This window comes from Somniosus microcephalus, unplaced genomic scaffold (genome assembly GCF_052327205.1).
Source record: "Somniosus microcephalus isolate GS21.2 unplaced genomic scaffold, FLI_Smic_1.0 scaffold195, whole genome shotgun sequence".
In the NCBI taxonomy this organism is placed as follows: domain Eukaryota; kingdom Metazoa; phylum Chordata; class Chondrichthyes; order Squaliformes; family Somniosidae; genus Somniosus; species Somniosus microcephalus.
In genome coordinates this window covers 23,082-94,978 of record NW_028225382.1, presented here as the reverse complement: position 1 = coordinate 94,978, position 71,897 = coordinate 23,082, and the positions used below count along the sequence as shown (strand labels likewise).

At 48.6% G+C, this 71,897-nt stretch overlaps 1 protein-coding gene across 1 annotated transcript; it reads right to left on the bottom strand.

The window, feature by feature from the left end:
* Positions 1 to 31,500: 31,500 nt before the first annotated feature.
* On the bottom strand, positions 31,501 to 66,338 carry LOC147082069 (uncharacterized). Its single transcript, XM_085980479.1, has 3 exons — positions 65,107 to 66,338; positions 37,355 to 37,441; positions 31,501 to 32,867 (listed from the first exon to the last, which is right to left on the bottom strand). The coding sequence occupies exons 1-3, from the start codon at positions 66,267 to 66,269 to the stop codon at positions 32,588 to 32,590; spliced, it is 1,530 nt and encodes a 509-aa protein (XP_085836605.1). The 5' UTR covers positions 66,270 to 66,338; the 3' UTR covers positions 31,501 to 32,587.
* Positions 66,339 to 71,897: the final 5,559 nt, after the last annotated feature.

Genomic DNA, 71,897 nt, shown 5'->3' with positions numbered 1-71,897 from the left:
CTACGAAGGCCAACATACCATTTGCCTTCTTAACCGGTGCACAAGAACACCCAGGTCTCTTTGCACTTCCCCTTCTCCCAATCTATTGCCATTCAAATAATAATGTGCCTTCCTGTTTTTGCCACCAAAGTGGATAACCTCACATTTATCCACATTATAGTGCATTTGCCATGTTTCTGCCCAATCACCCAACCTGTCCATATCGTACTGGAGTTTCACGACATCCTCCTCACAGCTTACCCTCCCACCCAGCTTTGTGTCGTCTGCAAATTTGGAGATATTACATCCAATTCCCTTGTCCAGATCATTAATATATATTGTGAAGGAGGAAAGAGAGGTAGAGAGGCGGAGAGGTTTAGGCAGGGAATTCCAGAGTTTAGGGCCCAGGCAACAGAAGGCACGGCCGCCAATGGTTGAGTGATTATAATCAGGGATGCGCAAGAGGGCAGAATTAGAGGAGCGCAGATATCTCAGGGGGGTTGTGGGGCTGCAGGAGATTACAGAGATGGGGAGGGGTGAGGCCATGGAGGGATTTGAAAACAAGGATGAGAATTATACTTATATGTTTATGCTACCGAGAACATTATGTAGAAGAAAGGTTTAAAAGTAATGCATAACATTTTTCTTTTAAAAGGGGATGTAACATTTGCATATTGAATTATCATTGGCCCGCAGGCATCTGTAAGGAATACGTATTATATTCACATGTGATCACATGCTGAGTTGTCATTGGCCTGCAGGCATCTGTAAGGACCACTATTGTTTTGAAGACCCAGGCTAGGGGTCTTAATGCCAGGCTTTTCCCCACTGGTGCTGCTATGAGTAAGATCACAGACCTAATGCTTAATAAGAGCTAAACTGAAATACTCCGTTGTCCTGCAATTTATTATTTTTATACAAAGTGTGTAAAACAAAACAAGGCACTGCCCCTTTAAATACCCAGGGGGCACCCATTCCCCTTTAAATGGCCAAGTTATAATTTTTTTTGTTGAAAAGGGGCCGCAGTCCCCTTTGACTCACCACCCCCCCCCCCACCCCTCCCCTCTCACCCACCACAAATACTCACAAGAGAGAGAGGAGGAAGAATGCTGGTCTTTGTCCCTTTAAAAGTGGCTGCCCACCAAAATGTTCACAGCACCAGGGCTCATGGTTTTGGATAAAAGTCGAAAAGAGAAAAGGTTCACTTATTTTTAAATGAATGCAGTTGATGAATAGTCTTGCAATAAAGGTAATGCAAAGGAATAAACACTCACAAGCTGGGTTTTTTCCACCCCCTCCTCCCCTTCCCTTTAACAGCTCCTGCAGACAATGAAAGCAGGAAAGCGGCCTGCAGCCCACCGAGGTCCAGCCCACCGAGGTCCCGCCCCCCTCCCTCCAGCGCCGCCATTGGTTGGAGGACCGTCAGCCCGCCCGGTCCTCCGAGTTTTTCTCGCTCCTGATTGGCGGGCGCCTCGCGTCAATCAATCCCCTTCCGATTACGCGCTGACGCATGCACGCAACGACAAGGGGTCGGTTGGATCGGCGCACGCCACCGCAAGGTAAAAAGAAAGACACCCCACACAAATGAGGAAAAACTAAAATAATAATAATCGCACTGTAGAGGGGAGGATGTTGGGGGAATTAATGAGTGTTTTCAATTTGTTTCGCAAAAAAAATATTTGAAAAGCTTCCCAACGGTTGGAGGCGGGCTGCGCATGCGCTCTAGCCAGCCTTTGACTCCCCCACGTGGGCCCGGGGGCCGGACACGCCCACTTACCTTCCCCTGCACCAATCACAGCGCGGGCAGGCGCTTCTATCAATCGTCACCTGTCAATCATCCTCCCTTGGGTGTCGATTGACAGCGGTGTCAGCCAATGAGGTGCAGGAAGGGGCGGGACCAGGGCCAGGACTGACAGCAAGCCTGAACTAACTCAATTAAATACCTGCATGCAGCCAAAAAAAAACTTTTATTTAGTCAGCCAAAAAACAGCAAAGCAAATGAGGTTTCCTGAGTCAGCAAAGCCTATTTTAAAGAATTATAGAGCGATTTCGCAGGGATCGGTGCTAGGACCCCAGCTATTTACAATATATATATATATATATAGATGATCTAGACAAGGGAACGAGATGTAATATCTCCAAGTTTGCAGACGTCACAAAGCTGGGTGGGCGTGTGTGCTGTGAGGAGGATGCCGAGAAACTCCAGTATGATTTGGACAGGTTGGGTGATTGGGCAGAAGCATGGCAGATGCCGTATAGTGTGGATAAATGCGAGGTTATCCACTTTGGTGTCAAAAACAGGAAGGCGGATTATTATCTGAATGGCCATAGATTGGGAGAAGGGGAAGTGTAACGAGACCTGGGTGTCCTTGTGCACCAGTCACTGCAGGTATGCATGCAAGTGCAGCAGGTGGTTAAGAAGGCAAATGGTATGTTGGCCTTCGTAGCGAGAGGGTTTGAGTACAGGAACAAGGATGTCTTGCTGCGGTTGTACAGGGCCTTGGTGAGACCCCATCTTGAGTATTGTCTGCAGTTTTGGTCGCCTTATCTGAGGAAGGATGTTCTTGCCATGGAGGGAGTACAGCGAAGATTCGCCAGACTGATACCTGGGATGGCAGGAATGACGTATGAGGAGAGATTGGGTCGATTGGGCTTATACTCACTGGAGTTTAGAAGAATGCGAGGGAATCTCATTGAAACATATAAAATTCTAACAGGACTAGACAGACTTGATGCAGGAAGGCTGTTCCCGATGGTCGGGGAGTCCAGGACCAGGGGTCACAGTCTAAGGATAAGGGGTAAGCCATTTAGGACTGAAATGAGGAGGAATTTCTTCCCCCAGAGAGTGGTGAACCTGTGGAATTCTCTACCACAGAAGGCAGTGGAGGCCAATTCATTAAATATATTCAAGAAGGAGTTGGATATATTTCTTAAGACTAAAGGGATCAAGGGATATGGGGAGAAGGCAGGGACAGGGTACTGAATTTGGATGATCAGCCATGATCTCATTGAATGGCGGAGCAGGCTCGAGGGGCCGAATGGCCTACTCCTGCTCCTATCTTCTATGTTTCTATACAGTGCAAGAGGAGGCCATTCAGTCCCTCGAGCCTGTTCTGCCATTCAATGAGATCATGGCTGGTCTGCAGCCTCACTCCATACACCCGCCTTTGGCCCATATCCCTTAATACCTTTGGTTAACAAAAATCTATCAGTCTCCGATTTAAAATGAACGATTGATCTAGCATCAATTGCCGTTTGCGGAAGAGAGTTCGAAACCTCTCCCACCCTTTGTGTGTAGAAGTGTTTCCTAATTTCACTCCTGAAAGGTCTGGCTCTAATTTTTAGACTCTGCCCCCTAGTCCTAGAATCCCCAACCAGCGGAAATAGTTTCTCTCTATCGCCCCCTCTCTATTTCCCCTCAATATCTTGAAAACTTCCATCAGATCGCCCCTTAACTTCTAAATTCTAGGGAATACAACCCTAGTTTGTGTAATCTCTCCTCATAACTTAACCCTTGGAGTCTTTGAAAGAGCTCTCCAATTAATCCCACTCCCCTCATATCCCTGCAAATTTTTCCCCTTAAAGTATCGATCCAATTCTCTTTTGAAAGTTACTATTGAATCTGCTTCCACCGCCCTTTCAGGCAGCGCATTCCAGATCACAACAACTCGCTGTGTAAAAAAATGTTTCCTCATGTCACCTCTGGTTCTTTTACCGATTATCTTCAATCTGTGTCCTCTGGTTACCGACCCTCCTGCCGCTGGAAACAGTTTCTCTTTATTTACTCTATCCAAACCCTTCATGATTTTGAACGCCTCTATTAAATCTCTCCTTAACCTTCTGCTCTAAGGATAACAATCCCAGCTTCTCCAGTCTTTCCACATAACTGAAGTCCCTCATCCCTGGAACCATCCTGGTAAATCTCCTCTGCACCCTCTCCAAGGCCTTGACATCCTTCCTAAAGTGTGGTTCCCAGAATTGGACACAATACTCCAGCTGGTGCCTAACCAGTGATTTATAAGGGTTTAATAACATAAGAAACAGGAGCAGGAGTCGGCCATTCGGCCCTTCGAGCCTGCTCCGCCATTCAATGAGATCATGGCTGATCTTCTGTCTCAACTCCATTCACCGGCCCTATCGCCATGTCCCTTGATGCCCTTACTGGTCAGAAATCTATCGACTTCTGTTTTGAATATACCCAATGACTGAGCCTCCACAGCCCTCTGGGGTAGAGAATTCCAAAGATTCACCACCCTCTGTGTGAAGAAATTTCTTCTCATCTCAGTCCTGAATGGCCTACCCTTTATCCTGAGGCTGTGGCCCCTGGTTCTAGACTCCCCAGCCAAGGGAAACATTCTCCCAGCATCCACCCTATCAAGCCCTGTAATCATTTTGTATGCTTCAATGAGATCCCCTCTCATTCTTCTGAATTCAAGAGAATACAGGCCTAGTTTACTCAATCTCTTCTCATACGACAGTCCCGCCATCCCAGGAATCAATCTCATGAACCTTCATTGCACTCCCTCTATGGCAAGTATATCCTTCCTTAGGTAAGGAGACCAAAATTGTACACAGTACTCCAGGTGTGGTCTCACCAAGGCCCTATATAATTGGAGTAAGACTTCTTTACTCCTGTACTCAAATCCTCTTGTAATGAAGGCCAGCATACCATTTGCCTACCTAATGGCTTGCTGCACCTGCACATTCACTTTCAGTGACTCATGTACAAGGACACCCAGGTCCCTTTGAGCATCTGCATTCCCCAATCTTTCACCATTTAGGAAATATTCTACCTTTCTGTTTTTTCTACCAAAGTGGATAACTTCACATTTATCCACATTATATTCCATCTGCCATGTTCTCACCCACTCACTGAGCCTGTCGAGATCCCCTTGAAGCCTCATCACATTGTAAGAACCGGGTTTTTCTGGTCCTCTTCTTGAGTTCTGTAGTACGAAGAATTCCAGGCTCGAGGGTTCGGAGAGTTAAAACAACATCATTTTATTCATTACTGTTCGGAGTGGTCATACAGCATATCGACAGTACATTCGTGTCCCGAGGGTCACACCGGGTTAGACACGTGGTGCCAGCATTGACGTCCCCGGGAGATGTCTGACCCTCTTGATGTTCCACACGCCTTCTGGCTAAGAGAGAGAGAGTACCGGTGGGGAAGCCCCTATTATACCGTGGGACAAGGGTCACTACATCACTTCCCTGGCAACAAGTGTTTCATTACATCACTTCCCTGGCAACAAGCATTCTCTGATAAGGGTCATTACATCACTTCCCTGGCAACAAGTTGATGCACTATCAATTGCTACAAAAGACTGGAAGTTGAGAGAGCAACAAACAGGCTTTTATTACCAAAGAGCAGAGCATGCCTCTTGTGGTTACCTGGTATCCAAAAGGGCCGGGGGCTGCCGAGCAGGCACCTTTATACCCAGCCATGAGGGTGGAGCCAGGGGCGGAGTCAGCTGAGGCATGCACAGACAAGTACAACAATATGCAAGAGTGAACAACAGTACTAACAACAGTGGTGAACAACAATACTAACAACAGTGGTTTACCACATTCACCCCTTGTTTAGAATTGAGTCCGGCGGGGTGAAGTGCACTAAACATTCGTGTACTGAAGTCTATCAGGAGGCCTTGTAAGCCGTCCTGAGTGTCGCAGCAGCGGCGGTGATGGTGCAGCATCCAACGTTGAACCCGGTGTCTCGTTCAGAGGAGGCGTAGCAGGTGGCGGACCCTGGGGCTGCTGCATGCCATCTACAGGTGCGAGGTCTCGTGCGGGGACTGTGTCCTGGGGGTAGGCAGGAGTAGCGGTGGGTGGCGAAGAGGGTGTTTCAGGAGCACCCGCAGGTGCGAGGTCTTGAATGGAGACTGTGTCCTCCCGCCCGTCCGGGTACACCACGTAAGCATACTGCGGGTTGGCGTGGAGGAGGCTCACCCTCTCGACCAGGGGGTCCACCTTATGGGTCCTCACGTGCTTCCGCAGCAGGACGGGTCCTGGAGAAGTCAGCCATGTTGGTAGCGAAATCCCCGACGTGGACTTCCTGGGGAAGGAGAACATTCTCTCGTGAGGAGTGGCATTGGTGGGTGTACAGAGCAGCGACCGAATGGAATGGAGCGCCGCAGGGAGGACCTCCTGCCAGCGGGAGGTCGGAAGGCCCTTAGATTTTAAGTTTAAAAGGACTGCCTTCCAGACTGTCGCATTCTCCCTTTCCACCTGGCCGTTACCCCGGGGGTTGTAGCTGGTGGTCCTGCTTGTAGCAATGCCTCTCGCGAGCAGGTACTGCTGAAGTTCGTCGCTCATAAAAGATGAGCCCCTGTCGCTATGGATATAGCTAGGGAAACCGAACAATGCGAAGAGGTCATTCAGACATTTAATGACCGTGGTACTGGTCATGTCCGAGCAAGGGATGGCAAACGGGAAACGGGAGTACTCATCAATTATATTGAGGAAGTACACATTGCGGTCAGAGGAGGGGAGGGGCCCTTTAAAATTGATGCTCAGCCGCTCGAAGGGGCGCGTGGCTTTGATCAGGCTCGCTCTGTCTGGCCTATAAAAATGCGGCTTGCACTCGGCACAGATCTGGCAGTTCCTGGTCATGGTCCTGACCTCCTCGATGGAGTAGGGCAGGTTACGGGATTTGATAAAATGGAAGAACCTGGTGACCCCCGGGTGGCAGAGGTCATTGTGGAGGGTCTGTAGTCTATCAACCTGCGCGTTGGCGCACATACCACGTGATAGGGCATCTGGGGGCTCATTGAGTTTCCCGGGCCGGTACAAGATATCGTAATTGTAGGTGGAGAGTTCGATTCTCCACCTTAATATCTTGTCATTCTTGATTTTGCCCCGCTGCTTATTATGAAGCATAAAAGCTACTGAATGCTGGTCAGTGAGCAGGGTAAATCGTTTTCCGGCCAGGTAATGCCGCCAATGTCGCACGGCTTCCACAATGGCCTGGGCCTCCTTTTCGACAGAGGAGTGTCGAATCTCGGGGCCCTGGAGGGTCCTTGAGAAAAAGGCCACGGGTCTCCCCGCCTGGTTAAGGGTTGCAGCTAGGGCAAAGTCGGATGCGTCGCTCTCCACTTGAAAAGGGAGGGACTCATCCACAGCGTGCATTGTGGCCTTCGCAATATCGCTTTTTATGAGAGTGAAGGCTGCACAGGCCTCTGCTGTCAGGGGGAAAGAGGTGGACTTGATGAGGGGTCGGGCTTTATCCGCATAGTTGGGCACCCACTGAGCATAGTAAGAGAAAAACCCCAGGCATCTCTTCAGTGCTTTCTGGCAGTGGGGGAGGGGGAGCTCCATAAGAGGGCGCATTCTGTCGGGGTCTGGGCCGATGACTCCATTCTCCACTACGCAGCCAAGAATAGCAAGGCGCTTAGTACGAAACATACATTTGTCTTTGTTGTATGTGAGATTCAGCCGCTGGGCCGTCCGGAGGAATTTCCCTAGATTAATGTTGTGGTCCTGCTGGTCGTGGCCGCAGATGGTGACGTTGTCTAGATATGGGAAAGTGGCCTGGAGCGCGTTCTGGTCAACCATCCGGTCCATCTCCCGTTGGAAGACAGAAACTCCGTTGGTGACGCCGAAGGGAACTCTGAGAAAGTGATAGAGCCGACTGTCAGCTTCAAAAGCTGTGTACTGGCGGTCCTCAGCCCTGATGGGGAGCTGGTGGTATGCCGACTTCAGATCAATCGTCGAGAACACCCGGTATTATGCTATCTGATTGACCATGTCAGATATGCGGGGGAGTGGGTATGCATCCAACTGGGTGTAGCGATTGATCGTCTGGCTGTAGTCAATAACTAGGCGCTGTTTTCCGCCAGTCTTCACCACCACCACTTGTGCTCGCCATGGGCTATTGCTGCTCTCGATAATCCCTTCCTTCAGGAGTCTCGCTACCTCGGATTTAATGAAACCCCTATCCCCGGCACTGTAACGCCTACTTTTGGTAGCGATGGGCTTACAGTCGCGGGTGAGGTTAGCGAACAAGGAGGGGGGGGAGACTTTAAGGGTGGAGAGGCTGCAAATGGCGCGCGGCGGGCGATTTAAAAACTGCTGGCTGCAGACCGTGAGAGGGGGGAGGGGTCCACTGTACGCTAAAGTGACACTCTTAAGGTGGCACTGAAAATCGAACCCCAGTAGGACGGCAGCGCAGAGATCGGGCAGGACCAGAAGTTTACAATTTTTGTATTCAGTACCCCGCACTGAAAGAGTCACCATACAGTAGCCACCGACTTCCGCTGACTGGGCTTTGGAAGCCATAGAGATGCGATGACGCGTCGGCAGGACTGGGAGAGAGTAACTGCGCACCGTGTCGGGGTGTATAAAACTCTCCGTGCTCCCGCTGTCAAAAAGGCAGGTAGTGGCGTGGCCGTTTACCATAATGTCCATCATGGACCTGGACAGTTGATGCGGGAGAGATTGATCCAGCGTCACGGAAGCCAGTGTATGTTCAAGCGCGTCGATGCGGTCGTCCGATGAGGCGGTGGTGGAGTCCGGGTCCCCCGTAACCGAAGTCGGAGGCGTCCAAGATGGCGGACAAAATGGCGGCACCCACGGTCCCGATCCCCACGCGGCTGGGGGAGCCCAAGATGGCGGGCAAGATGGCTGCGCCCACGGTTTGCACACGGCGCTGCTGGCGTTAGCGGTCTTCCCTTTGCAGGCGCAAACGTAGTGACCTTTCTTCCCGCAGCTGGAGCAGGTAGCATTCTTCGCAGGGCAGCGTGCTCTAGGGTGTTTAGCTTGGCCACAAAAATAGCATTTTTGTGCCTTGGACATCGCTGCAGCAGTCGGAGGTGGCGGTCCCATGGCCCAAGATTGCGGCGTCCACGGCGTGGGACGATTAGGGGAGAAAGCGTCCATATATCTGTGGGCCGCGTCGAGCGAGAGCGCGAGGGACACTGCCTTTGTCAGGTCTATTTCACCCTTCTCCAGCAGCCTCTGCCGGGAGTAGTCGGACCTTAGACCCGCAACGAAAGCGTCTCGTATCAGTCCCTCCGCATGTGCCGTGGCCGATACTTCCTTGCAGTCGCAGCCGCGTCCGAGTACCCGCAGTGCCCGTAGGAAGGCCTCCACCGATTCCCCGGGCTGCTGTCTGCGAGATCTTAAAAGGTGCCTGGCATAGACCGTGTTAACCGGGCGTGCATACTGCCCTTTCAGTAGGTCGATAGCCGCCGCGTAGGTCGTCGCATCTTGGATTAAAGTATAGACTTGGTGGCTCACCTTCGAGGCCAGGATTTTCAGTTTATTTTCATCGAGAGTCACGGTCGAGGCTTCCAGATACGCCTCAAAGCAACGCAGCCATTGTGCGAATTTAGTCGACGAACCCGCTCCTTGGGGGTCTAGGTCCAGGCATGTTGGTCTGAGGGCTTGCAGCAGTGCCTGCTGCTCAGCGTTTTGCGCCATCGGTTGATCAGCATTCGCAGCCAACATTTAACTTTGGTAATAAAATTGATGCACTATCAATTGCTACAAAAGACTGGAAGTTGAGAGAGCAACAAACAGGCTTTTATTACCAAAGAACAGAGCATGCCTCTTGTGGTTGCCTGGTATCCAAAAGGGCTGGGGGCTGCCGAGCAGCCACCTTTATACCCAGCCATGAGGGTGGAGCCAGGGGCGGAGTCAGCTGAGGCATGCACAGACAAGTACAACAATATGCAAGAGTGAACAACAGTACCAACAACAGTGGTGAACAACAATACTAACAACAGTGGTTTACCACACAAGTGTTCTCCAATGGGGATCACTCAAGCCCTTTCGGTTTGACCATGATCTGGTCTTCAGTCTGGCACGCAGGTCCTGACTTGTCTCACTGCTGTGGGCACTGAACAATGGCTAGTCAATCATTCTCTAGTCAGCAGTTAGGCCCTTTCAGTGGCCCTGATCTGGTCGTTAGCACTTCGTTAACGCTTGGCCTCAGGCTGAGGCAGATTCTCTCTGTTCTGCTAGCTTTTGCACTTTGCAAAGCTGGGGCTGCTTTTTAATCTAATCTAGACTTTCCTTGTGTGAAGCCATTTTTGTAAGCCAATTCATTGTCCATTTTATTCCCATTTCCACATCCAAACCATTTTTGTAAGCCAATTCATTGTCCATTTTATTCACGTTTCCACAACATCCTCTTCACAATTGACACCTAGCTTTGTATCATCAGCAAATTTGGAAATGTTACATTTAGTCCCCTCATCCAAATCATTGATCTAGATTGTGAATAGCTGGGGCCCAAGCACCGATCCTTGCAGTACCCCACTAGTCACAGCCTGCAATCCTGAAAAAGATCCGTTTATCCCTACTCTTTGTTTTCTGTCTGTTAACCAGTTCTCAATCCATGCTAGTATATTACCCCCAATTCCATGTGCCCTTATCGAAGGCCTCCTGAAAATCCAGATACACCACATCTACCGGTTCCCCTTTGTCTACTCCACTAGTTACATCCTCAAAGATGGTTTGTCAAACAGGATTTCCCTTTCATAAATCCATGTTGACTCTGCCCAATCTTACTATTAGTTTCTAAGTGCCCAGTTATTGCATCCTTTATAATAGATTCCAGCATTTTCCCAACTACTGATGTGAGGCTAACAGGTCTGTAGTTCCCCGCTTTCTCTCTCCCTCCTTTCTTAAATAGCGGGGTTACATTTGCGATCTTCCAATCTGCAGGAACCGTTCCAGAATCTATAGAATTTTGGAAGATGACAACCAATGCATCCACTATCCCAATGGCCACCTCTTTCAAAACCCTAGGATGTAGGTCATCCTGTCCTTGGGATTTATCGACTTTTAGTCCCATTAATTTTGCTAGTACTGTTTTTCCACCAATAATAATTTCTTTAAGTTCCTCATTCTCGCCACACCCTTGGTTTTCTCGTATTTCTGGGAGTTTTTTTTTGTCTTCCTCCGTGAAGACAGAAACAAAGTATTTATTTAATTTCTCTGCCATTTCCTCATTCTCCATTATAAATTCTCCCGTCTCTGACTGTAAAGGACCTACATTTACCTTCGCCAGTCTTTTCCTTTTCACATACCTATAGAAGCTTTTACAATCCGTTTTTATATTTTCGCTAGTTTGTGCTCATATTCCATTTTCCCTTTTATCAATTTCTTGGTCCCCTTTTGCTGATTTCTAAAAAGATTCCAATCCTCAGGCTGACCGCTTTTTCTGGCAACTCTATAAGCTTCCTCCTTTGACTTAATACTCACTTTAATTTCTTTTAGCCATGCTTGGATCACTTTTCCTTTTGAGTTTTTATGCCCTAGAGGAATATATGCTTGTTGCAAATTATGCATTATTTCCTTGAATAAGAACATAAGAAATAGGAGCAGGAGTAGGCCAATCGGCCCCTCGAGCCTGCTCCGCCATTCAATAAGATCATGGCTGATCTGATCCTAACCGCCAATCCACTATCCCAGAACCATCTCCTGAATCTAACAGAATTAGACACACGAAATAGGAGCAGGATCAGGCTACACGGCCCCTGGGCCCGCTCCGCTACCCACAGGGCCATGACCGATCTGAACCTAGACTCATGTCCAAATTCCTGCCCACTCCCCGTAACCCTTAATTCCCTTTACTTCTAGGAAACTGTCTATTTCTGTTTTAAATTTATGTAATGATGTAGCTTCTACAGCTTTTGGGGGCAGCATATTCCATGGACCTACCACCCTCTGAGTGAAGTAGTTCCTCCTCATCTCAGTTTTGAAAGAGCAGCCCCTTATTCTAAGACTATGCCCCTAGTTCTAGTTTCACCCATCATCGGGAACATCCTCCCCGCATCCACCCGATCCAACCCCTTCACGATCTTATATGTTTCAATAAGATCGCCTCTCATTCTTCTGAACTCCAATGAGTAGAGTCCCAATCTACTCAACCTCTCCTCATATGTCCATCCCCTCATCCCCGGGATTAACCGAGTGAAACTTCTTTGTACTGACTCGAGAGCAAGTATGTCCTTTCTTAAGTATGGACACCAAAACTGTACGCAGTATTCCAGGTGCGGTCTCACCAATACCTTGTACAACTGAAGCAATACCTCCCTATTTTTATATTCTATCCCCCTAGCAATGAAAGCCAACATTCCATTGGCCTTCTTAATCACTTGCTGCACCTGCATACTAACCTTTTGAGTTTCGTGCACCAGGACCCCCAGATCCCTTTGTACTTCAGTACTTTCCAGTTTCTTGCCATTAAGATAATAACTTGCTCTACGATTTTTCCTGCCAAAGTGCATAACCTCACACTTTCCAGTATTGTATTCCATCTGCCAAATCTCTGCCCACTTACTTAGCCTGTCTATGTCCCCTTGCAGGTTTTTTATGTCCTCCTCACTCACTACTTTCCCTCCCATCTTAGTATCATCTGCAAACTTTGATATGTTACACTCGGTCCCCTCCTCCAAATCGTTAATATAGATTGTAAAGAGTTGGGGACCCAGCACTGACCCCTGCGGAACACCGCTAGTTACTGATTGCCAGTCTGAGAATGAACCATTTATCCCAACTCTCTGCCTTCTGTTAGATAGCCAATCCTCTATCCATGCCAGAATATTACCCCCAATCCCGTGATTTTTTATCTTAAGCAATAATCTTTTGTGTGGCACCTTGTCAAATGCCTTTTGGAAGTCCAAATACACTACGTCCACTGGTTCCCCTTTATCCACCCTATACGTTACTTCCTCAAAGAACTCCAGCAAATTTGTCAAACATGACTTCCCCTTCATAAAACCATGCTGACTTTGTCCTATTAAATTATGATTATCCAAATGTCCTGTTACTGTCTCCTTAATAATGGACTCCAAAATTTTACCTACCACAGATGTTAGGCTAACCGGTCTATAGTTTCCAGCCTTCTGTCTACTGCCCTTTTTAAATAAGGGTGTTACATTAGCAGTTTTCCAGTCTGCCGGGACGTTTGCCGAGTCCAGGGAGTTTGGGAAAATTATTACCAATGCATCCACAATCCCTACCGCCACTTCCCTCAAGACCCGAGGATGTAAGCCATCAGGTCCAGGTGATTTATCCGCCTTGAGTCCCATCATTTTACCGAGTACCACTTCCTTAGTGATTTTGATCGTGTTTAGCTTCTCCCCTCCTTTAGCCCCCTGTTTGTCCAGTGTTGGGATATTCTTAGTGTCTTCTACTGTAAAGACTGATACAAAATATTCATTCAGTGTTTTTGCCATCTCCATATTTCCCACCATTAATTTCCCGGTCTCATCCTCTAAGGGACCAACATTTACTTTAGCCACCCTTTTTCTTTTTATATAACTATAAAAACTCTTACTATCTGTTTTTATATTTTTTGCTAATTTACTTTCATAATCTATCTTCCCTTTCTTAATCAATCTTTTTGTTATTTTTTGCTGTCTTTTAAAGTTTTCCCAATCCTCTATCCTCCCACTAGATTTGGCTACCTTATATGCCCTTGTTTTTAGTCGAATACTATCCTTAATTTCTTTACTTAGCCACGGATGGCTGTCTTTTCTTTTACACCCTTTTCTTCTCAGTGGAATATATATTTTTTGGAAGTTGTAAAATAACTCCTTAAATGTACACCACTGATCATGTATCGTCTTACCCTTTAATCTATTTTCCCAATGCACTCTACTCAATTCCGCTCTCATACCTTCATAGTCTCCTTTATTCAAGCTTAGCATGCTTGTTTGAGATCCAACCTTCTCACCCTCTAATTGAATATGGAATTCAACCATGTTATGGTCACTCATTCCAAGGGGATCCTTTACTAGGACATTTTTAATTAATCCTGTCTCGTTACACAGGACCAGATCTAAGGTTGCTTGCCCCCTGGTCGGTTCAGTTACATACTGCTCAAGAAACCCATCCTTAATACACTCAATGAACTCATCCTCAAGGCAGCCCTGCCCAATTTGATTTGTCCAATTAATATGATAGTTAAAATCCCCCATAATTATAGATGTTCCCTTATTACAAGCCTCAACTATTTCCTGATTGATACTCCGTCCAGCAGAGTTGCCACTGTTCGGAGGCCTATAGACTACGCCCACTAGTGTTTTTTCCCCCTTATTATTCCTTACCTCCACCCAAACTGTTTCATTATCCTGATCTTTTGACCCAATATCATTTCTCTGTATTACAGTGATTCCTTCCTTTATTAACATAGCCACCCCACCTCCCCTTCCTTCCTGCCTGTCCATCCTGATCGTTAAATAACCTGGTATGTTTAATTCCCAGGCATTGTCACCCTGCAGCCATGTTTCTGTAATGGCCACAAGATCATACCCATATGTAGTTATTTGTGCCATTAACTCGTCTATTTTGTTACGAATGCTACGTGCATTCAGATAGAGAACTTTCAAATATGTTTTGTGACACTTAGTTCCTGCTTTTGCCCTTTTTATTACTTTACCTTTTATTCCATACCTTCTGCCCCTTCCTGACACGCTCTGGTTTTTAATTTCCCCACTGCTACCTAAGTCTATGACCTTCTCTGTTGTCATTTTTATTATTTGCTCTCTAGGAACCTCCCCCCGACTAGTTAGTTTAAAGCCCTCTCTACAACCCTAGTTATATGATCCGCCAGGACTCTAGTCCCAGCACTGGCCAAGTGAAGCCCGTCCCAACAGAACAGCTCCCTCCTGCCCCAGTACTGGTGCCAGTGTCCCAGGAAGCAAAACCCATTTCTCTCACACCAGTCTTTGAGCCACGCATTTAACTCTCTAATTTTATTTGTCCTAGCCAAATTTGCTCGTGGCTCAGGTAAGGGATTATTACCCTTGTGGTTCTGCTTTTTAATTTGGCCCCTAGCTGCTCAAACTCCCTCAGCAGAACCTCCTTCCTTGTCCTATCTATGTCGTTGGTACCAACATGGACCACGACAACTGGATCCTCCCCCTCCCACTCCAAGTTTCTCTCCAGCCCAGAGGAGATGTCCTTAACCCTGGCACCGGGCAGGCAACACAGCCTTCGGGACTCTCGCACTCGGCTGCAAAGAACTCTATCTATCCCCCTAATGATACTATCCCCTACCACTACAACATTTCTTTTAACTCCACCCACTTGAATGGCCCCCCGCTCCACGGTGCTGTGGCCAGGTTGCTCATCCTCCCCGCAGTCCCTGTTCCCATCCTCACAGGGAGTAAGAGCCTCGAACCTGTTGGACAAGTGCAAGGGCTGCGGCTCCTCCAACACTACCTCCTGGATCCCCGTACCTGCCTCACTTCTAGTCACACCATCCTGACCCTGGCCACGGAATACATCTGAATTAATTAATCTAATTGGTGTGAATACCTCCTGATACACAGAGTCCAGGTAACTCTCCCCCTCTCTGATGTGTCTCAGGGTTTGAAGCTCGGACTCCAGCTCTTCAACACGGAGCCGGAATCCCTCGAGCAGCCAACACTTACTGCAAATGTGATCACCGTGAGCATCAATGGTGTCCACCAGCTCCCACATATTGCAGCAGCAACACATCACCTGATCTCCCATTCTATGTAATTAATTACATTTATTAATATTATTCTTAAATACCCTCTGCCCCGATTATAGATGGTGAATATCACACCTTAGAAACTATAAACCAAAGAGATTTAAGCTTAAAAAGGGAGAAATACTTACCAACCAATCACTTACCCGCTTTCTGGTGACGTCACACTTGGATTACGCCTTACCTGGTCTCTGGGGCCTTTTATAGCCCCGCTCTGCCGCTCAAGTTTCCCGCCGACGCTGTGAGGCCTTACCTCGTCTCTGGGCCTTTTATAGCCCCGCTCTGCCGCTCGAGTTTCCCGCCGACGCTGTGAGGCCTTACCTGGTCTCTGGGCCTTTTATAGCCCCGCTCTGCCGCTCGAGATTCCCGCCGACGCACTGAGGCCTTACCTGGGTCTCTGGGACTTTTATAGCCCCGCTGCTGCTGCTGAAACACCCGCCGACGCACTGAGGCCTTACCTGGTCTCTGGGACTTTTATAGCCCCGCTGCTGCCGCTGAGTTCCTGCCGATGCCCCGAGGCCTTACCTGGTCTCTGGGACTTTTATAGCCCCGCTGCTGCCGCCGAGTTCCCGCCGATGCACTGAGGCCTTACCTGGTCTCTGGGACTTTTATAGCCCCGTGATGTGCCATCAATAACTCAAAGACAAGGGCCTAGAAATTCAGTTGTGTTTGCGCCCACTTATTGGCTATAAAGTGGTTTGCGCCTAAAGTTTTTTACCGCCTGAAATTCAGATGGACCCTAACATCGGCGTTAGCCGGTAGCGCTGCGCCGGCACCGATGATGTCATCGGTGTGCGCAGCGCCCCGGTTGCAATGCTATTCCGGCCCGATGGCCAAATTCAGTTGCGGCCGCCTCGCCCGTGGCAGCCGCAAACAGCGTTTGTGAAACGGGGTCTTGCAGCTCCGAAAGGCCGGCGCATAAAGGTGGAGCGGCGGCCGGCCGCTTTCCCGGCGGCCGCCTGCCCGCACCTCCCTCCCCGGACTCCTGCACCACCCCCCGCGGCACTGATGTCTGTGTCCCGCGAGCCCGGCACTTCTCCGTGGTGCCGGGCTCATTTGCCGGGGGAATCCACCGGTGATCTGATGGCTGCAGGCAGCTCCTCCTTAAGAGAAGGAGGAGGCCTGGAGTACCCCAGCCTGCCGCACCGCATCGGGTGCTGCAGCGGGAGCTGAACGCCTGAAAGTGACATTCAACGCCCCTAGCGAGGCGGCCAAACCCTGCAATAGCGCCCGCCGCCGTCTTGGCCCGTCGCAACTGAATTTTAGGCGGGCGCTACGGGAATCCTGGTGAGCGCTAAATTTCGGGCGCAAAAGACCTGGCGGGGCCATACCGAATTTCTAGGCCAAGGAGTTTAAAGGATTCAACTGAAGGCTTTTAATCACTAAGAACATTGCAGGTCTTTCCACATCGGGTTCGTCTGATAGAATGACTCATACAGCTCTTGAGACCTTTATATGACAAAAGACAGGGGCGTAGCCAATACACACAATAGGAAAAAGGGGGCGGTACACACAATACAAAGCAGGTAAAACACAGGGGCTGATGAAGGCATATATTTCATCACATTCACCCCTTCTACAGATTTAGCCTGTCCGGGGGTGTGATAGTCCTTCCTGAACGTCACAACAGTACCTCGGGTTCCGACCGGGAGTCCGTGGTGCCCTCCTGGGCATACCCATGTGTTGGGGGTGTTGCAGGTACTTCTGGGGGTGGTGAGCCTGGGGATGGTGGAGGTTCTTCTGGGGGTGGTGATTGATGTGCCTCAATAAATCCGAGACTCGACGTTAGCGAAACAAAACAAGGCTTTTATTGACTTAGAAGGTAACACACAGAGGAGAATGTATCTTCCATCCAGAGGTCTGCCGTACTGGATGTGCTGCAGGCTGGGCCAGCTTACATAGGAGCCAGGTATGGGTGGAGCCCTACACACAGTACAATACAATGGAAATGAAACTGAAACCAACCACAGTCACAGGCAGAGAAATACTGATGAGTGATGAATGGAATATTTCATCACATTCACCCCTTCTATAGATTTAGCCTGTTCGGGGGTTTGATAGTCCTCTGCGACCGACGTGGCTGTTGTGGAGCCGCGGGTGTCGGCTGGCTGTCCCCGGTGGCCTCCTGGGTCTCTGCCGGGGGTGCCGCCAGGGTTGTTGAAGGGGTAGTTGGTGGGGGTACCGTTGGTCGATGTTCTTCCGGGGGTGATGAAAGAGTAGTGGGTGGGTAAGAGTTGCTGTGGTCGTTGTTGCTGCTGTTGTCGTGGTTGTTGTCGTTACCGGCTGGGGCGACATCTTTTATGGACACGGTGTCCTCCCTTCCGTCGGCGTGCCGGACATACGCGTATTGGGGGTTGGCGTGGAGTAGGTGCACTGACTCCATGAGAGGGTCCGTCTTGTGGCCCCTCACATGCCTTCGCACGAATACCGGACCTGGGGTGGAGAGCCATGACGGCATGGATACACCTGAGGTGGATTTCCGGGGAAAGACAAACATTCGCTCGTGAGGTGTGGCATTAGTGGCAGTACACAATAGCGACCGTATCGAATGGAGCACATCCGGGAGGACTTCCTGCCAGCGAGAGATAGGGAGGCCTTTGGTCCTTAGAGCTAGAGTGACTGCTTTCCATACTGTCCCGTTCTCTCGCTCCACTTGACCGTTACCCCGGGGGTTGTAGCTGGTGGTACGGCTTGTGGCGATCCCCCTGGACAGCATGTACTGGCGTAGCTCTTCACTCATGAAGGACGCCCCCCTATCCGTATGGATGTAGCTCGGCATACCGAACAGGCAGAACAGGCTGTTGAGGCATTTAATGACCGTGGCGCTGGTCATGTCTGGGCAGGGGAAGGCGAATGGGAAACGAGAGTATTCGTCCACAATGTTCAGGAAGTAAACATTGCGGTCGACGGACGGGAGGGGGCCCTTGAAATCTAAGCTGAGCCGCTCAAAGGGCCGTGTAGCTTTGATTAAGTGGGCTCTATCTGGGCGGTAGAACCGAGGCTTGCACTCAGCGCAAGTGCGACAGTTCCTGGTCAGGGACCGAACTTCCTCAATCGAGTAGGGTAAGTTGCGGGACTTTATGAAGTGGAACAGCCGCGTGACCCCTGGGTGGCAGAGGTCATTGTGGAGGGTCTGTAGCCGATCCCCGGTGGCGCTGGCAGACATCCCTCGTGAGAGGGCGTCGGGGGATTCGTTAAGGGCCCCTGGCCGGTAAATGATGTCACAATCGAAGGTGGAGAGCTCGATCCGCCACCTAAGAATCTTATCATTTTTAATCTTCCCCCTCTGTTTATTATTGAACATAAACGCTACCGACCACTGGTCGGTAAGTAGAGTGAAGCGTTTGCCGGCTAGGTAGTGGCGCCAGTGGCGCACTGCCTCCACGATGGCTTGGGCCTCCTTTTCTACGGAGGAGTGTCTGATCTCAGGCCCTTGGAGGGTCCTCGAGAAGAAAGCTACGGGCCGCCCCGCCTGGTTGAGGGTAGCCGCCAAGGCAAAGTCAGACGCATCACTTTCCACTTGAAAGGGAGTGTTCTCGTCCACTGCCTGTAGTGTGGCCCGCTCAATATCCTGCTTAATGCTTTTGAAGGCGGCATGGGCCTCAGCAGAGAGCGGAAAAGAGGATGCTTTCAAGAGGGGGCGGGCTTTGTCGGAGTAGTTGGGGACCCATTGGGGATAATAAGAAAATAACCCCAGGCACCTTTTCAGGGCTTTGGGAGTGTTGGGCAGGGGCAGCTCCCGTAGGGGGCGCAATCGGTCGGGGTCTGGTCCGATTTCCCCATTCTCCACCACGCTGCCTAGTATGCAGAGGCGCGTGGTGTTGTAAACGCACTTGTCCTCGTTGTAGGTGAGGTTGAGTTTTTGTGCGGTTTTCAGGAACCTCTCGAGGTTCGAGTCGTGATCCTGCTGGTTGTGACCGCAGATGGTGACGTTGTCGAGGTAGGGGAAGGTTGCCTGCAAGTGGTGGTCATCGACCATGCGGTCCATCTCCCTCTGGAAGACCGAGACCCCATTCGTCACCCCAAAGGGGACTCTGAGGAATTGGTAGAGGCGTCCGTTCACCTCGAAGGCGGTGTACGGGCGGTCCTCTGGTCTGATAGGGAGCTGGTGGTACGCTGACTTGAGGTCGATGGTGGAGAACACCCGGTATTGGGCGATTTGGTTCACCATTTCTGATATGCGGGGTAGCGGGTAGGCATCTAGTTGGGTGTACCTGTTGATCGTTTGGCTATAGTCGATCACCATCCATTTCTTCTCGCTACCCCTTACCACCACCACTTGGGCGCGCCACGGGCTATTGCTGCGTTCAATAATGCGCTCTTTCAGGAGCCTGTCTACCTCGGTCGCGATAAACTGCCTGTCCTCCCAGCTGTACCTCCTGCTTTTGGTCGCTATTGGCCGGCAGTTAGGGGTAAGGTTCGCGAATAGCGAAGGCGGCTTTACCTTCAGGGTAGCCAGACCGCACACTGTGAGGGGCGGCTGGGACCCACCGTAATTGAGCGTGATGCTTTGGTGGTAGCACTGGAAATCCAGGCCCAAGATCACGCTCGCACATAGATTCTTCATGATTAATACTTTAAAATTATCGTATACAGTTCCGTTAACGGACAATTGTACCGTGCAGCAACCCATAATGGTCGATGTCTGGGTTTTATCAGCCATAGAGATGGTACCCCGAGTAGGGACCACCTTTAGGGAGAGTTGTTGTACCAGTTCAGGGTGGATAAAACTCTCCGTGCTTCCACTGTCAATTAAACATTTAACCCTGCACCCGTTTACCTCGATGTCCACCATTGATTTGGATAGCGGGTGCGGCCTGGTCTGGTCCACTGTGACCGATGCCACTGTAGGGCCCTGATCGAGACAAGATGGCGTCCACGCTGTCTGTTCACAAGATGGCGGACACCACGAGGTCGGGCAAGATGGCGTCCAAGATGGCCGCTCCCACGGCGCACACGTGGCGGTGGCGGGTTTTCCGGCGGGGTTCCCTCTGCACACCTTCCCGAAGTGCCCCTTCTTACCGCACTTAAAGCAGGTGGTGCCTTTCGCCGGGCACAGGTTTCTGGTGTGCTTCGGCTGCCCGCAGAAGTAGCAGTTGGGTCCCCGACGCATCGCGGCTGTCGTAGGGCTTCTGGGGGGAGAGCGGGGCCCCGACGGTGTCGGGCTGCCGGGCGGGGAAGATGCCTTCCAAGATGGCGGCGCCCTTGGTGCACACGTGGCGGCGTGGATGGCGCGGGCTGAAGTGTAGGCGTCCGAGTTTCTCTGGGCCACATCCAGGGATCGTGCTGTGTCCGCAGCCTGTTTCAGGTCCAATCCCGTTTTTTTCCAGCAGTCTCTGCCGGATGTAAGTGGAGCTGAGGCCTGTGATAAAGGCATCGCGAACAAGCTCGTCAGTGTACACTGCGGCTTTTACATCTTGGCACTTGCAGTCTTTGCCAAGCGTTTTCAGGGTGCCTAGGAACTCCTCCACCGATTCCCCAGGTCGCTGTGCGCGAGTAGCGAGCAGATGCCTAGCATACATCTCATTCGTAGGCTGCTCGTAATGCACCTTTAAGATGTCGCAGGCGGCCGGGTACGTGTCGGCGTCTTGGATGAGGGGGTAAACCCGGTGGCTTACCCAATTCCGCAGAATTCCGAGTTTCATACTCGCAGCGTCCGTAGCGTCTTTGACGGCTGCGGAATTGTCCAGGAAGAATTCCATACACATAAACCAGTGTCCGAAGCGTGCCGATGCGTCCGAAGCATGCTGGTCCAAATCCAAACGTTCGGGTTTCAAGAGTTGATCCATTGTGTTGAAAATTAAGTCAATAAAATTGATGTGCCTCAATAAATCCGAGACTCGATGTTAGCGAAACAAAACAAGGCTTTTATTGACTTAGAAGGTAACACACAGAGGAGAATGTATCTTCCATCCAGAGGTCTGCCGTACTGGATGTGCTGCAGGCTGGGCCAGCTTACATAGGAGCCAGGTATGGGCGGAGCCCTACACACAGTACAATACAATGGAAATGAAACTGAAACCAACCACAGTCACAGGCAGAGAAATACTGATGAGTGATGAATGGAATATTTCATCACAGTGGTGATGGGTCGTCGTCGCTTCCTGCCGAGGCGAGGTCCTTTATGGACACGGTGTCCTCTCGCCCGTCGGCGTGCTTGACGTACGCGTACTGTGGGTTTGCGTGGAGTAGGTGTACTGCCTCCACGAGGGGATCCGTTTTGTGGCCCCTCACATGCTTCCGTAATAGGACTGTCCCTGGGGTGGAGAGCCACGAGAGTAGGGACACTCCTGAGGTTGATTTGCGGGGAAAAACAAACATCTTCTCATGAGGAGTGGCGTTAGTAGCAGTACACAGTAGCGACCTTATCGAGTGGAGTTCATCTGGGAGGACCTCGTGCCAGCGGGAGGTGGGGAGGCCTTTAGACCTTAGTGCTAAGGTGACCGCCTTCCACACTGTCGCGTTCTCCCTCTCCACTTGCCCATTACCCCGGGGGTTATATCTAGTGGTCCGACTCGTGGCTATCGACTTCGACAGCAGGTTTTGGCGCAGTTCGTCGCTCATGAACGATGCCCCCCTGTCAGTGTGGATGTAGTTAGGCATGCCGAACGTGCAAAACAGGTTGCCGAGGTACTTGATGACTGTGGCACTGGTCATGTCTGGGCAGGGGTAGGCGAATGGGAAGCGGGAGTACTTGTCCACAATGTTGAGAAAGTACACATTGCGGTCGGTGGAGGGGAGTGGTCCCTTGAAATCTAAGCTAAGGCGCTCGAATGGCCGTGTAGCTTTGATCAGGTGGGCTCGGTCGGGCCTGTAAAAACGGGGCTTGCATTCCGCACAGGTGCGGCAGTCCCTGGTCATAGACCAGACCTCCTCGATGGAATAGGGCAGGTTACGGGATTTTATAAAGTGAAATAGCCGGGTGACCCCCGGGTGGCAGAGGCCATTGTGGAGGCCCTGTAGCCTGTCCCCCTGGATGCTGACACACATCCCTCGTGATAGGGCATCGGGGGATTCGTTGAGGGCCCCTGGCCTATATATTATGTCGTACTCAAACGTGGAGAGTTCGATCCGCCACCTGAGAATTTTGTCGTTCTTGATCTTCCCCCTCTGTTTGTTGTTAAACATGAAGGCTACCGACCGCTGGTCGGTAAGCAGGGTGAAGCGTTTGCCGGCTAGGTAGTGCCTCCAGTGCTGCACTGCCTCCACTATGGCCTGGGCCTCCTTCTCTACCGAGGAGTGCCTGATCTCGGGCCCTTGGAGGGTTCTTGAGAAAAAGGCTACAGGCCGCCCATCCTGGTTGAGGGTGGCTGCTAAAGCGAAGTCGGACGCATCGCTTTCGACCTGGAAAGGGATGTTTTCATCCACTGCCTGCAGCGCAGCCTTCTCAATGTCGTGTTTAATGCTGTTGAAGGCGGCGTGGGCCTCGGCCGTGAGCGGGAAGGACGTTGATTTCAGGAGGGGACGGGCCTTGTCGGAATAATTGGGGACCCATTGGGCGTAATAGGAGAAGAACCCCAGGCACCTTTTCAGGGCCTTGGGAGTGTTTGGTAGGGGTAGCTCCTGTAGGGGGCGCAATCGGTCGGGGTCCGGACCGATTTCCCCGTTTTCCACCACGCAGCCCAGGATACAGAGGCGCGTGGTGCTAAAGACACACTTATCCTCGTTGTAGGTGAGATTGAGTCTGAGGGCGGTTTTCAGAAATCTCGCGAGGTTCGAGTCGTGGTCTTGCTGGTCGTGGCCGCAGATGGTGACGTTGTCTAGGTATGGGTAGGTGGCTGTTAACTGGTTCTCATCGACCATGCGGTCCATCTCCCGCTGGAAGACCGAGACCCCATTCGTTACCCCAAAGGGGACTCTGAGGAAGTGGTAGAGGCGTCCGTTCGCCTCGAAGGCGGTGTATGGACGGTCCTCCAGCCTAATGGGGAGCTGGTGGTATGCCGATTTTAGGTCGATGGTGGAAAACACCCGGTATTGCGCAATTTGGTTAACCATATCCGCTATGCGGGGCAGAGGGTAGGCGTCTAGCTGGGAGTATAGATTAACCGTCTGGCTATAATCTATCACCATCCGCTTCTTTTCGCTACTCTTAACTACTACTACCTGGGCGCGCCATGGGCTGGTACTGCATTCGATGATACCCTCCCGCTTGAGTCTTTCTACTTCCGACGCAATGAACCGTCTATCCTCCCAGCTGTACCGTCTACTCTTGGTCGCTATGGGTCGACAGTTGGGTGTGAGGTTGGCGAACAGAGAGGGCGGCTTGACCTTCAGGGTAGCCAGACCGCACACTGTGAGGGGCGGCTGGGACCCACCGTAGGTAAGCGTGATACTTTGGTGGTGGCACTGGAAGTCCAGACCCAAGATCACGCTCACACAGAGATCTGGCATTATCAATAGTTTAAAATCTCTGTAATCAGTGCCTTTTACTGACAACATAACCGCGCAGAAACCTGTAATTTTTGAGGTATGAGTCTTATCAGCCATGGCGATTTTGCCCTGTGTGGGGACTATCGTTCGTGAAAGTCGTTTTACCAGGCTAGGATGAATAAAGCTTTCGGTGCTCCCGCAGTCAATCAAGCATTTAACCTTGTTCCTGTTTACCTCTATGTCCATCATCGATTTAGACAACGGATGCGGCCTGGATTGATCCACTGTGATCGAGGCCACCAGTGGGTCCTGGAGGTCCGTGTAGTCGGGGCAAGATGGTGGACTCCATGAGGGTGGACAAGATGGCGTCCAAGATGGCCACCCCCACGGCGCGCACGCGGCGGTGGTGGAGTTGGAGGCAGGGTTCCCTCTGCAGACTTTGCTGAAATGTCCTTCCCGCATTTAAAACAGGTGGTGCCCTTCGCTGGGCACAGATGCCTGGAGTGTTTGTCCTGGCCGCAGAAGTAGCATTTCGGGCCCCGATGCATCGCGGTAGTAGTGGGGCTCCTGGGTGGGGGCTGGGGCTCCGATGGTGCTGGGCTGGCCTGAGACCTGGGAGGTGAAGATGGCTTCCAAGATGGCGGCCCCCACGGCGCGCACGAGGCGGAGTGGGCCGCGTGGCCTGAGGAACAGGATTCAGAGTTCCTCTGGGCCATATCCAGCGATCGCGCTATGCCCATAGCCTGTTTTAAGTCCAGTCCCTCCTTTTCAAACAGTTTCTGCCAAATGTACATAGATACATAGATACATAGAAGATAGGAGCAGGAGTAGGCCATTCGGCCCTTCGTGCCTGCTCCGCCATTCGATGAGATCATGGCTGATCCTTTAATTCAGTATCCCGTCCCCGCCTTCTCTCCGTAACCCTTAACCCCTTTTGCCCGTAGAAATATATCTAATTCCCTCTTAAATATATTTAATGAGCTGGCGTACACTGCCCTCTGTGGCAATGAGTTCCACAGGTTCACCACTCTCTGAGTGAAGAAATTCCCCCTCATCTCTGTCCTAAATGGTTTAGCCCTTATCCTTAAATTATGTCCTCTAGTTCTGTTCTCACCCGCCAAGGGAAACATTCCTTCTGCATCCAGTCTGTCTAGACCTGTCAGAATTTTATACACTTCTATGAGGTCCCCTCTCAATCTTCTAAACTCCAGTGTGTACATCCCTAAACTACATAGTCTCTCCTCATAGGTCATTCCCGCCATTCCTGGTATCAGCCTGGTGAATCGCCGCTGCACCCCCTCCATGGCAAGAACATCCTTCCTCAGATGAGACGACCAAAACTGTACACAGTACTCGAGGTGTGGTCTCACCAGTGCCCTGTACAGCTGCAGCAAGGTATCCCTGTTCCTGTATTCTAACCCTTTTGCTATGAAGGCCAGCATACCGTTTGCCTTCTTGACCGCCTGTTGCACCTGCATGCTCGCCTTCAGTGACTGGTGTACAAGAACACCCAGGTCTCTCTGTACTTCCCCCTCTCCCAATCTATTGCCATTTAAATAATAATTTGCCCTCCCGTTCCTGCACCCAAGGTGGATAACTTCGCACTTGTCCACATTATAGTGCATCTGCCATTTATCCGCCCAATCGCCCAGTCTGTCCAAATCGCTCTGGAGCTTCCTGGTCTCTTCCTCTGAGCCCACCCCCCCTCCTAGTTTAGTGTCGTCTGCAAATTTGGAAATGCTGCATCCGACTCCCTGATCCAGGTCATTAATGTAAATTGTGAACAGCTGGGGGCCCAGGACAGATCCCTGTGGTACCCCACTTGTTACTGCCTGCCATTCAGAAAATGAGCCGTTTATTCCAACTCTCTGTTTTCTATCTGACAGCCAGTTCCCTATCCATGCCAAAACTTTCCCCTTTATCCCATGAGCCTCAATTTTCCATGCTAATCTTTTATGTGGGACCTTATCGAAGGCCTTTTGGAAGTCCAGGTACACCACATCTACTGGCTCTCCCCCATCTATTCTACCAGTTACTCCCTCAAAAAATTCCAATAGATTAGTCAAGCACGATTTACCCTTTGTAAATCCATGTTGACTCTGTCCTATCCTGTCCCCATTTGCTAAGTGCTCCGCTATTTCATCCTTAATGATGGACTCCAGCATTTTGCCCACAACTGATGTAAGGCTTACAGGTCTGTAATTACCTGCTTTTTCCCTACCCCCCTTTTTGAATAGTGGGGTAACGTTAGCTACCCTCCAATCCATCGGCACTGTTCCCGAGTCTAATGAATTCTGAAAAATCATCCTTAGTGCATCCGCTATCTCTAGGGCCACCTCCTTCAGTACCCTAGGATGCATGTTATCAGGCCCTGGGGATTTGTCCACCTTCAATCCCTTTAGCTTCCTTAACACCATATCCTTAGAGATATTGATTTGCGTCAGTTCCTCCTTTGCCAATGTCCCTATTTTTCCCGATATCCCAGGGAGGTTTTTTGTGTCTTCCTTCGTAAAGACTGACCCAAAGTATGCATTTAGTTGATCTGCCATTTCCTTATTTCCCATTATATATTCCCCCGTATCTGACTGCAATGGACCAACTTTGGTTTTCACCAGTCTTTTCCTTTTGATATATTTATAAAAGCTTTTGGAGTTAGTTTTTATATTTTCCGCCAGCTTGTTTTCGTAAGCTATTTTGCCCCTCTTGATCATGCCCTTTGCCCTCCTTTGCTCTATCTTAAACTGTTCCCAATCTTCCGCTCTGGCGCTTTTTTTGGCTATTTTATACGCCCTATCTTTGGATTTTATGCTGTCTCTAATTTCCCCTGTTATCCACGGTTGAGTCACCTTTTTAGATTTCCTTTTATGCCAGATTGGTATAAACAATTTTTGCAATTTTGTCATTCTATCTTTAAATGTTTGCCATTGTTTATCTACCTCCAGTCCTCCCAGGAACGTTGTCCAATCAGACCTACTCAGTTCCCGTCTCATGGCATCATAATTCCCCTTGTTTAAATTCAGGACCTTAGTCTCTGAGTCAATTTCTTCGCTCTCCATTTCGAGTGAGAAATCGATCATGTTATGATCGCTCTGACCCAAGGGTCCCCGTACAACAAGATTACTGATTAGTCCCTTCTCATTGCACAGTACCCAGTCCAATATAGCCTGTTCCCGAGTTGGTTCCTCGACATATTGATCCAGATAACCATCCCTTAAACACTCAAGGAATTCCTCCTCCTCATTATTTTTACTGATTAGGCTAGTCCAATCTATATGTAAGTTAAAGTCACCTATGATGACAGCTGTGCTCTTATTGCACGCTTCTCTAATTTCCCTCGTGATGCCCTCCCTAACCTCTATTTTACTATTTGGAGGCCTATATACCACTCCTATTAATGTTTTTCGCCCCTCGCTATTTCTTAGCTCCACCCATATAGATTCTGTATTAACTGAGTTAATATCCTTCTTTTCAATTGCATTTATCCCCTCTTTTACTAGCAATGCTACCCCTCCTCCCTTTCTTTTTTGTCGATCCTTCCTAAATACTGAATACCCCTGTATGTTAAGCTCCCAGCCCTGCTCACCCTGCAACCATGTTTCCGTAATCCCAATTAGATCATAATTATTAACCTCTATTTCCACAGCTAATTCATCTACCTTGTTCCTGATGCTTCTCGCATTAAGGTATAAAACCCTCAGGCTTTTTTTATGCTCACATTTTTTATGAATTAGTTTGGCCCTTTGTTTTTTGTTCCTCACCCTTTTACCATTTATTTCTGTCTGCCTTTCACTTTCCTCTATTTCACTACATAGGTTTCTAGCCCCCTGCCATACTAGTTTAAATGCTCCCGAACTGCTTTATCAAAAATTACCCCGAGAACATCAGTTCCATCTCTGCACAGGTGTAGACCGTCCCTTTTGTATAGGTCACACCTACCACAAAACTGGTTCCAATGCCTCAAAAATTTAAAACCCTCCCTCTTACACCACTGCTCAAGCCACGTATTTAGCCTAACTATCCTGTTCTCTGTACTCTTACTAGCACGTGGCACTGGTAGTAATCCAGAGATTACTACCTTCGAGGTCCTACTTTTTAGCTTGGCTCCTAACTCCCTAAATTCTACTTGTAGGACCTCTTCCCTTTTTTTAGCTACGTCGTTGGTACCAACATGTATCACGACAACTGGCTGTTCCCCCTCCCCCTCCAGAATGTTCTGCACCCGCGCCGAGACATCCTTGACCCTTGCACCAGGGAGGCAACATACCATCCTGGAGCCTCGGTCGCGACCACAGAAACCCCTATCTATTCCCCTTACAATCGAATCCCCTATTACTATAGCCCTGCCACTCTTTTTCCCTCCCTTCTTTGCAACAGAGCCAGTCATGGTGCCATGAGCCTGGCTGCTGGTGCCTTCCCCCGATGCGTCACCCCCCCCGACAACAGTACCTAAGACGGTGAACCTGTTGCTAAGGGAGACAACCCCAGGGGATTTCTGCACTACCTTCCTGCCCTTGCTCTGCATAGAAGATAGGAGCAGGAGTCGGCCATTCGGCCCCTCGAGCCTGCTCCGCCATTTAATGAGATCGTGGCTGATCATCCAAATTCAGTACCCGGTCCCTGCCTTCTCCCCATATCCCTTGATCCCTTTAGCCTTAAGAAATATATCCAACTCTTTCTTGAATATATTTAATGAATTGGCCTCAACTGCCCTCTGTGGTAGAGAATTCCACAGGTTCACCACTCTCTGGGTGAAGAAATTCTTCCTCATCTCAGTCCTAAATGGCTTACCCCTTATCCTTAGCTTGTATTGTGAAGCTTGTGCCCCTTTGCCAGGCCCGCTGCCTGCGGCCCCTCTCCCAGATTCCAGCCCCAGCTCTGTGCTGACTGAGCTGCTCTCACCTGGGGACAGCGCGTCACAATCGGCCCCAGCGCACCTGAGCTGGAGAGGAGGCCCCGCCCCCTTGCCGCGCCGCCATTGGTTGGAGGACCAGGCCACCCAGTTCAGTCCTCCCAGCTCAGCCCTCTTCCTATTGGTCCATGCTCCTGTCAGTCAGAATCACATTGCTCCGGCTCACTCCGCGTGATTCAATCCGCTCCGTTCAGCGTCCGCGGAGGTCCCGCCCGCCCAACTCTCTGGTTTGGTATTTCTCCTATTTTACTTCATAATCTCCCCCTCCCCCCTCCTCCTCCCTCTCCTCCTCCCCCCTCCCCTCCACCGCCCCTCCCCCCTCCCGTCCCCTCCACCCTCCCCACCCCCTCTCCTCCCGTCCCTCCCCCCCACCCTCTCCCCACCCCCCTCCTCCCCACCCCCCGCCTCCCCTCCCTCCCCCCCACCCTCTCCCCACCCCCCCCACTCTCCCCCTCCCCCCCACTCTCGCACTCCCCCCCCCCTCTCGCACCATTCTGACTTGGAAGTATATCACCATTCCTTCATCGACGCTGGTCAAAGTCCTGGAACTCCCTCCCTAACAGCACTGTGGGAGTACTTTCACCACACGGACTGCAACGGTTCAAGAAGGCGGCTCACCACCACCTTCTCAAGAGCAATTAGGGTGGGCAATAAATGCTGGCCTTGCCAGCGATGCCCACATCCCATGAACAAATAAAAAAAGTCATCCCATAACACGCATACAAGGGCTCAGTAATGTAATTTGAACTGAGGCCCACAATAAAGGAGTCTCGGATCAGCTCCTCCGTGTACACGATGGCAGACACGGCCTTACAGTTACAGTCTCTGCCCAGTACTTTTAGGCTTAGCACAAAGTCCTCTAGTGACTCACCATGCCGCTGCGTGCGGGTAGTCAGAAGATGCCTGGCGTACACCTCGTTTATTGACCGCACGTAGTGGGCCTTCAGAATGGTGCAGGCATCCCCGTAGCTGGTGGCATCTTGGATGAGAGGGGAGACCCGATGGCTCACCCAGTTTCGCAGGATTCCCAGTTTCACGTCTCTGGTGGCGGTTGCGGCTGCTATGGTGGTGGATGAGTTTGCGATGAAAAATTCAAAGCATTGGAACCAGTGTCCGAACTGTGTGGCTGCGTCTGAGGCATGGGGGTCCAGATCCAAGCGCTCTGCTTTCAGGAGTCGATCCATCTTGGTGTTTTAGTGATTAAAATTGATGTGCCATCAATAACTCAAAGACAAGGAGTTTAAAGGATTCAACTGAAGGCTTTTAATCACTAAGAACATTGCAGGTCTTTCCACATCGGGTTCGTCTGATAGAATGACTCATACAGCTCTTGAGACCTTTATATGACAAAAGACAGGGGCGTAGCCAATACACACAATAGGAAAAAGGGGGCGGTACACACAATACAAAGCAGGTAAAACACAGGGGCTGATGAAGGCATATATTTCATCACACCCCGCTGCTGCCACCGAGTTCCCGCCGACGCACTGAGGCCTTACCTGGGTCTCTGGGACTTTTATAGCCCCGCTGCTGCTGCCGAGTTCCCGCCGACGCACTGAGGCCTTACCTGGTCTCTGGGACATTTATAGCCCCGCTGCTGCCGCTGAGTTCCCTCCTCCCCTTTCCTTGCCCCTGCACTTGCTTAAAATCTGTTACATAGAAACATAGAAGATAGGAGCAGGAGTCGGCCATTCGGCCCCTCGAGCCTGCTCCGCCATTTAATGAGATCGTGGCTGATCATCCAAATTCAGTACCCGGTCCCTGCCTTCTCCCCATATCCCTTGATCCCTTTAGCCTTAAGAAATATATCCAACTCTTTCTTGAATATATTTAATGAATTGGCCTCAACTGCCCTCTGTGGTAGAGAATTCCACAGGTTCACCACTCTCTGGGTGAAGAAATTCTTCCTCATCTCAGTCCTAAATGGCTTACCCCTTATCCTTAGCTTGTATTGTGAAGCTTGTGCCCCTTTGCCAGGCCCGCTGCCTGCGGCCCCTCTCCCAGATTCCAGCCCCAGCTCTGTGCTGACTGAGCTGCTCTCACCTGGGGACAGCGCGTCACAATCGGCCCCAGCGCACCTGAGCTGGAGAGGAGGCCCCGCCCCCTTGCCGCGCCGCCATTGGTTGGAGGACCAGGCCACCCAGTTCAGTCCTCCCAGCTCAGCCCTCTTCCTATTGGTCCATGCTCCTGTCAGTCAGAATCACATTGCTCCGGCTCACTCCGCGTGATTCAATCCGCTCCGTTCAGCGTCCGCGGAGGTCCCGCCCGCCCAACTCTCTGGTTTGGTATTTCTCCTATTTTACTTCATAATCTCCCCCTCCCCCCTCCTCCTCCCTCTCCTCCTCCCCCCTCCCCTCCACCGCCCCTCCCCCCTCCCGTCCCCTCCACCCTCCCCACCCCCTCTCCTCCCGTCCCTCCCCCCCACCCTCTCCCCACCCCCCTCCTCCCCACCCCCCGCCTCCCCTCCCTCCCCCCCACCCTCTCCCCACCCCCCCACTCTCCCCCTCCCCCCCACTCTCGCACTCCCCCCCCCTCTCGCACCATTCTGACTTGGAAGTATATCACCATTCCTTCATCGACGCTGGTCAAAGTCCTGGAACTCCCTCCCTAACAGCACTGTGGGAGTACTTTCACCACACGGACTGCAACGGTTCAAGAAGGCGGCTCACCACCACCTTCTCAAGAGCAATTAGGGTGGGCAATAAATGCTGGCCTTGCCAGCGATGCCCACATCCCATGAACAAATAAAAAAAGTCATCCCATAACACGCATACAAGGGCTCAGTAATGTTTAATTCATCAGAAAAAGACAAAGGACAACAATATACTGGTCAGCTTAACAGAATCTCATCATATTTATATTGCTGCAGTTGTACAGGGCCTTGGTGAGACCACAGCTTGAGTATTGTGTGCAGTTTCGGTCGCCTTATCTGTGGAAGGATATACTTGCCATGGAGGGAGTGCAGCGAAGATTCACCAGACTGATACCTGGGATGGCAGGAATGACGTATGAGGAGAGATTGGGTTGATTGGGCTTGTACTCGCTGGAGTTTAGAAGAATGAGAGGGGATCTCATTCTAACAGGACTGGACAGACTGGATGCAGGAAGGATGTTCCCGATGGTCGGGCAGTCCAGAACCAGGGGTCACAGTCTAAGGATAAGGGGTAAGCCATTTTGGACAGAGATGAGGAGGAATTTCTTCACCCAAAGAATGGTGAACCTGTGGAATTCTCTACGACACAAGGCAATTGAGGCCAATTCATTAAATATATTCAAGAAGGAGTTAGATATATTTCTTAAGGCTAAAGGGATATGGGGAGAAGGCAGGGACAGAGTACTGAGTTTGGATGATCAGCCATGATCTCATTGAATGGGGGAGCAGGCTCGAGGGGCCGAATGGCCTACTCCTGCTCCTATCTTCTATGTTTCTATGTTTATGAGGCCACAAACTTAAAATAGTCACTAATAAATACAGGAGTGAATTCAGGAGTAACTTTTTTACCCAAAGAATGGTGAGAATGGGGAACTCGCTACCACAGGGAGTGGTTGAGGTGAACAGCATATATGCATTTATGGGGAAGCCACATGAGGGAGACAGGAATGGGAGGAGATGTTGATCGGGTTAATTGAAGTAGGGTGGGTGTGGGGCATAAACACCGGCATGGACCAGTTGGGCTGAATGGCCTGTTTCTGTGCTGTACATTCTATGTAACACCATGAACAGTCAAATCAAGGGAATCATCAGCACAGCAGTCTTAAAGATTAAACAGCAGTACAAGAATTTATAAAACATTCATCCATTCCACGTTCATGTCACCCCAGTTGTCTTGCAGGGCCCGGCACGACAGAACAGTGTGAACTCACTGGTGTTTCAGCAGATTCGAGGACCGAGTGAATCCCATCCCACACACACAGCAGGTGAACGGCTTCTCCTCAGTGTGAACTTGTTGGTGTCTCAGCAGGTGGGATGACCAAGTGAATCCTTTCCCACACACGGAGCAGGTGAACGCTTTCTTATCAGTGTGAACTTCTTGGTGTGTCAGCAGGTGGGATGACCGAGTGAATCCCTTCCCACACACGGAGCAGGTGAACGGCCTCTCCCCAGTGTGAACTCGCTGGTGTCCGTTCAGATTCCTGGAGCTTTTAAAGCTCATCCCACAGACAGAACATTTAAATGGTCTCTCATCAGAGTGAACTCGCTGGTGTCCGTTCAGATCCCCAGAGGTTTTAAAGCTCTTCCCACAGTCAGAACATTTAAATGGTCTCTCATCAGTGTGATATCGCTGGTGTATCAGTGATACGCTTATCAATTACTTCATAAAAGGTGATGAGTCGAAGAAGAGATGACGAGTCGAAAGAAGAGATGAATAAGGCTTTTATTAGCTAAGAAGAGACCATGCTTCTTCGTGAGTGACTGAACAAGTCTGAACGAAACCCACACAGTGGTGGGTGGAGTCAGCTGAGGCATGCCTCCATACACAGCGCCACCCAGAGGTGGCAATATACAATACAGTGGTTTACCACATTCACCCCTTGTTTAATGTGAAGTCCAGCGGGGTGAAGGGTACTACAAGTTAAGTCTATCAGGAGGCCTTGTCTGACGTCCTGATCGTCGTGGTGGCGGCGGTGGTGTTGCAGCATCCGACGTCGGGTCTGGTGTCTGGGTGGTTGGCGAAGATTCCTGGGGCTTTGGCATGCCGTCTGCAGGGGTTGGGTTGGGAGGGGTGGTGGGGGATAACAGTGGTAAGGGGGATAACGGTGGTAAGGGGGATAACGGTGGTAATTCAGGGGTACCCGAGGGTGCGAGATCTCGTATGGAGACCGTGTCCTCCCGCCCGTCTGGGTATGTCACCCAGGCATACTGGGGGTTGGCGTGTAGGAGGTGCACCCGCTCGACCAGGGGGTCCGTTTTATGCGTCCTCACGTGCCTCCGCAGTAGGACGGGCCCAGGAGAAGTCAACCATGCCGGTAGCGAGGTTCCCGATGTAGACTTCCGGGGGAAAATGAACATTTTCTCATGAGGGGTCGCATTAGTGGCAGTACAAAGCAGTGACCGAATGGAGTGGAGCGCTGCAGGGAGGACCTCCTGCCAGCGGGAGGTCGGAAGGCCCTTAGATTTTAGTGCTAAGAGGACTGCCTTCCAAACCGTCGCGTTCTCCCTTTCCACCTGGCCGTTCCCCCGGGGGTTGTAACTGGTGGTCCTGCTCGTGGCGATACCTCTTGTTAGCAGGTACTGCCGAAGTTCGTCGCTCATGAACGATGAGCCCCTGTCGCTATGTATATAGCTGGGGAACCCGAACAGAGCGAAGATGTCATTCAGACACTTGATGACCGTGGTACTGGTCATGTCTGGGCAAGGGATGGCAAAGGGGAAACGGGAGTACTCATCAACTATGTTGAGGAAGTACACATTGCGGTCAGCGGAGGGGAGGGGCCCTTTAAAATCGACGCTCAGGCGTTCGAAGGGGCGGGTGGCCTTGATCAGGCTTGCTCTGTCCGGCCTATAGAAGTGCGGTTTGCACTCGGCGCAGATTTGGCAGCTCTTGGTCATGGTCCTGACCTCCTCGATGGAGTAGGGCAGGTTACGGGATTTGATAAAATGGAAAAACCTGGTGACCCCCGGGTGGCAGAGGTCATTGTGGAGGGACTGCAGCCTATCACTCTGCGCGTTGGCGCATGTACCACGTGATAGGGCATCTGGGGGCTCATTGAGTTTCCCTAGCCGATACAAGATATCATAATTGTAGGTGGAGAGTTCGATTCTCCACCTCAAGATCTTGTCGTTCTTGATTTTACCCCTCTGCTTATTATTAAACATAAAAGCTACTGAACGCTGGTCAGTGAGCAGGGTAAATCGTTTCCCGGCCAGGTAATGCCTCCAGTGATGCACCGCTTCTACAATAGCCTGGGCCTCCTTTTCGACGGAGGAGTGTCTCGTCTCGGGGCCCTGGAGGGTCCTTGAGAAAAAGGCCACGGGTCTGCCCGCCTGGTTAAGGGTCGCGGCTAGGGCGAAGTCGGAGGCATCGCTCTCCACTTGGAAGGGGATGGACTCATCCACCGCGTGCATTGCGGCCTTCGCGATATCGTTCTTGATAAGAGTGAAGGCTGCACACGCCTCTGGTGTCAGGGGGAAGGAGGTGGCTTTGATGAGGGGCCTGGCTTTGTCTGCATAGAGGGGCACCCACTGGGCGTAGTAGGAGAAAAACCCCAGGCATCTCTTCAGTGCTTTTTGGCAGTGGGGAAGGGGTAGCTCCATTAGGGGGCGCATTCTGTCGGGGTCGGGCCCGATGACTCCGTTCTCCACCACGCAGCCGAGGATGGCCAGGCGCTTGGTGTGAAACATACATTTTTCCTTATTGTACGTTAGGTTCAGCCGTTGGGCCGTACGGAGGAAATTTGCTAGATTAACGTCGTGGTCCTGCTGGTCGTGGCCGCAGATGGTGACGTTATCCAAATAGGGGAAGGTTGCCCGCAGCGCGTTCTGGTCAACCATTCGGTCCATCTCCCTTTGGAAGACCGAAACCCCGTTGGTGACGCCGAAGGGGACCCTAAGGAAGTGGTAGAGGCGGCCGTTTGCCTCGAAGGCAGTATACTGGCGGTCCTCATGGCGGATGGGCAGCTGGTGGTACGCTGACTTAAGGTCGATGGTGGAGAATACTTTGTATTGCGCAATCTGATTGACCATATCAGATATGCGAGGGAGGGGGTACGCGTCCAGCTGGGTGTACCGGTTTATGGTTTGGCTGTAGTCGATTACCATGCGGCGTTTTGCAGTGGTTTTAACGACTACAACCTGGGCTCGCCAGGGGCTAGTGCTACCTTCGATAATGCCCTCCTTCAATAGCCGCTCCACCTCAGAGCTGATAAAAGCTCTGTCCCCGGCACTGTACCGCCTGCTTTTGGTAGCGATGGGTTTACAGTCGCGGGTGAGGTTAGCGAACAGGGGAGGGGGGGGACTTTTAATGTGGAAAGGCTGCAGACTGTGAGTGGGGGGAGGGGTCCACCGTATGCTAGTGTGACACTCTTAAGGTGGCACTGAAAATCCAACCCTAGCAGGACGGCAGCGCAAAGACGGGGCAGGACTAGCAGTTTAAATTTTTTATATTCAGTGCCCCCTACTGACAGGGTCACCACACAGTAGCCGCTGATGTCCATTGACTGGGACTTGGACGCCATAGAAATGCGATGGTGCGTTGGCAGAATCGTGAGGGAGTGGCTACGTACCGTGTCGGGGTGGACGAAACTCTCTGTGCTCCCGCTGTCGATCAGGCAACTGGTGGCGCGGCCGTTTACCGCGATATCCATCATGGAGCTGGATAGATGGTGAGGGAGGGCTTGATCCAGCGTCACGGAGGCCAGTATGTGGCTTAGTGAGTCACTATAGTCATCCGCCGAGACGGTGGTCGGTTCCGGTGACGAAATGGCGGTTGAGTGCGTTGGATACGATGGCGGCGGATGCCATGCGGCCGGGGGTACACAAAATGGCGGATAAGATGGCTGCTCCCACGGCCCGCACGCTGCGCTGCTGGCTGGCTTCCCCTTGCAGGCGTTAGCGTAATGGCCTTTCTTCCCGCAGCCCGAGCAGGTAGCTGTCTTAGCTGGGCAGTGCGCTCTGGGATGTTTTAACTGGCCACAGAAATAGCATTTTTGGGCCTGGTTACTGGGCATCGAAGCAGTTCTTACCGGAGGCTGCTGTCTCGGTTGGGTCGCTGCAGCGGTTGGTGCCGGGGGCGGCGGTCCCGTGTCCCACGGTTTCGATTGCCATGTCTCGGCGCCGTTACGGGGGTATGCCTCGAGGTTTCGGTGGGCCTCCTCTAACGAGAGCGCAAGGGCAATGGCCGTCTTCAGGTCGGGTTCCTTGCTTTCTAGCAGTCTCTGCCGGGTGTGGTCTGACTGGAGGCCCCTGACGAAGGCATCACAGGCGAGTCCCTGCGCGTGCTCCACAGCCGTTACCGCTTTACAATCGCAGTCTCTGCAGAGTGCCAGTAGCGCCCGTGCAAATGCCCCTACCGATTCTCCCGGTTGCTGCCTGCGGGATCCCAAGAGGTGTCGGGCGTAAATTGTGTTCACTGGGCGTGTATATTGCCCTTTTAGTAGCTCGAGGGCCGCCACGTACGTATTAGAGTCCCGGATTAGCATATATACTTGATGGCTCACCTGGGCGGTCAAAATTTTCAGTTTGTGATCCTCCTCTGTAACCTGTGAGATTGCGAGGAAGGATTCAAAGCAGCTCAGCCAGTGTTCGAACTTGGCTGATGCACCCACCTCTTGAGGGTCGAGGTCCAGGCGTGATGGTCTGAGGGCTCTCAGCAATGTCTGCTGTATCCGTTGCTGTTGTTGCTCCTCAGGTGTCGCCATTTAACTTTTAGCTAATAAAATTGATACGCTTATCAATTACTTCATAAAAGGTGATGAGTCGAAGAAGAGATGACGAGTCGAAAGAAGAGATGAATAAGGCTTTTATTAGCTAAGAAGAGACCATGCTTCTTCGTGAGTGACTGAACAAGTCTGAACGAAACCCACACAGTGGTGGGTGGAGTCAGCTGAGGCATGCCTCCATACACAGCGCCACCCAGAGGTGGCAATATACAATACAGTGGTTTACCACAATCAGTAGGCTGGATGACTGAGTGAATCCCTTCCCACACACAGAGCAGGTGAACGGTCTCTCCCCAGTGTGAACTCGCTGGTGTGTCAGTAGGTGGGATGGCCGAGTGAATCCCTTCCCACACACAGAGCAAGTGAATGGCCTCTTTCCTGCTCTCTCCAGCTGGTGTCCCTTCAGCTCCTGGGACATTTGAAAGCTTTTCACCTGTTGTGGTGAAAATAAATTCACATCTAAACCGTGTAAAAGTAAAAAGATGCAGTTTATTATCAGAGCTCTGGGAGAAGAGTCTTAGACCCCGCGGTCTGTGCGAGCACCTTCTCGTTCTCTCTTGGTTGGTACAGCTTTTTATTCTATTTTCATCCAATCACATTGTATTACAATAATCACCTGATCACACTGTATTACAATAATCACCTGATCACACATGGATTCTTCTCAGTATTAATAAAGGTTAGTTACATCTTACTATGCCTTTGGTCACAGGTCAAATTCCCATGACCCCTATATTCTGCTGTGTCGACAATTTTTAGCTAAAGCAGCATATTCCTTATCACTTACGCATAACGCACTTATTCTGTCTGGTCCCACAACTGCGTCTTATCTTGGTTTTTCGAAGCTTCTCACATTGTTCTTTGTTTAGTTTCGCCTCTTTACGTAAGTCAATTTTTATTGTGATAGTTCTTATCTTATTCACTTTCACATGACCCCACTCCTTTGTTCTGAGTTTAATTTTGCTGGCATCACTTAATTAGCGGTCACCTCGGCTGTCCGAATTCTGAGAGGGTTCAATTTAACCCCTTCAATACAATAGCTAATTAATCCTCCCCTGCAATGATTCTGGCGGTTAGGCCCTCGTGACTCTTCTTGGTCTGCAACACTGGGCTGCAGGTCATAGGTTACAGTATCAACAACTCGTTTATAACTGAGCCCATTCTTTCTGTTCTGTTTCTTATCTCTGCCACCTGGATTATGACGTCTGGTTCTACAGGCTGCCAGACCATAGTTGCTAGGCTGAGGTTTCTTTAATAATCTACGCAAGCCATTTTGTTTCTTTATGTTACTAGTTTAAGTTTATTAAATCTTTCTCACAGTTCAGCATTAGTTGTGTGTAGCTTGGTGGCTATGCCTTATCTTATTCTTGTAAGGCTCCATTGTATAAAGTCCTTGAGCTGGGCAGACATTTTATCGTCACCTGGCTTCTCCTCAGCTCTTCGTGATTTCGCACATGACCCCTCTCTCTTTAATTTGTCTAAAGTAATTTGTTTGCTCTGCATTTTAAACACTGAGAGGATTTGCTTTTAACCCTTTCAATCCCTCCTGTTGGTCCCGCACCAAATTTAAACTTTGGCTAGGGATACCAACTTCTCTTCCACTTTTATCTTCCCCGGGATTACTCCTATACTGATGGCTTAAACTTAGTACCTAAGTTCGTCTTTCCCCTCTGTCTATCTTGTTATGCTAGGCGTGGTAGTCTGTGAAAATGAACAAAGAACATTACATGTATGTTCCTATCGCTATCAGTTCATTATCCAGCATTAACTGTTCGGTTTCTGGCTCAATATTGATTATATCAACTGTAGCAACCGGCACTATTCGGGACACAGCTGCCCTACAGCATGTTTTCAGAACCGCCATTATAACACAAAATAATACTACAACTATAATAACAATTATAAGTCCTTATCATTTCTATTTGTCTTTTGATGCTTGATATTCAACCTTGCTGGCATTTATGCTATCTTTTTCCGCAAGCCTGTTGTCGGTCCCTGGTCTAAGAATTAAAACCCATCTTTGAATCTAATAGCTATTTCTTTATTGACTTCTCACAATCGGCTCTTGACTAATCTAACCAGCTCTTATTGCTCTCTCAACTTGGGCGTTAGTTAGTAGGGAGTCTTGAAGATTTCTCCCTTCCTTACAGTCCATTCCTTTGAGGAGAAGGAGCGACATCTGACCCCTTACTCAAATTCAATTCACTGTTCCGGTGTTCCAATTCTGCCCCGCCTGGGATATCCTCTGTTTCTTCTATCTTTCATGATGTTACCCCACCTGGGGTCTCCTCTACATCGCTTCGGATCTTCTCTTTTGGTGTGCTCAATTAATTTGTTAGTGCTTGTCAGTCATGGGCATGAGTACCCAATTGGCTTATTAATCAAAGTCTTACTACACACGTTGCGTATATTATTACAAGTTGGATAATTACCAGAGCATGTGAAATAATACGAACCTAAGGGTGTGCTGATGTATTAAGCCCAATATCCCATCAATGTGAGTTGTCCCCTATGCTGTCAATTTCAATATCTATTCTCGAGTTGTCTTGCTCCAAAACATAAAAATGCTTTAGGGAGGAGTTCAGTCGCATCATGAGCTCACTGAAACCCACAAACAACAGGGGAATGTCATATCTGAGTATCTGAATTGTGCCACATAATTGTGTAGCTCATACTTAAAAACGTGTTGGTTGATGGGACAGGTCCTGTTAGACCCGTAAAGCATGGTAATTGCAGTAGTAGTGACACAGGAGGCACCACTAACATCACCTCATACTGGATTCGTACTGGTTTTTCCCACGCTCTGTTACCTACAAAACACAATTATTACAGTCACAGTTAAATTCAGTCTTACAATCATATCAAATACATTACAGTTCAACATCTAATCAACAAATCATGGATTTAAAAGATTCTCCAGATCTCTCTTTTGCTCGTATCCATCTTGTGGATAATTCTTACTAAACATGATTTATCCTTGGCCCTCGATTGTACCAATCCAGATCCCATGCAACTCTCCACTTCAACTTTAATCCCTCTAACAGGTACCCGTGTGTTTAACTCTATTCTGATTGTTTCATTAATTAGATAGTTTCTCGATGGAGTATGTGTCAATGCTTTAAAAGTTGTCTCGCTCTCCTGAGCCACATTAACCATTTCATGTTTTGCTGTTGTCAAGTAACTGAGCATGTCTGAGACCCATTCTTCAGTGTAAATTCACCATACATTCCTGGATGGCAATGACCTCATATGTAACAAATCACATTTGCACACTCATACCGGTATCTCACTATCATGCCACACGTGCCATTCGATACAGGCCTTTCTCGGGCTTTCAGGTATCTTATCAAAAGATTGTAGTCGTCTAATGGCTGAATACTTCTTCAAGGTCTTACTTGCTGCTATTTAAGCTTTGACCTGAGCTCTTGGCCCTCTGCCTGTAATCTGGCCACTTCAGCCTGCTTGATTTCAAGCTGATTTTTAGCAGTAACTAGCCCTGCATTAATCTCTTCCATTTCTTTCTCCTGAAGTGCTCTTTCCTGTAGTTGTGCTTTCACTAATGCAGTTTTCTCAGCTATTAGGCTCTCTAAAAGCATAATCTGTTGCTTAAAGTTATTCTCAAGATTCAACTTTTCTTTTTCCACGGTCTCTATTGTTGCCTGACTTTTCTCAATGTTTTCCGAAAACTGCTTTATCCTGTCAACTTTTTCAAGTAAAGCATCTTCCTTCTCAGCTAGAAGGGAGGCAAGAGAATTTTCATTCTGCTTTGACTTCATTAATTTATTCTCCAAGTCTGAAACCAGTCCTTCCTTGGTCTGGCAATCTACCTGGAGATTTAGTAAGCAGTCATTCAAATTATTTTCTTCTTGTTTCAGATCACAGAATCATAGAATCACAGAATCCCCACAGTGCAGATAGAGGCCATTTCGGCCCATCGAGCCTGCACCGACACATATCCCACCCTATCCCCGTAACCCCACGTATTTAATCCCCTAACACTAAGGGTCAATTTATCATAGCCAAATCAACCTAACCTGCACATCTTTGGACTGTGGGAGGAAACCGGGGCACCCGGAGAAAACCCACGCAGACACAGGGAGAATGTGCAAACTCCACACAGACAGTCGCCCGAGGCCAGATTTGAACCCAGGTCCCTGGCACTGTGAGGCAACAGTGCTAACCACTATGTCAGAGAGTTCAGACTGATTTTTTTTTCCAGTTTTGTTTCTGCTCTTTTAAACTGCCTGAGAGCATTTTGCAAGTTCTCATTCAGTAGTGTAATTCTCCTGTTTCAATCTTACACTCTCAATCACTTTCCTTTAATTACCATTCAAATCTCATTCATGAGTCCTGGAAAAACTTTACTGTCCAGTACAATATTTAAGATAGAAAACATAGATCAAACATTCTCACTTGATCCAAGTTATTAACACATTTTATTATCATTATTTTTAGAGGATCTTTTATTTTCCCAAAAGTAACCAAATATATAGTGCCTGAGTCCATTTTGTCATTTTAAAATTATCCCAAAATCCAAATAGCAGTACAGTTGAACTGACAGGTTTTGTCAATGTTCAATTTCATCTCTATCAATTTATCTTCCATTTCCAATTTCAGAAACAAGTGATTCTCAGGCTAGGTAGCTTACACAGTGTTTTTAACATTAGAGACAGAAGTGCTGCAATTAGTTTACAAGGTAACTTCCATATAACAAAAGAAAGAAGGGAATCCATTGTGACTCTGCTTAGAGCCCAAGGGGTTAATTTATCAAATCTTAATTTTCCCTCTGCCACTGTGGTGAAATAATAACTTAAAATTAAGAAACTTAAATTTAATAATGTCCAATATCTTTAGATTTCATACTAAAGTTGTTGCTTGGTGAACTTAAACAGCTGTCAGTGGAAAGGGTTAACTCCTTTGCAGGTTTTTAAGAAGGTGGAGCAAAACATTATCAAATGCACGCAACTGCGTCAATTCACGTAAATCAAAAAAAAGAACTTTCCTGATCGAAAGACAGTTGTGTTTTCACACTTTAACTAAACACGAACACGGAGGTAATATGGACAGTGAAGAAAGGCGGGATTGAGCAAAGTCCACAAGCTAAGTAAGTCTTTGTAAGGAACTCTGCAACTATCGGATGTTCTTGCGGGGCGGAGTTATCTTATTCAATGCGGTCTACACAAATTTACACCAACCAAAATTTCACCGTGGCCACAATGAAAGTCTGGTTTTAATAGGTTAATTAACCTCATAACTCCAATTTAATCTAGATCTTGTAAACATTCAAATTAATTTTCTTCCAAGCACATTGGTAACTGTAACTTTAAGGCAGAAGCTTATCTTTTGTAAAACTATGAACAAACAAAACAAAATAGCACATTCTTGCAGAAAACAGTAAATTACATCATATTTTCTTATCAAATCAAACTGCTTCAGAAGATTTCACCATAGCAACCGCAACTCCAAGGTTAAATCTTAGACTGAAACTTAATCTTTTGTTAAACAAACTTTTTGTTGCTCTTCTCAGTTTTTACACACCAGCTTAACTTAAATTAGTTCAAAGGTTTTTTTCAATTCTTGGGGCACAATCTTATTCACACATTCTTAAAACTTCCAAAATCCAAGACAAGACAAAAGATTTAAACGCTTTTAACACAGAGAAGTGGGTGGAGCTAAACCACACATAACAGAATCTTTCTTTTAAAGACAGACTTTCAGACAAAAGAAATACTGTAACTTCTTAAACATTCATAGTCAGGGAAACTTTCACACAAACTGAAATTCCAGCATTTTTTTAAGGTTCATTTCACTCAGAAAATCTTGTGTTTTATTTGTCTCAGCACAAATGTTAATAACTTCCATGTCAGTAAAACTTTAAGTTTCTCCTTTTTCTTTTCTCTTTTTCCATCGGTGTCCCTCTCTTCTTTCTCCTTGTTTATCCTTTAGTTTTGCCAATTTTTTTTTTCTCTAATTTTGTCACCTGCTCCTGTAGATTTTTGTTTTAATTTCCTCGGTCTTGTGAATGACCGTTACTAATTGGTGAACCAATATAACTCCCGCTTTCTTTGTCTTACTTCCCTTTTGTGTCTCCCACCATTCTCGTTGGTACACTGGTACCTTAGACGGATCCCATCCATCCTTTTTCATCTTATCTATCAAACCTTTCTGATCGTCAGCATAGAGCCAACTCAATGATCCCGGCGGTCCCCAATCTGGGCCTCCGCCTTCTGTCATAATGTATTATTTTTTGATACTAGTTTACCGCGTTCCGGTCCCCCCTAGTAACTCGTTCTCAGAGGTCTACCTATCATCCACCACTAGTGATGGCGGTCCTGACTTGTAACTATCTCGCTCTCAGAGGTGATTATTTCACTTGTAGTCGTTAATACATTATTACCATACGTCACGTCATGCAATACAACAGAGAGACTTTTAGTCTGTCTCGGATTCCCAACTAACTCTGGCCTTCACGTGGGGCCCAATTGCCCTCTTAATTCCGGCTCAGTATGGGTCCTCGAGACATTTACATTCCGAAATAACACATCCGATGTCAATCAACTTAACCACTTATTTAGACTTATCCACTATTTAAACTGCATCTCTCACCCATCACGGATACCAGATTCTTTTGGTACTGCGTCACTGTCACACCGCCCTTCCGAGTGATCCAATTTCTGGACGGTCAAGATTTGACTACTTGCCCCGTTCACTGGTGCAGGCGGTCTTCCAGCTCCGAAGTACCCTGCTCGCAGCGCCAATTTGTTGTGGTGAAAATAAATTCACATCTAAACAGTGTAAAAGTAAAAAGATGCAGTTTATTATCAGAGCTCTGGGAGAAGAGTCTCAGACCCCGCGGTCTGTGCGAGCACCTTCTCGTTCTCTCTTGGTTGGTACAGCTTTTTATTCTATTTTCATCCAATCATATTGTATTACAATAATCACCTGATCACATTGTATTACAATAATCACCTGATCACATATGGATTCTTTCCAGTATTAGTAAAGGTTAGTTACATCTTACTATGCCTTTGGTCACAGGTCAAATTCCCATGACCCCTATATTCTGCTGTGTTGACAATTTTTAGCTAAAGCAGCATATTCCTTATCGCTTAACACAAAACGCACATATTCTGTCTGGTCCCACAACTGCGTCTTATCTTGGTTTTTCAAAGCTTCTCACATTGTTCTTTGTTTAGTTTCGCCTCTTTACGTAAGTCAATTTTTATTGTGATATTTCTTATCTTATTCACTTTCACATGACCCCACTCCTTTGTTCTGAGTTTAATTTTACTGGCATCACTTAAGTAGTGGTCACCTCGGCTGTCCGAATTCTGAGAGGTTCAATTTAACCCCTTCAATACAATAGCTAATTAATCCTCCCCTGCAATGATTCTGGCGGTTAGGCCCTCGTGACCCTTCTTGGTCTGCAATACTGGGCTGCAGGTCATAGGTTACAGTATCAACAACTCGTTTGTAACTGAGCCCATTCTTTCTGTTCTGTTTCTTATCTCTGCCACCTGGATTATGACGTCTGGTTCTACAGGCTGCCAGACCATAGTTGCTAGGCTGAGGCTTCTTTAATAATCTACGCAAGCCATTTTGTTTCTTTATGTTACTACTTTAAGTTTAGCTGATTTTATTAAATCTTTCTCACAGTTCAGCATTAGCTGTGTGTAGCTTGGTGGCTATGCCTTATCTTATTCTTGTAAGGCTCCATTGTATGAAGTCCTTGAGCTGGGCAGACACTTTATCGCCACCTGGCTTCTCCTCAGCTCTTCGTGATCTCGCACATGACCCCTCTTTAATTTGTTTGCTCTGCATTTTAAACACTGAAAGGATTTGCTTTTAACCCTTTCAGCACTAAATGCAGGCAGCGACGCCCACATCCCATCAATGAATTAAAAAAAAACATGAGAGGGGGGAGGGAGTCCATTTAAATGTGGCGGGGTGGGTGTCCCTTTAAATGTGGAGGGGGTGGGTGTCCCTTTAAATGTGGATGGGGTGGGTGTCCCTTTAAATGTGGAGGGGGTGGGTGTCCCTTTAAATGTGGAGGGGGGAGGGAGTCCCTTTAAATGTGGAGGGGGTGGGCATCCCTTTAAATGTGGAGGGGGTGGGTGTCCCTTTAAATGTGGAGAGGCGGGACCGCGCATGCTCATTCGGCCTCCTCACCACAAAACTAGGCTGCCAGTGCGCCTGCGCGGGGCCTCCGGGGAGCAGCCAGAAGGCCGGATACGGGGAAGAGGCGGAATCAGCGGCTGGGGTAAAGTTAAGTGTTTGGGAATCGATTTAAATCGAGGTGAGGGGGGAGCAGAGAGTGAGATTATAAAGTAAAATACGAGAAAAACCAAACCTGAGAGCCGGGCGGGCGAGACCTCCGCGGACGCCAAACGGAGCGGATTGAGCCACGCGGGGGGGCGGAGTGAGCCGGAGCAATGTGATTCTGACTGACGGGAGCGCTGACCAATAGGTAGAGGGCTGAGCTGGGAGGACTGAACTGGGCGGCCTGGTCCTCCAAACAATGGCGGCACGGCAAGGGGGCGGGGCCTCCTCTCCAGCTCAGGTGCGCTGGGGCCGATTGTGACGCGCTGTCCCCAGGTGAGAGCAGCTCAGTCAGCACAGAGCTGGGGCTGGAATCTGGGAGAGGGGCCGCAGGCAGCGGGTCTGGCAAAGGGGCACAAGCTTCACAATACAAGCTTCTTTCAAATGCACAATTGTATCCAACACACAGCCTTGGTCACTCTGCAAAAAAAACTGTTTAACAATTCCTCATAACTCCCCTGCTTTAGGAGAGGCGTAGAGTGCAAAAGCAAGGAAGTTATGATGAAACTGTGTAAAAGACTGGAGTCAGCTGTGGCTCAGTGGATAGCAGAGTCAGAAGGTTGTGGGTTCAAATCCCGCTCCAGGGACTTGAGCATATAAAGCGAGGCTGACACTCCAGTGCGGTGCTGAGGGAGTGCCGCACTGTCGGAGGGGCAGTACTGAGGGAGCGCCGCACTGTCGGAGGGGGAATACAGAGGGAGCAGCACACTGTCGGAGAGGCAGTACTGAGGGAGCGTCGCACTGTCAGGCAGTACTGAGGGAGCGCCACACTGTCAGAGGGGCAGTACTGAGGGAACGCCGCACTTTTGGAGGGGCAGTACTGAGGGAGCGCCGCACTGTCGGAGGGGCAGTACTGAGGGAGCGCCACACTTTCGGAGGGACAGTACTGAGGGAGCACCGCACTGTCGAAGGGTCAGTACTGAGGGAGCGCCGCACTGTCGGAGGGTCAGTACTGAGGGAGCCTCGCACTGTCGGAGGGGCAGCACTGAGGGAGCACCGCACTGCCGGAGGGGCAGTACTGAGGGAGTGCCGCACAGTGGGAAGGGCAGTACTGAGGGAGCGCCGCACTGTCAGAGGGGCAGTACTGAGGGAGTGCCGCACTGTCGGAGAGGCAGTACTGAGGGAGCGCCGCACTGTCGGAGGGGCAGTACTGAGGGAGAGCCGCACTGTCGGAGGGGCAGTACTGATGGAGCGCCGCACTGTCTGAGGGTCAGTACTGAGGGAGCCCCGCACTGTCGGAGGGGCAGTACTGAGGGAACACCGCACTGTCGGAGGGGCAGTACTAAGGGAACGCCGCATTGTCAGAGGGTCAGTACTGAGGGAGCGCCGCACTGTCGGAGGGGCAGTACTGAGGGAGCGCCGCACTGTCGGAGGGGCAGTGCTCAGGGAGCGCTGCTCCATTGGAGGGACAGTACTGCGGGAGCACCGCACGGTCGGGGGAAGTAATGCTGTGGGAGAGCCGCATTGTCGGAGGGGCAGTAATGAAGGAGCGCTGCAGTGTCGGATAAGCGGTCTTACAGATGAGACATTAAACCGAGGCCCCCGTCTGCCGCCTCAGGTGGGCGTGAAAGATCCCGTGGTGCTATTTCGAAGATGTTATCCCCGGTGTTTTGAGCCCAATATTTATCCCTCAATCAACATGATGAAAAAGCAGATTATCTGGTCATTATCACATTGCTGTTTGTGGGAGCTTGCTGTGCGCAAATTGGCTGCCGCGTTTTCCACATTACAACAGTGACTACACTTCAAAAAGTACTTCATTGGCTGTAAAGCGCTTTGGGTCCTCCGCTGGTCATGAAAGGCAGTTAAGAAGGCAAATGGTATGCTGGCCTTCATTACAAAATGATTTGAGTACAGGAGTAAAGAAGTCTTACTCCAATTATATCTTCTTCTTAGGCAGTCCCTCGGAACCGAGGATGACTTGCTTACACATTAAAAACGAGTTCTCAGGTGACTGATGAGTCCAATGCGGGACCTACCGTCTCTGTCACAGGTGGGTCAGATGGTGGTTGAAAGGGCGGGTGGGTGGGGTGCTTGGGTTGATGTGCGCTCATTGTGTTTGGCTTTCCCTTTATCCTGGCGAAGAGACTCGAGGTGTTCGGCGCCTTCCCAGATGCTTCTCCACTTTGTGCGGTCTTGGGCCAGGGATTCCCAGGTGTCGGTGGGGATGTTGCACCTTTTCAAGGAGGCTTTGAGGGTATCCTTGAAGCGTTTCCTTTGCCCACCTGGGGCTCTCTTGCCGTGTCGGAGCTGCGAGTAGAGCGCTTGTTTTTGGAGTCTCGTATCGGGCATGCGGACAATGTGACCCGTCCATCGGAGCTGATCAAGCGTGGTCAAAGCTGGGGATGTTGGCCTGAGCGAGAACACTGACGTTGGTGCGTCTATCCTGCCAATGAATGTGCAGGATCTTGCGGAGGCAGCGTTGGTGGTACCTCTCCAGTGCACCTCAAAGCACTGGAGAGGTACCACCAACACTGCCTCCAATTATATAGGGCCTTGGTGAGACCACACCTGGAGTACTGGGTACAATTTTGGTCTCCTTACCTAAGGAAGGATATACTTGCCATAGAGGGAGTGCAACGAAGGTTCACCAGACTGATTCCTGGGATGGCGGGACTGTTGTATGAGAAGAGATTGAGTAAACTAGGCCTGTATTCTCTTGAATTCAGAAGAATGAGAGGGGATCTCATTGAAGCATACACAATTATTACAGGGCTTGATAGGGTGGATGCTGGGAGAATGTTTCCCTTGGCTGGGGAGTCTAGAACCAGGGGCCACAGCCTCAGGATAAAGGGTAGGCCATTCAGGACTGAGATGAGAAGAAATTTCTTCACACAGAGGGTGGTGAATCTTTGGAATTCTCTACCCCAGAGGGCTGTGGAGGCTCAGTCATTGGGAATATTCAAAACAGAAGTCGATAGATTTCTGACTAGTAAGGGCATCAAGGGATATGGCGATAGGGCCGGTGAATGGAGTTGAGACAGAAGATCAGCCATGATCTCATTGAATGGCGGAGCAGGCTCGAAGGGCTGAATGGCCGACTCCTGCTCCTATTTCTTATGTTATTATAAATGCAAGTCTTTCTTTCTTTCTTATTGTGTCCAATTCTGGGCACTGCAGAGTGCTGTGGTATTTGGGTGGAGAGAGAGTGTGGTAAGTGGGAGAAAAAGTCATTTAAGTGTATTTTGTGAATTTTAGTTTGCTAAAAAGTTAATTATTTCAAGTGAGTTAAATTTTTTAGTGTAAATTAAGCTGCTGGGGAGCTTAAACCGGAAGTAGAATCCGGGTATAAAAGGGGCGGGGCTAGTGCGGCTGCACAGGGTGCGGTGCATTGAGTGGAGCGAGAGTTTGTAAGTGGGAGAGTTCGGGCAAGTGGGAGGTGAGCGGGTGTTTTTGCTCTGTTTTGTTCCCTACTCCCAGGCTTAGACAGCAATGCGGAAGCGGAGCAGCAAGACGAATCAACCAAACAGGCCCCACAGACAGCATTCAAAGAGGAGGTTGGTGATCAGCTGGTTGGTTGGTTCTCTTCTCTTTTATACCTTTAAGTTGGTAAGTCCTAAGTGGTGTGATATTATCATCTATATCCGGGCAGGGTCTTCATAACTAATATTAAGAAATGTAATTAATTATATAGAATGGAGCAGGCGATGTGTTACTGTTGCGAGATGTGGGAGCTGGTGGACCCCAGTGAGGCTCACGGTGATTACATCTGCGACAAGTGTTTGCTGCTAGAGGAACTCCGGCTCTGTATTGAGGTGCTTGAGACCGAGCTTCAGACACTGTGACACATCAGGGAGGGGGAGAAGTTCCTGGACTCTATGTTTCAGGAGGTAGTCACACCTATGAAATTAATTAATTCAGATGTAGTCCGTGGTCAGGGACAGGACGGTGTGACTATGAGTGAGGCAGGTACAGGGATCCAGGAGGTAGTGTTGAAGGAGCCGCAGCCCTTGCTCTTGTCAAACAGTTTCGAGATTCTTTCTCCCTGTGAGGGTGGGAGCGGGGACTGCAGGGAGGATGAGCAACCTGGCCACAGCACCATGGAACAGAGGGCCATTCAAGTGGAGGGAGTAAAAAGAAATGTTGTACTGGTAGGGGATAGTATCATTAGGGGGATAGATAGGGTTCTCTGCAGTCAAGAGCGGGAGTCCCGAAGGCTGTGTTGTCTGCCTGGTGCCAGGGTTAAGGACATCTCTTCTGGGCTGGAAAGAAACTTGGAGTGGGAGGGGGAGGATCCAGTTGTCATGGTCCATGTTGGTACAAATGACGTAGATAGGACAAGGAAGAAGGTTCTGTTAAAGGAGTATGAGCAGCTAGGGGTCAAATTAAAAAACAGAGCCTCAAGGGTAATAATCTCTGGATTATTACCTGAGCCACGAGCAAATTTGGCTAGGGTAAATAAAATCAGAGAGTTAAATGCGTGGCTCCAAGACTGGTGTGGGAAAAATGGGCTTTGCTTCTTGGGACACTGGCACCAGTACTGGGACAGGAGGGAGCTGTTCCATTGGGACGGACTTCACTTGGCCAGTGCTGGGACTAGAATCCTGGCGAATCGAATAACTAGTGCTGTAGAGAGGTCTTTAAACTAATTAGTGGGGGGCAGGTTTCAAGAGAGCAAATAATAAAAATGACTACGGAGAAGGTCATAGACTTAGGTAGTAGTGGGGGAATTAAAAAACAGAGCGTGTCAGGAAGGGACAGAAGGTATGGAGTAAAAGGTAAAGTAGTAAAAGGGGAAAAAGCAGGAACTAAGTGTCACAAAACATATTTAAAAATTCTTTATCTGAATGCACGTAGCATTCGTAACAAAATGGACAAGTTAACGGCACAAATAACTACATATGGGTATGATCTTGTGGCCATTACAGAAACATGGCTGCAGGGTGACCATGACTGGGAATTAAATGTACCAGGTTATTTAACAATCAGGAAGGACAGGCAGGAAGGAAGGGGAGATGGGGTGGCTATGTTAATAAAGGAAGGAATCACTGTAATACAGAGAAATGATATTGGGTCAAAGGATCAGGATAGTGAAACAGTTTGGATGGAGATAAGGAATAATAAGGGGAAAAAAACACTAGTGGGCGTAGTCTATAGGCCTCCGAACAGTTGCAACTCTGTTGGACGGAGTATTAATCAGGAAATAGTTGAGGCTTGTAATAAGGGAACAGCTATAATTATGGGGGATTTTAACTATCATATTAACTGGACAAATCAAATTGGGCAGGGCAGCCTTGAGGATGAGTTCATTGAGTGTATTAGGGATGGGTTTCTTGAGCAGTATGTAACTGAACCGACCAGGGGTCAAGCAACCTTAGATTTGGTCCTGTATAATGAGACAGCATTGATTAAAAATGTCCTAGTAAAGGATCCCCTTGGAATGAGTGACCATAACATGGTTGAATTCCATATTCAATTAGAGGGTGAGAAGGTTGGATCTCAAACAAGCGTGCTGAGCTTGAATAAAGGAGATTAAGAAGGTATGAGAGCGGAATTGATTAGAGTGGATTGGGAAAATAGATTAAAGGGTAAGACGGTACATCATCAGTGGTGTACATTTAAGGAGTTACATTACAACTCCCAAAAAATATATATTCCACTGAGGAAAAAAGGGTGTAAAAGAAAAGATAGCCATCCGTGGCTAAGTAAAGTAATTAAGGATAGTATCCGACTAAAAACAAGGGCATATAAGGAAGCCAAATCTAGTGGGAGGATAGAAGATTGGGAAGTCTTTAAAAGACAGCAAAAAATAACTAAAAGATTGATTAAGAAAGGGAAGATAGATTATGAAAGTAAATTAGCAAAAAATATAAAAACAGATAGCAAAAGTTTCTATCATTATATAAAAAGAAAAAGGGTGGCTAAAGTAAATGTTGGTCCCTTAGAGGATGAGACCGGGAAATTAATGGTGGGAAACATGGAGGTGGCAAAAACGCTGAACAATTATTTTGTATCAGTCTTTATGGTAGAGGACACTAAGAATATCCCAACACTGGACAAACAGGGGGCTCTGGGGGGGGAGGAGCTAAATACGATTAAAATCACTAAGGAAGTGGTACTTGGTAAAATAATGGGACTCAAGGCGGATAAATCCCCTGGACCTGATGGCTTACATCCTAGGGTCTTGAGGGAAGTGACGGTAGGGATTGTGGATGCATTGGTAATAATTTTCCAAAACTCCCTGGAATCAGCAAAGGTCCCGGCAGATTGGAAAACTGCTAATGTAACACCCTTATTTAAAAAGGGTAGTAGGCAGAAGGCTGGGCACTATAGACCTGTTAGCCTAACATCTGTGGTTGGTAAAATTTTAGAGTCCATTATTAAGGAGACAGTAACGGGACATTTGGATAAACATAATTTAACAGGACAAAGTCAGCATGGTTTTATGAAGGGGAAGTCATGTTTGACAAATTTGCTTGAGTTCTTTGAGGAAGTAACATACAGGGTGGATAAAGGGGAACCAGTGGACGTAGTGTATTTAGACTTCCAAAAGGCATTTGACAAGGTGCCACACAAAAGATTATTGCTCAAGATAAAAAATCACGGGATAAGAACATAACATAAGAACATAAGAATTAGGAGCAGGAGTAGGCCAATCGGCCCCTCGAGCCTGCTCCGCCATTCAATAAGATCATGGCTGATCTGATCCTAACCGCCAATCTCCTATCACAGAACCATCTCCTGAATCTAACAGAATTAGACACACGAAATAGGAGCAGGATCAGGCTACACGGCCACTGGGCTTGCTCCGTTACCCACAGAGCCATGACCGATCCAAACCTAGACTCATGTCCAAATTCCTGCCCGCTCCCCGTAACCCTTAATTCCCTTTACTTCTAGGAAACTGTCTATTTTGGGGGTAATATTCTGGCATGGTGGAGGATTGGCTATCTAACAGAAAGCAGAGAGTTGGGATAAATGGTTTGTTCGTTCTCAGACTGGCAATTAGTAACTAGTGGTGTTCCGCAGGGGTCAGTGCTGGGTCCCCAACTCTTTACATTCTGTATTAACGAATTGGAGGAGGGGACCGAGTGTAACATATCAAAGTTTGCAGATGATACAAAGATGGGAAGGAAAGTAGTGAGTGAGGAGGACATAAAAAACCTGCAAAGGGACATAGACAGGCTAAGTAAGTGGGCAGAGATTTGGCAGATGGAATACAATACTGGAAAGAGTGAGGTTATGCACTTTGGCAGGAAAAATCATAGAGCAAGTTATTATCTTAATGGCAAGAAACTGGAAAGTACTGTAGTACAAAGGGATCTGGGGGTCCTGGTGCACGAAACTCAAAAAGTTAGTATGCAGGTGCAGCAAGTGATCAAGAAGGCCAATGGAATGTTGGCTTTTATTGCTAGGGGGATAGAATATAAAAACAGGGAGGTATTGTTGCAGTTGTACAAGGTATTGGCGAGACCGCACCTGGAATACTGCATACAGTTTTGGTGTCCATACTTAAGAAAATACATACTTGATCTCGAGTCAGTACAAAGAAGGTTCACTCGGTTAATCCCAGGGATGAAGGGGTGGACATATGAGGAGAGGTTGAGTAGACTGGGACTCTACTCATTGGAGTTCAGAAGAATGAGAGGCGATCTTATTGAAACATATAAGATTGTGAAGGGGCTTGATCAGGTGGATGCGGTGAGGATGTTCCCAATGATGGGTGAAACTAGAACTAGGGGGCATAATCTTAGAATAAGGGGCTGCTCTTTCAAAACTGAGATGAGGAGAAACTTCTTCACTCAGAGGGTAGTAGGTCTGTGGAATTTGCTGCCCCAGAAAGCTGTGGAAGCTGCATCATTATATAAATTTAAAACAGAAATAGACAGTTTCTTAGAAGTAAAGGGAATTAGGGGTTACGGGGAGCGGGCAGGAAATTGGACATGAGTCTAGGTTCGGAATGGTCATGGCCCTGTGGGTAGTGGAGCGGGCCCAGGGGCCGTGTAGCCTGGTTCTGCTCCTACTTCTTGTGTTCTAATTATGTGTTAGATTTCAGGAGATGGTTCTATTCCTGTTCCTGGCTGGGGTGGTGATTGTTAAGTCTGTGTGTTATAATGAGAATTACTACACAGACCACAAGAGTAAATTTTAACAGGTCTTTACTAGTCGAAGGTCAGGGCGGAACTGCCCAATAAATCATTACACAGCACTTATATACCGGTGTGGTCACCACCGGTATTACAGTATACAGCAGCCAAGATAAAGTAGTGCAACTCTTAAAATAGTTCTCTTAAAGGTGGAACGGTTACATACACCACAATCCTCCCTTTTTAGCTTAACAGTATATATTCCCCATTAACATAACATAATAACATATATACACAACTTCATGTAAAAACAGTTCACAGATTCAGTCTCTCTGGAGGCTTCCTGACTCGGTCCGGATAACGCCTCGGTGGTGTGGTAGTTTTCGGTGGTGTAGTAGGTTCTTTTGGCAAGGTCGATTCGGCTTGAATGCCAGTGTCGGGTTCATCTGATTCCAGTACCACCGGATCGGAGGCAGATACTATGGGTATCTCTGCTTCATCATTAGGCGTATAGAGTTGTGGAGTAGGTTGTCCCTTTTCGGATGACTCTATGATCTGGTCAACATGGCGCCTTATTATGCTTTCACCAATGTCCACGGTATACATCAGCGGTCCTAGTCGTGTGCAAATAGTTCCAGGCTGCCATTTCTCGGTACGGTAGTCCCGGGCCAAAACTTGTTGACCTATCTGGAAGGTTCTAGTTGGCCTTTCATTCATGCCTTGAAATTGCCGGTTCTCTACGTCCCTTCTGATGTTTGGCTTGATCAAATCCAGCCGGCATCTTAGTCTTCTATTGAAAAACATCATGGCGGGAGTTTGGTTTGTAACCACATGTGTTGCATTCCTGTACGCCAACAAGAAGTTATCTACCTTATGTTGTAGATTTATGTCTTCATTACCCATGGCCTTTATGGCCTTCTTGAAGGTCTGGACAAACCTTTCAGCTAATCCATTGGTGGCGGGATGGTATGGGGCGGACGTGTAGTGCTTAACCCCATTGTTTTTTAAGAACTTCCTGAATTCTTCGGACACAAATTGCGGTCCATTATCAGAACAGATCTGTTCCGGCAGCCCATTCCTGGCAAATATGGTCCTTAATACGGTGATGGTTTTTTCCGTGGTGGTGGAGGACATCTTTATTACCTCCGGCCACTTGGAGTGTGCATCCACCGCGATTAAGAACATTGAGTCCATAAATGGACCAGCAAAGTCGATATGTACCCTTTGCCATGGAGATGAGGGCCACTCCCATGGATGTAGAGGGGCTTGTGGTGGGGCGTTTTGGACCTTCTGGCATCCTAGACAGCTCTTGGTCACTTCTTCGATGTCTCCATCGATACCTGGCCACCACACATACGCTCTGGCTAGGTTCTTCATTTTCACTCCACCCAGATGCCCCTCGTGAAGCTCCTTTAGCACTTTATGCTGGAGTTTGGGTGGAATCACCACTCTGGATCCACACATCAAAGTTCCTCGGCACACTGACAGCTGCTCTCTTCTTTGCGAGAATGCTGGCAACAGTGGTTCGCCATGTGCTGGCCATCCCTTCACCGTTAAATCGTAGACTCGTGAGAGAGTCGGGTCATTTCTCGTTTCCTTTTCGATGGTAGAATTTGTTACTGGTAGACATTCCACTATGGTTGAGTGGAACATCTCCACTGGGTCCACTGTAGGCGCCTCTTCTACCGTTGGCAACGGTAGGCGCGATAAACCATCAGCATTCCCATGTTGTTTTGATCCTTTGTATTCTATGTCATATTGGTGTGCCCCTAGGAAAAGGGACCACCTCTGTAGCCTTTGCGCTGTCATAATGGAAACGCCCTTTTTAGGGTTGAATATGGATACCAACGGCTGGTGGTCTGTCAGCAGTGTAAACTTCTGGCCCTGCAGGTAATGATTAAACTTCTTTACTCCCCACACCAGGCTGAGAGCCTCCCTATCTATCTGAGCATAGTTGCGCTCAGCGGAGGTCAATGATCTGGATGCAAATGCGACTGGCCTTTCCAAGCCATTTGGCAACTTGTGTGAGAGTACTGCTCCAATACCATAAGGAGAAGCATCACAAGCTAACCGAATAGGTAGCGTTGGGTTGAAATGAGCCAACACTTCCTCTGAGGTGATCAATGCCTTGCTTTTGCGAAAGGCCTTCTTACAGTCCTCGCTCCACTTCCATGGTACTTCTTTCTGCAAAAGAGCATTCAGCGGGTGCAGCACCGTGGATAGATTTGGCAGAAACTTATGGTAATAGTTAATCAACCCTAGGAACGACCTCAACTGGGATACATTTTCCAGAGCGGGAGCCTTCACAACAGCTTCGATCTTGTCAGGTGACTTGTGCAGCCCCTCCTGGTCAATGACATGACCACAGTACGAGATCCGTTTCTGAAAGAACTCACATTTCTGGCGATTAACTCGAAGTCCATATTCCTTCAATCTGGTGAGCACCAGTTTCAAATTTGCAAGGTGTTCCTCATCGTCATCTCCTGTAATCAGGATATCGTCCAAGTAACATTGAGTGTTTGGAATTCCCTGTAATACCTGCTCCATGGCCCTCTGCCAAATTGCTGGAGCCGAAGCCACTCCAAAAACCAGTCTATTATATCGATACAAGCCTCTCTGCGTGTTGATTGTGAGATACTGGCGCGACTATTCCTCAACTTCCATCTGTAAGTACGCTTGCGCCAGGTCTATCTTGGTGAAGTGTTTCCTGCCAGACAATGAAGCAAAGATATCCTCAATCCGCGGAAGCGGATATTGCACCGTGTGAAGCACCGGATTAACTGTGATCTTGAAGTCTCCACAGATGCGGACCTTCCCCGGTTCCCCTGGCTTGTTACTCGACGAACGCTTCATGACGGGAACAATGGGCGTGGCCCACTCACTCCAGTCCACCTTAGACAGTACTCCTGAACATTCTAGCCCTTCCAGCTCAGCTTCCACAGCAGGTCGTATCGCATAAGGTACCGGTCTGGCTTTGAAAAATTTTGGGTTTGCATGTTCTGCAATCTTGATTTTTGCCTTAATTCCTCTTAGTGTTCCCAGTCCCTGCTGGAACACCTCTTTAGCCTCATCCAATATTCTGGACAATCGTTCAGGTTTGACTTTTTTTTTTCCGGAATCTACCGTCATTGCTTTTAGGGCGTGCCAGTCCATATTTATTTTCCTGATCCACTCCCGTCCCAGAAGTGGTGGACCTCCCTCAGGTAGTACATATAAGTCCATTCCTTGGTGTTCTTTGCCCTTGTGTATCACCTTGACTTTTATCTTTCCGATGGGGTATACTCTTTGCCCCGTGTATGTCTGCAATAATATCTCTGTATCCCGTAGGGGAATATGTGTGAATAACCTTTTGTAATCTTGCTTATTCATGACCGTCAACGCCGATCCGGTGTCCAATTCCATCTTCACTTGGACTCCTGCTATCTGCAGTGTGACCCAGATAGTTTGTAGGTCAGCTTCCTTACTCACATTGTGAATTCTCAGACTACCCAGTTCCTTGCTGTTGGAGTCTGAATCCGAATTCTGTTCATCCGAACTCTTCTCAGCCACCTTATGTACCTTTCTGCACTTTTCCTGCGGTGACTTTTTGTTGCTGGTCTTCTTTCCTGACCGGCATACTTTAGCTATGTGACCAAGCTTGCCACATTTTCTACATTCCTGGTTTTTAAACCAGCATTGGTTCTGATCGTGTGTTGTCTTTCCACAACGATAACATTTCGTTGTACCCAAAGCCATTTGATTTACGCTGAGTACCGCTGCCTTCAGCTGCATTTCCGCAGTGCCTCTCGCTGCGGCTTCGTGCGATGCTGCAATAGTGACAGCCTTATCAAGTGTAAGATCATTCTCTTCAAGCAGCTGCTTTTGTGTTCCTTCTTTCGACAATCCACACACGAATTTGTCTCTCAGTGCCTCTGTCAGACTTTCCCCAAACTGACAGTATTTCGCTAGCTTACGCAGTTCAATTAAATACTCCGCGTTGCTTTCCGCTTTCAGTTGCGTTCTCGCATAAAATTTAAATCGTTCCGCTAACATCAGCAATGTGGGGTCAAATTTTTCAGGACAGCAACAATTTTAGCGAAAGTCTGATCCGCCGGTTTAGCTGGTGATAGAAGATGCTTCAATAGCCCGTATGTCTTCGCACCCATTGAGTTTAGTAAGGTTAGTGCTTTATCTTCATCTGATATTTTATTTGCCTTACAATATATCTCTATGCGTTCTACATACGTGGCCCAATCTTCAACATCGGGATCAAAATCGTTGATGTTACCACGCTTAGGCATTCTCGCAATCTTCTTGAGAAACAAAAAGAAATTTTTCTTTTATTTATTTATTTTTTTCAAAATGGCGGTTTCCCGCGCTTGTCTTCTTCCCCCGCCTACGAAAATGGCGGCTTCCCGCGTTTGCCTTTCTCCCCCGCTGGCTGTAATGGCGATTGCTGTATTGCTGTGTTCGCCCTCCCCAGTGGTTTACAAATCGTGCCTCCCAGCCCCTCTTGCAGTCCGGTCCTTTCCCCCCGGCTGCGGCTGAGTTCTCCGTGGTTTTTTTTTTTTTTTTTACTTTCTCCCGCGCCTTACGCTGACCCGGTCGCTGCGCCTCACGGCCTCGGTAGCTGCCCGGCCTTTTTCACCGGTCGCGGTCGAGCTCTCTCTCGACGCTGTTGCGTCTCCCAGCCCGCTTGCAGCCCAGTCTTTTACACCGGCTGTGTTTGCATTCACCGCGGCTCCCGTGCCTTACGCTGCCCCAGTCTCAGCGCCTCTGGCCCCGACTTCTGTCCGGCTCTTTTCCCCAGCCGTGGTCGAGTTCTCCGCCCTTATATCCTCCGTTTTCCCCTCCCCTACTTCACAGCCAACGTGGCCGACTTGCTGCTCGTCGCTGATCGGCTTACCCACCACCGTGATAGAAGGGATGATCACTGCCTGTTGCTGATGGAAGACTTCGTGTCAGGATTCTTCCTTTGCTCTTCAGACCTGCGTCTTTTCTCAGCAGGATGATGAGGGCGGATGCCTCCTTTCAACGCCCGTCAACTGCCTTGGGTGTATCTCTGCCGCAGGGTAAGATCGTACTCATCGCCACTGTTAAGTCTGTGTGTTATAATGAGAATTACTACACAGACCACAAGAGTAAATTTTAACAGGTCTTTACTAGTCGAAGGTCAGGGCGGAACTGCCCAATAAATCATTACACAGCACTTATATACCGGTGTGGTCACCACCGGTATTACAGTATACAGCAGCCAAGATAAAGTAGTGCAACTCTTAAAATAGTTCTCTTAAAGGTGGAACGGTTACATACACCACAGTGATCACCTTTTACAGAAGGTAAGTACCGTAGAAAATATAGGGACAGAGTGATCTCCTGGACGAGTTTCGATTGCCTAGATGGGTCAGAGAGGAATTTCCCATATTTTTTTCTCCCAAATTGGCCACTGGGTTTTTTATCTAGTTTTTCGCCTCTCCCCGGCGATCACATGGGTTCGGGTGGGATGTAAAGTGATAGTAGATTTAGCCATGATCTTATTGAATGGTGGAGTAGGCTCGAGGGGCCGATTGGCCTACTCCTGCTCCTATTTCTTATGTTCACTTTAGGAAGGATGTGAAGGCCTTGGAGAGGCTGCAGAAAAGATTTACCAGAATGGTACCAGGAATGAGGGACTTCAGTTATGTGGAGAGACTGGAGAAGCTGGGGTTGTTCTCCTTAGAGCAGAGAAGGTTAAGGGGAGATTGACCAGAATGGTACCAGGGATGAGGGACTTCAGTTATGTGGAGAGACTGGAGAAGCTGGGGTTGTTCTCCTTAGAGCAGAGAAGGTTAAGGGTAGATTTGATGGAGGTGTTCAAAATCGTGAGGGGGTCTGGACAGAGTAGATAGAGGGAAACTGTTCCCATTGGCGGAAGGCTCGAGAACCAGAGGACACAGATTTAAGGTGATTGGCAGAAGGTCCAAAGGCTCCTCACAGCTTACTGACCCACCTAGCTTTGCATCATCAGCAAACTTGGATACATTACACTCGGTCCCTTCATCTAGGTCATCAATATAGATTGTAAATAGCTGAGGCCCCAACACTGATCCACGCGGCACCCCACTAGATACAGCCTGCCAACCTGAGAAAGATCTGTTTATCCCTACTCTCTGTTTTCAGTCCGTTAACCAATCCTCTATCCATGCTTCTATATTACCCCCAACCCCATGAGCCCTAATCTTGTGTAATAACCTTTTATGTGGCACCTTATCGAATGCCTTTTGGAAATCCAAATATACTACATCCACTGGTTCCCCTCTATCTACCCTGTTAGTTACATCCTCAAAAAACTCTAATAAATTTGTCAAACACGATTTCCTTTTCATAAAACCATGTTGACTCTGCCTAATCATGTTATGATTTTCTAAGTGACTTGATACCACTTCCTTAACAATGGATTCCAGCATTTTCCCGATGACTGACGTAGCTTTCAAAAGCTCTTATAATAATGTGTCCGTGACTACACAAACCACTCTGGGTACAGGTATATTGTGTATCAGTAAAACAGTCCGTGACTACACAAACCACTCTGGGTACAGGTATACTGTGTATCAGTAAAACAGTCCATGACTACACAAACCACTCTGGGTCCAGGTATATTGTGTATCAGTAAAACAGTCCATGACTACACAAACCACTCTGGGTCCAGGTATATTGTGTATCAGTAAAACAGTCCGTGACTACACAAACCACTCTGGGTCCAGGTATATTGTGTATCAGTAAAACAGTCCGTGACTACACAAACCACTCTGGGTACAGGTATATTGTGTATCAGTAAAACAGTCCGTGACTACACAAACCACTCTGGGTCCAGGTATATTGTGTATCAGTAAAACAGTCCGTGACTACACAAACCACTCTGGGTCCAGGTATATTGTGTATCAGTAAAACAGTCCGTGACTACACAAACCACTCTGGGTCCAGGTATATTGTGTATCAGTAAAACAGTCCGTGACTACACAAACCACTCTGGGTCCAGGTATATTGTGTATCAGTAAAACAGTCCGTGACTACACAAACCACTCTGGGTACAGGTATATTGTGTATCAGTAAAACAGTCCGTGACTACACAAACCACTCTGGGTCCAGGTATATTGTGTATCAGTAAAACAGTCCGTGACTACACAAACCACTCTGGGTCCAGGTATATTGTGTATCAGTAAAACAGTCCGTGACTACACAAACCACTCTGGGTACAGGTATATTGTGTATCAGTAAAACAGTCCGTGACTACACAAACCACTCTGGGTCCAGGTATATTGTGTATCAGTAAAACAGTCCGTGACTACACAAACCACTCTGGGTCCAGGTATATTGTGTATCAGTAAAACAGTCCGTGACTACACAAACCACTCTGGGTCCAGGTATATTGTGTATCAGTAAAACAGTCCGTGACTACACAAACCACTCTGGGTCCAGGTATATTGTGTATCAGTAAAACAGTCCGTGACTACACAAACCACTCTGGGTCCAGGTATATTGTGTATCAGTAAAACAGTCCGTGACTACACAAACCACTCTGGGTACAGGTATATTGTGTATCAGTAAAACAGTCCGTGACTACACAAACCACTCTGGGTCCAGGTATATTGTGTATCAGTAAAACAGTCCGTGACTACACAAACCACTCTGGGTCCAGGTATATTGTGTATCAGTAAAACAGTCCGTGACTACACAAACCTCTGGGTCCAGGTATATTGTGTATCAGTAAAACAGTCCGTGACTACACAAACCACTCTGGGTCCAGGTATATTGTGTATCAGTAAAACAGTCCGTGACTACACAAACCACTCTGGGTCCAGGTATATTGTGTATCAGTAAAACAGTCCGTGACTACACAAACCACTCTGGGTCCAGGTATATTGTGTATCAGTAAAACAGTCCGTGACTACACAAACCACTCTGGGTCCAGGTATATTGTGTATCAGTAAAACAGTCCGTGACTACACAAACCACTCTGGGTCCAGGTATATTGTGTATCAGTAAAACAGTCCGTGACTACACAAACCACTCTGGGTCCAGGTATATTGTGTATCAGTAAAACAGTCCGTGACTACACAAACCACTCTGGGTCCAGGTATATTGTGTATCAGTAAAACAGTCCGTGACTACACAAACCACTCTGGGTCCAGGTATATTGTGCATCAGTAAAACAGTCCGTGACTACACAAACCACTCTGGGTCCAGGTATATTGTGTATCAGTAAAACAGTCCGTGACTACACAAACCACTCTGGGTCCAGGTATATTGTGTATCAGTAAAACAGTCCGTGACTACACAAACCACTCTGGGTCCAGGTATATTGTGTATCAGTAAAACAGTCCGTGACTACACAAACCACTCTGGGTCCAGGTATATTGTGTATCAGTAAAACAGTCCGTGACTACACAAACCACTCTGGGTCCAGGTATATTGTGTATCAGTAAAACAGTCCGTGACTACACAAACCACTCTGGGTACAGGTATATTGTGTATCAGTAAAACAGTCCATGACTACACAAACCATTCTGGGTACAGGTATATTGTGTATCAGTAAAACAGTCCATGACTACACAAACCGCTCTGGGTCCAGGTATATTGTGTATCAGTAAAACAGTCCGTGACTACACAAACCACTCTGGGTCCAGGTATACTGTGTATCAGTAAAACAGTCCGTGACTACACAAACCACTCTGGGTCCAGGTATATTGTGTATCAGTAAAACAGTCCGTGACTACACAAACCACTCTGGGTACAGGTATATTGTGTATCAGTAAAACAGTCCGCGACTGCACAAACCACTCTGGGTACAGGTATATTGTGTATCAGTAAAACAGTCCGTGACTACACAAACCGCTCTGGGTACAGGTATATTGTGTATCAGTAAAACAGTCCGTGACTACACAAACCACTCTGGGTCCAGGTATATTGTGTATCAGTAAAACAGTCCGTGACTACACAAACCACTCTGGGTCCAGGTATATTGTGTATCAGTAAAACAGTCCGTGACTACACAAACCACTCTGGGTACAGGTATATTGTGTATCAGTAAAACAGTCCGTGACGACACAAACCACTCTGGGTACAGGTATATTGTGTATCAGTAAAACAGTCCGTGACTACACAAACCACTCTGGGTCCAGGTATATTGTGTATCAGTAAAACAGTCCGTGACTACACAAACCACTCTGGGTACAGGTATATTGTGTATCAGTAAAACAGTCCGTGACTACACAAACCACTCTGGGTCCAGGTATATTGTGTATCAGTAAAACAGTCCGTGACTACACAAACCACTCTGGGTCCAGGTATATTGTGTATCAGTAAAACAGTCCATGACTACACAAACGACTCTGGGTCCAGGTGTATTGTGTATCAGTAAAACAGTCCGTGACTACACAAACCACTCTGGGTACAGGTATATTGCGTATCAGTAAAACAGGTTTATTAAGCATTAAACATCGGTACAAAGAAGTAGTACTTAACAAGAAGATAATCACAGTCTGTCCGTTTAAACCCCGGCGTTCCTTCCGAGTATCCACGGCGCAAGTCTCCTGATGTACCTTGCTGTGTTCCGTTGACCCATGCGCGCTTCCTTGGGATCTTGCTGTGTTCTGTTGACCGAAGCTCCTATCAATCTCTGGTTACACGGTGCGTTGCTTTCGATGTTCAAAACCTGTATCTTTATACCCTTTTCCCTCTCGTTTTGCCTACATGGCAGTAATTAACCCTCTAACACCTGGTAAAAAGTCTTGCTCCCTCGTTACCCATCTTATGACCTTGTTTGATCCTTCTGACTTTTTCTCTCTACATTACAAAGTACCCTTATCTCAGATCTTCACTTTTCACAGAACACTTCCTAGAATGTTGACGACACAGTCGGTCCATCCGATAGCTGGACCAATGAAGGACGTCTCCAACTCTTATCTATCTCTCTAGTTTTTATCTCTTTAAGCATAATATTGCTGAATTCCTCGTCTCCATAAACTTAGCACAACATTCCATTACTTCAGTAATTTTAAACAGAGCTTTTTAGTCAGGTTGGCATAATCCCATCCTGCTTTGCTCTCAGCCATTCTCTATTTTGTACAGGATTTTAGGATCTTAACATACAATTTCACATATTATAGTTATATTAGAATGGTTATCGAATCTTAATAATGTTTACTAAATCCTACAGGTACTCCCTATCCTACATATCCCTACCTTGAGGGCGAGGCATTTGCCGACCCCTCAAAACTAAAATCTTACATATGGATTATTTTTCTTCCGTTTATGTAACTCTAACATGTTCTGGGCTGTGATCATATTTAAATGTGATTGGGCATTGGACTTTAGGTGTTTCAGGTAGCAGGTGTAGAATAGTAAGCACATCATTACTACAAGTTGGGATATGACCAGTACATGGGAAATTATCCTAATCCAATGAGGAATTTCCATGTTTGTCCCTATGTTGTCTTATTAGTCCTAACAGTTTTTGACTCCCTACCTTGTGACATTTGTGTTTAACTGGGTAGATCTTAAACAAACCTCTGATCTTACATAGTTCAAAGTTTTACTACATGGGTTACATATCTCAAATACAAAATCATTACAAGTTGGAGAACAACCAGAGCGTGTGAAATAATACGAGCCTAAGGGCATGCTGATGTATTAAGCCCAATATCCCACCAGTGTGTGTTGTCCCTTCTGCTTTCAATTTCAATATCTATTCTCCAGTTGTCTTGCTCCAAAACATAAAAAATGCTTTAGGGAGGAGTTCAGTCGTATCATGAGCTCACTGAAACCCTCAACCAATAGGGGAATGTCGGGTCTGAATTGTGCCACATAACTGTGCAGCTCGTACTTAAAAACGTGTTGGTTGATGGGACAGGTCCTGTTAGACCCGTAAAGCATGGTAGTTGTGGTGGTAGTGACACAGGAGGCACCACCAAAATCACCTCATACTGGATTCGTACTGGTTTTTCCCCACGCTCTGTTACCTACAAAACACAATTATTACAGTCACAGTTAAATTCAGTCTTACAATCATTTCAAGCGACATTACAGTTTCACATCTACTTCCTGATCTTCCAAGTCGAGATCCATTCTCGCTTCCGTTTTTCAAAATAGCGGCCACGGGATCTTTTACACCCACCTGAGAGGGCAGACGGGGCAGCGGTTTAACGTCGCATCCGAAAGATGGCACCTCTGACAGAGCAGCTCTCCCTCAGTACTGCCCTGGAGTGTCAGCCTAGATTACATGCTCAAGTCTCCAGAGTGGGACTCAAACCCACGACCTTCTGACTCGAGAGGTGAGAGTGTCGCCCACTGAGCCGAGGCTGACCCCTCTTAACCCCAGTAACTAGGCTGGAGTTTATCAGCATCTTCAAACCGCCCCCGTAATTGCCATTATTAACACAGAACAGTCCTTCATGTGACTGACAGCAGAATGGGACCAGTGCACTCAGGTGTGAACTCGCTGGTGTCTCAGCAGGTGAGATGACCTGGTGAATCGCTTTTCACAGACTGAGCAGGGGAACGGCCTCTTCCCGGTGTGGGTGAACTGGTGTTTCCGAAGATCGGATGAGTGCCTAAACCTCTTCCCACAGTGAGAGCAGCTGAACGGCCTCTCCCCGCTGTGGATGTGTCGATGCATCTTCAGGTCCTTTGAGCATTTGAAACTCTTGTCGCAGTCGGAACATTTAAACGGCCTCTTGTCAGTGTGAACCAGCTGGTGTTCCCGCAGAGTGGAGGGACGAGTGAATCCTTTCCCGCACTCGGAGCAGGAGAATGGCCTCTCGTCAGTGTGAACTCGTTGGTGTTCCCGCAGGGTGGAGGGACGAGCGAATCCTTTCCCGCACTCGGAGCAGGTGAATGGCCGCTCGTCATTGTGAACTCGCTGGTGCAGCCGCAGAGAGGAGGGATGAGTGAATCCTTTCCCGCACTCTGAGCAGGAGAACGGCCTCTCGTCAGTGTGAACCAGCTGGTGTCTCAGCAGGGTGGAGGAGAGAGTGAATCCCTTCCCACACACAGAGCAGGTGAACGGCCTCTCCCCGGTGTGAACACGCTCGTGTATCAACAGTTGGCAAGACTGGTTAAACCTCTTTTCACAGTGAGAGCAGGCGAATGGCTTCTCCCCGGTGTGAACTTGCCGGTGTCTCAGCAGGGCGGATTGTTGAGTGAATCCCTTCCTGCACACGGAGCAGGTGAACGGTCTCTCCCCGGTGTGAACTCGCTGGTGTGTCTGCAGGGAGAATGAACGACTGAATCCCTTCCCGCACTCGGAGCAGGTGAACGGCCTCTCCCCGGTGTGAACTCGCTGGTGTGTCTGCAGGGCGGATTGTTGAGTGAATCCCTTCCCGCACACTGAGCAGTTGAACGACCTCTCCCCAGTGTGAACTCGCTGGTGTGTCAGCATGTTGGATGACTGAGTGAATCCCTTCCCGCACTCGGAGCAGGTGAACGGCCTCTCCCCGGTGTGAACTCGCTGGTGTGTCAGCAGGTCGGATTGTTGAGTGAATCGCTTCTCGCACACGGAGCAGGTGAACGGCCTCTCCCCGGTGTGAACTCGCTGGTGTGCCCGCAGGGAGCCTGAATGAGTGAATCTCTTCCCGCACACGGAGCAAGTGAACGGCCATTTCACAGAGTGACTGCGTTGATGAGTCTCCAGCTCGGAAAGGCAACTGAATCCCTTCCCACATTCCCGACATTTGCACGGATTCTCCTTGCTTTGTTTACACTTGTGCCTCCCCAGGCTGCACTTTCGGGTGAATCCACGTCCACACACAAGACACGTGTGCAGTTTGCCCGCATTCTGATTGCTGCTTTCCACTTCCATATGGCGATGATATTCAGGTCCTGATGAATCGAGTGACTCTGTCAGATCTTCGTGTGAAGTTTGCGTTAAGCTGCCCGTCTGCAATTCCTCCCCTTGCAAGAGACAGTAAAACAAGTTTATATAAGTAATTAATGTAAATACAGGAGAGAAAATAAAGAAAGACTGGCCTTTATACAGCGCCTTTCACGATCAACGGTTTTACAGCCAATGAAGTACTTTTTGACGTGTAGTCGCTGTTGTAATGTGGGAAACACTGCAGCCAATTTGCATGATAAATAATGGCCAGGACACCAAGGATAACTCTCCTGCCCTTCTTCAAAATAGTGGGATCGTTTATGTCCACCTGAATGTCTCATCCGAAAGACGGATCACCGACAGTGCGGCGCTCCCTCAGTACTGTCCCTCCGACAGTGCGGCGCTCCCTCAGGACTGTCCCTCCGACAGTGCGGCGCTCCCTCAGTACTGCCCCTCCCACAGTGCGGCGCTCCCTCAGTACTGCCCCTCCGACAGTGCGGTGCTCCCTCAGTACTGTCCCTCCGACAGGGCCGCGCTCCTTCGGCACTGTCCCGGAGTGTCAGCCTAGTATGTGCTCGAGTCCCTGGAGTGGGGACTTTGAACCCACAACTTTCTGACTCAGAGACGAGGGTGCTCCCAATGGAGCCACTGGCTGTCTCTCAAGGTCTTTCACATTCTTGCTAAAGTGCGGTGGCCGGGGGAATTGTCACTGTCCCTTTAATCAGAAGAAAACACGAGAGGGGGGAGGGAGTCCCTTTAAATATGGAGGGGGTGGGTGTCCCTTTAAATGTGGAGAGGCGGGGCCGCGCATGCTCATTCCTCCCCCCCCCCCCCCCCAACGAATGCAAGGTTATCCACTTTGGTGGCAAAAACAGGATGGCAGATTATTATCTGAACGGTAATAGATTGGGAGAAGGGGAAATGCAACGAGACCTGGGTGTCCTTGTGCGCCAGTCGCTGAAGGTAAGCATGCAGGTGCAGCAGGCGGTTAAGAAGGCAAATGGTATGTTGGCCTTCATAGCGAGAGGATTCGAGTACAGGAACAAGGATGTCTTGCTGCAGTTGTACAGGGCCTTGGTGAGACCACACCTGGAGTATTGTGTGCAGTTTTGGTCTCCATATCTGAGGAAAGATGTTCTTGCTATGGAGGGAGTGCAGCGAAGATTCACCAGACTGATACATTGCTGCCTTCAGGGATCTATGTACATGCACACCAAGATCCCTCTGATCCTTTGTCCTTCCTAGGGTCCTACCATTGAACACAATACTCCAGCCGAGGCCTAACCAGTGTTTTATAAAGGCCTAACATAACGTCCTTGCTTTTATCCTCTATTCCTCTATCTGTAAAGCCAAGGATCCCATATGCTTTTATAGAGCGAGTGGGCGGGCGGGGGGTGGGGGGAGTTCTCCCTGGTGTCCTGGGGCCAATATTTATCCCTCAATCAACATCGCTTAAAAAAACCCAGATGATCCAGTCATTATCACATTGCTGTTTACGGGAGCTTGCTGTGCGCAAATTGGCTGCCGCGTTTCCTACATTACAACAGTGACTACACTTCAAAAAGTGCTGCATTGGCTGTAAAGCGCTTTGGGACGTCTGGTGGTCGTGAAAGGCGCTATAGAAATGCAAGTTGTTCTTTGTGCGACTGTGCAGCGCTCCCGTCCCTGGAGTAGTGACTCGACAATAGCGCATTGATGATTATAATGAACTGCCGCATTTCACGAGTTTTTTCTGCCCATTTTTCCATGAATTGGAGAATAAGCTTTTCAAAGCAATAAATATTCACAAGTTTGGGGGCGGGGGGGGTGGGAGAAAGACACCTAAACGAATGTCGGCTAATACATTCATTGAAATTGAAATGGACTATAAGGTGGAGAAGTGTGAAGTTATCCACTTTGGTAGGAAAAACTAAAAAAAGCAGAGTATTTTTGAAATGGTGAGAGATTGGGGAAATGTTGGCGTTCAGAGGGACCTGGGTGTCCTTGTACACAAATCACTGAAAGTTAACATGCAGGTACAGCAAGCAATTTGGAAAGCAAATGGTATGTTGGCCTTTATTACAAGGGGATTTGAGTATAAGAGTAAAGATATCTTACTGCAATTATATAGGGCCCTGGTGAGACCACACCTGGAGTATTGTGTGTAGTTTTACATAGAAACATAGAAGATAGGAGCAGCAGTAGGCCATTCGGCCCCTCGAGCCTCCTCCGCCATTCAATGAGATCATGGCTGATCATCCAAATTCAGTACCCTGTCCCTGCCTTCTCCCCATATCCCTTGATCCCTTTAGCCTCAAGAAATATATCTAACGCCATCTTGAATATATTTAATGAATTGGCCTCCACTGCCTTCTGTGGTAGAGAATTCCACAGGTTCACCACTCTCTGGGTGAAGAAATTCCTCCTCATCTCTGTCCTAACAGGCCTACCCCTTATCCTTAGACTGTGATCCCTGGTTCTGGACTCCCCGACCATCGGGAACATCCTTCCTGCATCTCGTCTGTCTAGTCCTGTTAGAATTTTATAAGTTTCAATGAGATCCCCTCTCATTCTTCTAAACTCCAGCGAGTATAAGCCTAATCGATCCAATCTCTCCTCATACGTCATTCCTGCCATCCCAGGTATCAGTCTGGTGAATCTTCGCTGCACTCCCTCCATGGCAAGAACATCCTTCCTCAGATAAGGCGACCAAACTGCACCAAACTACCAAAAATGGTAGACCAATTAAATACATATTTTGGTTCTGTCTTCACAAAGGAGGACACAAATAACCTCCCAGAAATGTTAGGGAACATAGGGTCTGATGAAAGGGTGGAACTGAAAGAAATCAGTATTTGTAGGGAAATGGTGTTAGGGAAATTGATGGGATTGAAGGCCGATAAATCCCCAGGGCCTGATAATCTACATCCTAGGGTACTTAAGGAAGTGGCCCTAGAAATAGTAGATGCATTGCTGATCATCTTCCAACATTCGATGGAAGCTGGAACAGTACCCATGGATCGGAGGGTAGCTAATGTTACCCCACTATTCAAAAAAGGTGGTAGAGAGAAAACGGGGAATTACAGACCAGTAAGCCTGACATCGGTAGTGGGGGAAATGCTGGAGTCCATTCTAAAGGATGTAATAGCAGGAATTTTTTGAGGATGTAACTAGTAAAATAGATAAGAGAGAACCAGTGGATGTGGTGTATTTGGACTTTCAGAAGGCTTTCGTGAAGGTCCCACATAAGAGATTAGCGTGTAAAGTTAAGGCACATGGGATTGGGGGCAAGGTATTGACTTGGATAGAGAACTGGTTGGCAGATAGAAAGCAAAGAGTTGGAATAAACGGGTCTTTTTCCGAGTGGCAGGCAGTGACTTGTGGGGTACCGCAGGGATCGGTCCTAGGACCCCAGCTATTCACAATATATATTAATGATCTAGACAAGGGAACTAGATGTAATATCTCCAAATTTGCAGACGATACAAAGCTGGGTGGGCGTGTGAGCTGTGAGGAGGATGCCGAGAAACTACAGGATGATTTGGACAAGTTGGGTGATTGGGCAGAAGCATGGCAGAAGCAGTATAACGTGGATAAATGTGAGGTTATCCACTTTCGTGTCAAAAACAGGAAGGCAGATTATTCTCTGAATGGCAATAGATTAGGAGAAGGGGAAGTGCAATGAGACCTGGGTGTCCTTGTGCACCAGTCGCTGAATTTAAGCATGCAGGTGCAGCAGGCGGTTAAGAAGGCAAATGGTATGTTGGCCTTCATAGCGAGAGAGTTTGAGTACAGGAACAAGGATGTCTTGCTGCAGTTGTACAGGGCCTTGGTGAGACCACATCTTGAGTATTGTGTGCAGTTTTGGTTGCCTTATCTGAGGAAGGATATTCTTGCCATGGAAGGAGTTCAGCGAAGATTCACCAGGATGATACCTGGGATGGCAGGAATGATGTATGAGGAGAGATTGGGTCGATTGGGCTTGTACTCGCTGGAGTTTAGAAGAATGAGAGTGGATCTCATTGAAACTTATAAAATTCTGGCAGGACTGGACAGACTAGATGCAGGGAGGTTGTTCCCGATGGCCGGGGAGTCCAGAACCAGGGGTCACAGCCTAAGGATAAGGGGTAGGCCTTTTAGGACAGAAATGAGAAGGCAGGGACAGGGTGATATGCCTATCAATTAGTCCAATAAAAGGCGACGAGTTAAGAACGTAACTGAAGGTTTTTATTGGCTAAATAACAGAGCCCACCCTCGTGGGTGATCCGATCCAACAGGGAGGAATACTAGCCAGTCAGCTACCTTTATACCTGGGCAGGTAATGGGCGGAGTCGGAGGTGGTCAGCCCAGGTATAACAGTGCGACAAGAGGCGACCTCGTGTAGTGATGTGACAGTGAGAACAGTGAGAACAATATACAGTGATAACTATAACAGTGGTTTACCACATTCACCCCTTGTTTAGATTAGAGTCCGGCGGGGTGAAGTGTATTACCAGCTCTGGTATGTCAGTCTGTCCGGAGGCTTCGTTAGCCTCTCCGATCGTCGCAGCGGCGGTGTTAAAGCTGGTGTCTGCGTAGTCGGCAAAGGCTCGTGGGGTTCCGGCATGCCGTCTACCTCGGCTGGACTCGGGGGGTTGGGAGGGGGGGGGTGAGGGTGCGAGGTCTCGTAAGGAGACAGTGTCCTCCCGTCCGTCTGGGTAAGCCACATAGGCGTACTGGGGGTTGGCGTGCAGGAGGTTCACCTTCTCGACCAGGGGGTCCGTTTTATGGGCCCTCACGTGCTTTCGCAGCAAGACGGGTCCCGGAGAGGTCAGCCAGGTTGGTAGGGTGGTTCCCGTAGTCGACTTCCTGGGGAAGACAAACATTCGAGCATGGGGGGTGGTGTTAATGGCAGTGCAAAGTAGTGACCGGATGGAGTGCAGCGCAATCGGGAGGACCTCTTGCCAGCGGGAGGTTGGGAGGCCCTTAGACTTTAAGGCTAAGAGGGTGGCCTTCCATACCGTCACGTTCTCTCTTTCCACCTGGCCGTTCCCTCGGGGGTTGTAGCTGGTGGTCCTGCTTGCTGCAATACCCCTCTCCAATAGGAACTGACGGAGTTCCTCGCTCATGAAGGAGGCGCCCCGGTCACTATGTATATAGTTCGGGAACCCGAACAAGGCGAAGAGTTTGTTCAGGCATTTAATGACCGTGTTACTGGTCATGTCTGGGCAGGGGAAGGCAAAGGGGAAACGGGAGTACTCATCAACGATGTTGAGGAAGTACACATTACGGTCGGATGACGGTAGGGGCCCCTTGAAGTCGATGCTCAGACGCTCGAAGGGGCGGGTGGCCTTGATCAGGCTTGCTCTGTCCGGCTTATAGAAGTGCGGTTTGCACTCAGCACAGATCTGGCAGTTCCTGGTCATGGTCCTGACCTCCTCGATGGAGTATGGCAGGTTGCGGGCCTTAATGAAATGGTAGAGTCTGGTGACTCCGGGGTGGCAGAGGTCATTGTGGAGGGTCTGAAGTCTATCACTTTGCGCGCTGGCGCATGTAATGCGTGAAAGAGCATCAGGGGGGTCGTTCAGTTTACCGGGCCGGTACAAGATCTCATAATCATAGGTGGAAAGCTCGATTCTCCACCTCAAGATTTTG

What these genes read in the sequence shown, in the direction of transcription:
- LOC147082069 (XM_085980479.1), bottom strand. Translation starts at nt 66,269, where the DNA reads ATGGAAGTGGAAAGCAGCAATCAGAATGCGGGCAAACTGCACACGTGT. An exon ending in GACTGCGACAAGAGTTTCAA is followed by an intron (nt 37,442 to 65,106) that starts ATGCTCAAAGGA and finishes GAAGGGATTCAC; the next exon opens with TCGGCCATCCCACCTACTGA. An exon ending in TGTGGGAAGGGATTCACTCA is followed by an intron (nt 32,868 to 37,354) that starts GTCATCCAGCCT and finishes GAGCTTTAAAAG; the next exon opens with CTCCAGGAATCTGAACGGAC.